Genomic DNA, 70485 nt, shown 5'->3' with positions numbered 1-70485 from the left:
CCTGAAGATATTTTGCGTGATGATGTTGCTAAGGCTGCCAAATCCAAATGTGAGAGTGATAAAAAAGCCCAATCTGATGGCAAGACACCTGAGACAATCAATTTGAAACCCAAATGCTTACTTGCTACTAAATATGATATTAATGAGTTGATTGCATCACCTTCAGTTGCCTATGCTTTGGTATGCAAAGATGCTTTGATTTCACTTCACGATATGCAGCATTCTTTGCCCCCTGCTGTTGCTAACATTTTGCAGGAGTACTCTGATGTGTTTCCCAAGGAAGTGCCACCGGGGCTGCCACCGGTGCGCGGCATTGAGCATCAAATCGACTTGATCCCAGGTGCTTCCCTACCGAACCGTGCGCCATACCGAACCAACCCTGAGGAAACCAAGGAGATTCAACGTCAAGTTCATGAGTTGCTTGATAAAGGGTATGTACGCGAGTCTCTTAGTCCATGTGCGGTTCCGGTAATTTTGGTACCTAAGAAAGATGGTTCATGGCGTATGTGTGTTGATTGTAGAGCTATTAATAACATTACCATTCGATATCGTCATCCTATTCCTAGGTTAGATGATATGCTTGATGAATTGAGTGGCTCTATTGTGTTCTCCAAAGTTGATTTGCGTAGTGGTTACCACCAGATTCGTATGAAGTTGGGTGATGAATGGAAAACAGCATTTAAAACGAAGTTTGGGTTGTATGAGTGGTTAGTGATGCCTTTTGGTTTAACTAATGCACCCAGCACTTTCATGAGGTTGATGAATGAGGTTTTGCGTCCTTTCATTGGAAAATTTGTGGTGGTCTACTTTGATGATATCTTGATTTACAGCAAGTCTATGGGTGAACATTTTAATCATTTACGTGCTGTTTTTAATGCTCTTCGTGATGCACGTTTATTTGGTAACCTTGAGAAGTGCACCTTTTGCACAGATCGAGTTTCTTTTCTTGGCTATGTTGTAACTCCGCAGGGGATTGAGGTTGATCAAGCCAAGGTTGAGGCAATTCAGAGTTGGCCGACTCCTAAAACGGTCTCACAAGTGCGGAGCTTTCTAGGACTCGCGGGGTTCTATCGCCGCTTTGTGCAGGATTTCAGCACCATTGCTGCACCATTGAATGCGCTTACAAAGAAGGGAGTGCCTTTCACTTGGGGCACATCACAAGAGAACGCCTTCCACATGTTGAAAGATAAGTTGACCCATGCACCTCTTCTCCAACTTCCCGATTTTAATAAGACTTTTGAACTTGAATGTGATGCTAGTGGGATTGGATTGGGTGGTGTTTTGCTACAAGAAGGAAAACCTGTTGCATATTTTAGTGAAAAGTTGAGTGGGCCTGTTCTGAATTATTCTACTTATGATAAGGAATTGTATGCTCTTGTGCGAACTTTAGAAACATGGCAGCATTATTTGTGGCCCAAGGAATTTGTCATACATTCTGATCATGAGTCTTTGAAGCATATTCGTAGTCAAGGGAAACTGAACCGTAGACATGCTAAATGGGTTGAATTTATTGAATCTTTTCCTTATGTTATCAAACACAAGAAAGGGAAGGAGAACATCATTGCTGATGCTTTGTCTAGGAGATACACTTTGTTGACACAACTTGACTACAAGATTTTTGGCCTGGAAACAATCAAAGACCAATATGCGCATGATGCTGATTTTAATGATGTGTTGCTGCATTGTAAGGATGGCAGAACATGGAACAAATTCGTCATCAATGATGGGTTTGTTTTCAGAGCTAACAAGCTATGCATTCCAGCTAGCTCCGTTCGCTTGTTGTTGTTGCAGGAAGCGCATGGAGGCGGTTTGATGGGCCATTTTGGTGCCAAGAAGACACATGACATCCTTGCTAGTCATTTCTTTTGGCCACAGATGCGAAGAGATGTTGGCAGGTTCGTTGCTCGTTGCGCTACATGTCAAAAGGCTAAGTCACGCTTACATCCACATGGTTTGTATATGCCTCTTCCTGTTTCTACTATTCCTTGGGAAGATATTTCAATGGATTTTGTGTTAGGATTGCCTAGGACCAAGAGGGGGCGTGATAGCATTTTTGTGGTTGTGGATAGATTTTCTAAAATGGCACATTTCATACCATGTCATAAAACTGATGATGCTTCTCATATCGCTGATTTGTTCTTTCGAGAAATTGTTCGCTTGCATGGTGTGCCAAACACAATTGTTTCTGATCGTGACACAAAATTTCTTAGCCATTTTTGGAGAACTTTGTGGGCTAAATTGGGGACTAAACTTTTGTTCTCTACTACTTGTCATCCCCAAACGGATGGACAAACTGAAGTGGTGAATAGAACCTTGTCTACTATGCTTAGGGCTGTTTTGAAGAGAAATATCAAGATGTGGGAAGAATGCTTGCCTCATATTGAATTTGCTTATAATCGTTCCTTGCATTCTACTACAAAAATGTGCCCATTTCAGATTGTGTATGGTTTGTTGCCTCGTGCTCCAATTGATTTGATGCCTTTACCATCTTCTGAAAAACTGAATTTTGATGCTAAGCAACGTGCTGAGTTGATGTTAAAACTGCATGAGACAACTAAAGAAAACATAGAGCGCATGAATGCTAAGTATAAGTTTGCTGGTGACAAAGGTAGAAGGGAATTGAATTTTGAACCTGGAGATTTGGTTTGGTTGCATTTGCGAAAAGAACGATTTCCTGATTTGAGAAAGTCTAAATTGATGCCTAGAGCTGATGGACCATTTAAAGTGTTAGCAAAGATTAATGAGAATGCATATAAGCTTGATTTGCCTGCAGATTTCGGGGTTAGTCCCACATTTAACGTTGCAGATTTGAAGCCGTATTTGGGAGAAGAAGATGAGCTTGAGTCGAGGACGACTCAAATGCAAGAAGGGGAGGATGATGAGGACATCAACACCGTCGATACATCCACGTCCCCCCATGTACAGCATGATGGTCCTATTACCCGCGCTCGTGCACGTCAACTAAATTATCAGGTGAGTTCTTTCTTGAGTTCATATTCCTCGTCTTTATACCCCGGAGACGCGTGCACTCGTGTTTTACTCAGGAACGATGGAGAGGATCCAAAGGGAAGAGGATTCGCGCGGGGTGGATTCGGACTGCAGGGCAGCGCCAACTTCTGACGGCCGCCACGACTTCATGTGAACTCCGATTTGGGCGTGCAAGTACTTCATGGAAAGCTTATCAAGTCTACTTTCAAATGGATCCAGCCACATGTCCATATCTCTTCTGGAGCGGTCGCAATTGTCATTTTACTCCCGACTGTTTTCTGTCCATGGTGCTGCGCCACCTCTTTTGGCCCAATGGGCTGTGTATCCAAGTTGGGCCCATTAGGGGCGCGTCCTAGGGTTGGAGCACGACCCTATGGTCGTTCTTCCCCTCTTCTTATACCTCTAGTCGCCGCCAAGAACAGGCGGGTTTTGATGATAGAGATAGCTACTTGCTACCGGCTCGCAGCGCGCGTGTTGGCTAAACCGCCCGTCTGCCTGTAATCGGAACCCCACCATATTGTGTTTGATAGCGAAACTTTCATCTTTATCTAGCAATTTCAGTGCTTGTCCTACTTGTTCTTGCTTGTTCTTCGATTGCTTGCAGGACGAGTGCCCTCGTGGCCGGGTTGACACGCACCACAAGTTCGCGGCGACCATAGGAGACGGTGTATCGGTTGCTAAGGCGCAGCGTCTTTGGACGGTTGTAGTCGGGCCGTGAACGTCGTCTTCATCCAATCGAGTTATCCCTTACCTCTCATCGAAAGATCGGGCCACAAACCCTAGCGGGTTCGCATCAATATCTGAGCCATGTGAACAAGATTAATTAGAAGGATTAATTAGAAGGAGTATTACAGATTAAATAATGCGTTTATATTAAACTATTTTTGGGCTTATATGTTAATTTCTTGAATGCAAATTGATATGTCGTTTTGCTCTTCGAAAGAAAATAGAACAACAAAAACATCCGGTGGGATTTTTCTATTTATCACTATTGTACTATAAAATATCACCAAAACATTAGCACGGGCAAATTACTAGTGAATGTACTCCTGTTACATGAGAAATGATTAACCAAATTTTGAATGGTAAATAAGATCATGTTCGTGGAAATGATCAGCCAAATTTTGCGCATCTAACACTAGAACGGATACCATCATCTCAATCGGGCGGCAACCCCCATCTCAATCGGGCATGGCGTCCGTCACAGGCTAGAAGTCACTGATGTGAAAAGTTATCTCAATCGGGCAAACGGCCGTCACAGATGAACCTATCTCAATCGGGCCATAATTAAAGCCCGTCACCGATAGCTTTGACCCAGACGATCAGTCAAACTATAGCCCGTCACGGGTGACCTATCTCAATCAGGCCTAAACTACAGCCCGTCACAGATGACCCTTATCTGTGACAGGCATTAACTATAGCCCGTCACAGATGAGTCATCTCAATCGGGCCTAAGTTAATGCCCGTCACAGATGAGTATAATCCCAAAAAAAAATAAATTTTATTTTTAGGCATGCCGTCCAACCTCTGTCACGCCAGTCTTTTTTGTCCTTACTCGTGTGCACCTGGGATGAGCTTCCCGATTGGTCACCTATCCCAAAATTGCTACAGGCCAAGCACGCTTAACATCAAAGTTCTTTGGAGATCGGCTTCCGAAAAAGTAGTTGTAACTTATTGGTGTGAGTATTCTATTAATTCTATTAAGCCCTTGGCCAGGATGTCACACCCCAACATCTCTCATTCATATACATTCATTCACATACACAACCATCAAAAATCCTAAATAACAAAATTGTATAACTCACCGAGATCTACAACTATTGTATCGGTCCTTTCTATAAATAAGTTCATTTGAACAATTTAAATTTTGAATTTTCAAAATTTGACAACTTCGAACAAAAATTAGGGTTAATAAATGATTTCAAATGGAAAAGTCACCAAAACCAAAGTTGTAGAGCTCATTGAGATGCAAAATTTTTATTTTGGTCTCTTCTCCATCTGACTCTATTTAAACAATTTGAAATTTGAAATTCAAAATTTGAGAAATTCAAACAGAATTTTTTGTTAGTGAACGACTTCAACTGAAAAAGTCATCAACAATAAAGTTGTATAACTCATCAAAATCTATAACTTTTATTTTTGGTCATTTTTCTATATAACATTTTTTGAACCGTTTGAATTTGAATTTGAAAATATGACAACTTCAAACAACATTTTCAAATACTAAATGATTTCAACTGAAAAAGTTATCAACAACAAAGTTGAATAACTCATCAAGACCTAAAACTTTTATTTTGGTCATTTCTTCATTGATAAAGTGATAGTAACATTGTTCACAAAATTGACATATCTCTTATCTGGTTTTATAAACTATAAAACATATATGTAAAATTTGTGAACAATGTTACTAACATTTTATCAGATGAATAAATGACCAGAATAAAAGTTTTAGATCTTGATGAGTTACTCAACTTTGTTGTTGATAACGTTTTCAGTTGAAATCATGTAGTATTTGAAAATGTTGTTTGAAGTTGTCATATTTTTAAATTCAAATTCAAACGGTTCAAAAAATGTTATATAGAAAAATGACCTAAATAAAAGTTATAGGTCTTGATGAGTTTTTCAACTTTGTTGTTGATAACTTTTTTAGTTGAAATCATTTAGTATTTGAAAATGTTGTTTGAAGTTGTCATATTTTCAAATTCAAATTCAAACTGTTCAAAAATTGTTATATAGAAAAATGACCAAAATAAAAGTTATAGATCTTGATGAGTTATACAACTTTATTATTGATGACTTTTCCATTTGATATCATTTACTACGCGTAAAATTATTTTGACTCATAAATTGAATTATTATACTGCAAGTTAATTATTTTGCTATAGTTCAACTTACAAATATAAACATTTCATATAAAAAATGGAAAAATACTCATCGGTGACGGGCTTTAGTTAATGCCCGATAGAGATTAAGTCATGTCAACCGGGGATTAGTATATAGCCTGTCACTGATGAGTCATCTGTGACGGGCCTCAAGTTGGTGCACGTCACGGATGATGGTCATCTATGATGGGCCCCAACTTAAGGCCCATTTGAGATATGGAATGTTATCTCAATCGGGCCTAAAGTTGGTGCCCGTCACGGATGATGGTCATCTGTGACGGGCCCCAACTTCAGGCCCGTTTGAGATATGGAATGTTATCTCAATCGGGCCTAAACTACGGCCCGTCACTGATAGGTGTCATCCGTGACGGGCTTAAGTTTTATGCACATATAATATGTCTGTGCGACCATATCTCAATCGGGCACTTTTTTGGTCCGATTGAGATGACTTCCTTGTGACGGCCCGCTATTTCCAGGCATGTTAGAGGCCGTCACAGATAGAAGGATCTGTACTAGTGTAAAGAACAATTTAAGCATATATGTCTAGCTCTGTACTCCAAAGAGTATCCCATTTATGTCATGTGACCATGTCATGATACTGCAAAGAGTATCATTTATTCATTTTGAACTGTACTCATTACACATTGTGTTCTCTCAGCTACTAAAACACCTGTACTGAATATATGAACAATGAAGAATGCTATTCAATTCTTTCTTTTCTGCACAACTCGGAATAACTCAGAATGCTATAGAGTTACACTGTTGCAGTTCTGATTCTTAGGACCATAACTCTTAGGAGTAATTCAAGCACAGAAACTATAAAACCTGTTTTTTTTATGTACCTCAACTTGGTTCTGGAAGGACTGTAGCATAACTGATGATCTCATCCAAACGGAGGGCATTTCCTGTAACCTGCAGAAAAGCGCAGTTGTATCTTCTTCTTTCTTTTTTTTTTTTTGAGGAGAACGACGGCAGGAGATCTGCCGGAATTTTAAATTGAGAAGGGTGAAAAACAGAGTTTTACAGGGGTACAAATCTGAAAAGGAGAGATTACAACTTATTTCAAGATACAAGGATTACGGGGGTTTAAAAACCAGAATACGAAGGTCAATATCATGCTTAATCTGAAGAGCTATAGATAGCTCAGGGCTAGAGGAGTTTTGGAAAATTCTTTTATTTCGCTCAAGCCAAATGTTCCACCAAGTAGTTAGAAGAGCACCCTTGATCGATCTCACTTGCTCTTTAGAACCCGCATGACTAATTTCGGCCCACCAGGTTGAAATATCTGAAGGAATAGAAGCGCTGGCAGGGCCGAAATTCTGAAAACGACAAACCAGGCTCCAAACTTGTCGGACGTAAGGGCATTCATTGAAAAGGGGGTTTGTGTCTTCGAACGCACAGGTGCAAAGGCAGCAAATCCAGTTGCATGGGCAATGCCTATGCAGCAGGTTTTGGGCAGTTAATGTTTTTTTATGGAACTAGCCAACCAAAAAATCTCATTTTAGGTTCTGTCGGGGCCGTCCAAAGGGAGCTGAAGTCAATTGAGGCAAACGAACCTTGAAATTGAAAGAGATACGCACTCTTTGAAGAGTACGATCCAGAGCTTGTCAATTTCCAAGAGATGTCATCCGGTTCTTGAGAAAGAGATACAGATTGGAGTAGGCCACTTGAGTTGGACCAATTCATGAAGCTCTTCAACGGAGGTGAATTGGCGAAACGAGGAAAGCCATTTGTTATCATTTAGTTCGAATTGTACTGATCTCTACTTTCGCTTTGCCAATCTGAAACAGTTTGGGGCAAAGTCTTTTAGGCATTGATTTTGCAGCCAATTGTCGTTCCAAAAACTCGTCTTTGCTCCGTTAACTACCGAGATGGTGGTGGCTGCTTGGAAAAGCTTCACATCCAAGCCGTCACAGGGAAGTTCCATGCCCACCTAGGGCTTTTCCTCCTCCCTCCATTTAAACCACAGCCACTGCAGGCGTAGGGCTCGTGAAAATCTATCCAAATCTGGTAGACCAGCCCCTCCTAGGTTTTTCGGTCTACAAACAGTCTGCCAGTTAATCAGACTATCACCTGGGTTTGAATGATCAGGGTCCTCACCCTTCCAAAGGAAAGATCTTCGAAAACGATCAATTCTTTTAATTACCCATTTTGGAGCTTGGATGGCTGTAAGGTGATGAGTTGGCATGGCACTGAGAACAGAAGAGACCAAAGTTTGGCACCCTGCCGAGGTGAAGAATCTCCCTTTCCAACCAGGATGTCTCGATCCAATCTTATCGGGTCAGAAAATTGACCTGAGATCACAGCAAAAATATGGTGTAGAATTTTGTGTAGAGCATTTAGTTTGTCGGGTCAGAAAATTGACCTGAGATCACAGCAAAAATATGGTGCCATATCCAGTTATCCACAGCAAAAACGACACTAAAATAGCCATAACTGATAGGGAAAATTGTAACTATGCCATTATAATTTTGTAAAATTTGAGATATGCCATAGCTGATAAGCTAGCTGCCGGGCAGGTCGGGTGGCCACCCAGGCTCCGCCATTGATGTCTCCACTGTTGATAGCTGTTGACATCCCAAAAAATTGGTCAACTATCTGAAAGTACTATTAGTCGTCTAGGCTTCGCGACACCACTGGCTCCATCGCTGCCTATCCCAAAGTTTAGCCCAAGATTGCAGATACGTCATCCATGGCTTTGTTCCACATTCCTAGAGTATGTATTCCCATGCACTTTTTATTCCAAGGAGGAGGCACAGTTGCACTCAGGGTTCACAATCATGACGAATCTCTAACAAATTTTACGAATTTTGAACATCTTGAGCTGGCTCAACATGTGCATCTTGAGTGGTTTTGTTTGAAATTTGTTGAATTTCATTCAAAATATATTGAAATTCATTGAAAATTAATGATGAAACAACATCTCGAAAGTAACTAACCAATCAGATTAATGGAGATTGAAATAAATCCGTAAACTTATAATTTTTCTTTCAAGTACAAGAAAATATGTGTATCAATGCTTATGACTCCATCTCCCTATGAAGGGCCACTTCCCTACTACCCTTCGTTTAGTCTATGATTTATAGGTTAAAATATGGCAATTATTTGTCATCCTAAAAATGATAGAGGAATGAATGGCAAATCCTGATGTGAGCTTCTAACATAAATTGCAGGAAAAACATATGAATTTGAAGGATTTCGATTCTATAGGAAAATTCCTAAGAAAACCTTTGAAACAAAGAATTGAATCATGGAAATTCATATGGAACAGATAATCCTATAAAAATTTTGGAGGAAAATAATTATAGTTTGTGCCTCATGTTCTCTTCTTCCTTTGACTGATCTTAATTCATGTGTTTCTTCTATGTGTCAACCAAACAGTAGTTTTGGAACTTTCTGCATTTTTAATTCTTATAGGAATTCAATATGCGTTTATGTATTCAATTCTTGTGGTTTTCCTATTCCTGTATTTAAAAGGGGTAACCATTTTTGTTTTATCCTTTCTTTTTTAATTAAGTAGATTATAGTCCTTTGTTGGATGGTTTTCAGACAGACAAGCATGTAAGAACAGTATCAACTAACAACCACCTGAGCTGAGTGGTTAGGATTCAATTGCACCAAGTCACCATTTGCATATATATGTATTTATTAGTGGATTACTTACTAGAGTGTACAAAGACATGATCTTCCAATATCGAAAATAAAACACAAAATATGACTCAATAAACAAAGAAACAATTACCCGAGTATCTATGCTCTTGTATTGCAGAAACTACTTCATACGCGAGACAGACCTAGAGGGAAATTGTCTATATTTGATAACATACTTTTTTTTTCTGATACCGTGTTAGAGCAGGTACAATGGCAGGCTATAAACCAGCTACAAACATATTTTAAGCAGATAAATGAGGAAAGAGAAGGGCAGCAGGCTACAGATTTGTAGCCAACTGTAGCACGGACTCCAAGACGCAATGTGTGTATGACAGGTGGGACCAGATATTAATAGTGTAGTATGTAGCTATTGTATGAATGAGCTATTAGATTGGTTATAGATGAATTGGAGCTATTAGTTGGCTATACTATTAAACTTGCTCTTACCGCAAGGCATAGTCCAGTAAAAATTCCAGTCTGTTTCAGTAGGAATTAAACTGGTTATTGTTATATATACTTGTGTTGAATTAGTTACTTTCAGATAACCTGCATAATTATTTGTGCACACTTTTCAGCTCCAAACAGGCACAACACACTGGGCACAAAGCTTTCGGGTCAAAGGATTCCTCCTGGCCTTTGCTCACCCACCTGAACATATGTGCCAATCTGCAGTTGCAGGAGAAAGACAATTCAGAAGGGAATCATTAGGAGCTTCAGAAATGAGGCAGTTGGAATCAAAGCATGCATCTGAAATGGTTTCTTTTCTAGATGGCTAGATCACAGCTAAATTTATCCCAGATGCTGCATCTGATCAAGCACAATAACTGAAGATTTGGTCGGTGAGCGCAAGACAGTTATGTGAGCTAGCTGCAATAACATATATATCATGCTAGCTGTGCAAAGAGTGATGGCTGACCAAAGAATAATCCATGTGCATAGCTCATGTGGAGCCCCTTGAAGGGAGGGTTTCAGGAGCTAGAATAGTGACCATTTCTTGCTTGGAGAAATGCAAAGGGATGGTTAGTTTATCGGCATTGCGCCATGTGATGGCTTATTCCATCAGTTGAGAGCAGCACTTGAGTTCATGTGGCCTGTCTCCCATGGTGATCTTGCAAGGTTTCACAAAGCACAAGTTGTGCCTTGTTCATATTTTTCTATCCCCCTCCTCTTTTGTCTTAGGACCACTCATTTCTTGGATCTGCTGCACTTCGGTCGCCGCGCCCATCCTGTCAAAATGATTAGATTCAGAGACAACACTTGTTTCAGGGGAAAAAAAAATACTGAACTACTGACTAGAGTGTGACTGTGTTGTTGTGTGAAGTGTACCAGGACCAGACTAGGTAATAACCAGCCATATGTCCCTGTGCTTCCTTGGCTTTCACAGAATTTTTGAAAACTAATTAGTTTTGGAATTTTGGAGCGTGTTAATAACAAGGAAAATGGGTTTTGTTCATAGTACGTTAGTTTGAAAATTAATCCTCCAATAGGGATTTTTGTTGCACATAACTACATAAGCAAGTAAACCATATTGAAAATTCGAAATCATGATGTTATTAGGAATGATATTATTTGGCCTGTTGGATTAATGAAATAAAACATCTTACAGTTAGCAGTCTATAGCGACCCTAGCTACTAGCTAGTTATTGAAAAGTAATACAACATACATATAATGTGCAAGATAAGTTTTCCAACTAAAAAGTCAGTTGTACTTTGCTAGCATTTCATTAGTTCATCAAGCTTTGAGTATGGTTAATACCCATACAATTGCATCCTAATGGGAAGCATGAGAATAGTGAGATCTCACTAATGCCTTGTGGTCCTCAGGACAAGATTTTGAGCTTGTACTTTGACATAATATTATCTCTTCAAACTAGAAAAAGTGCTAGTGGTGGTCCTTTGGTCTATCTATGCATCTTTGGAGGATGTTAACATTGTTATCACTAGTCAAGAAAGTACCAAGTGGTTTCCTGAGAGTTCCTATTCTAATTGAACATATGTATATAAATTGGAGAGATGACATGACACAAAGCAGCTCTATGGGTCACCGAAACGACCATTTTTTTTATTTAATTTGCCTAATATTTGATCCACTCGAGTCGTCGTTGACGGGGCAAATGATGATGTAGTGCTTACTATGTAATTTTGTGTTTGGTGAGGTAGCTTCAAATGCTAAAGATACAAAATTTATATATTGTAGAGCAGATCCACAACAAAAAAAGATGATCATTTGTTAAGTGATGAGTGCCATCGTTTTACGAAATATTGGTTTAAAAGGACATTGGTCAACCAAAATCGAAGGAATTAGTTTACCAAATTTCAACTTTTCTAATTAACTACTGTAGTTGCTAAGAGATATGAATCGATCATCACTCGAATAATGCATATTTCCCTCCACAGTGGGGCAAATTGTGTTCATTCCAACATTATTATGTTGTTTTGGGTTAGGAACTGCATATTGTTATGACGAAGATGGATCTTTAGGATTGAATTTCAATATGCTTGTCTGTTATTTAGTGTAGAACATAATGATCAAATTATTTAGTTGCATCTGTTAATTTGTACCTTGGCAGTTATGGGTTGATTGAAAATCTAAAGTGAACTAATTAGAATCAAATCACTGTCTTCTTTCCTGAAACTTTATTTCCCCAAGAGGCCTATTTGTATCCTAACTACATGGGGTGAAAAAAACATCACTGACCTTTGACCCTGTTTAGATGGGACTAAAACTTTTAAGTCCCTATCACATCGAATATTTGGACACTAATTATAAATATTAAACATAAACAATTAATAAAACCCACCTATAATCTTGGATAATTCACGAGACAAATCTATTGAGCCTAATTTATCCATGATTAGCCTATGTGATGCTACAGTAAACATTACCTAATTATGGATTAATTAGGCTTAAAAAATTTGTCTCACAAATTAACTTTCATTTATGTAATTAGTTTTGTAAGTAGTCTATATTTAATACTCTAAATTAGTGTCTAAATATAGAGACTAAAGTTAAGTCCCAGGATCCAAACACCACCTTTATTTGATAAAAGAATCAAAGTGGAGACAAGGCACTCCTCCAAACTTGTTTTTTCACACCGTTGACTAAGTCATTTTTTTTTTGTGTCATTGCTCACCAACTTAGCTCTTCTCAATGAGATTCATGTTCCTCGTTGTTAAACTTAATTATATTATTTTCCTTTTAGTGTCTATCTCAGATCCCTGCATTTCATTTTGGATAATGCAGAATTACAGAGTGTGAGTGTGAAAGAAGAGTAGTATGCGATGGCTTTTGGCTTTTAGTATATAAACCAGCTTGTGCCAGAAGTGACATGATCTTCCTTGTTTTCCTCCTCTTTTCCTGCCCTTTTCAAGGGTCTTCTGCCCCCTGCACAATTAAGCTGTTGTCACCTGCATTTTGCATATTTTTCCCTGTTACTTAAATTTAAGAACCAAATCTAGCAGATCCCCATTCAATTGATATATTCACTAAACAACAGGCTTATCCTCTCCCATCACTGTGTGAATTTTGCTAGCAAACAATAAAACAACAGTTTCTTTTTATAACATTTGTTCTTTGCAGACAAGCCCAATTATTTACTGACCCTATTAGGTGTTGATTGACTCCATCAGTTTTCTCTCTTTCCAATGCAAGGCATATATAGTCAGTCACACTGTCATGTTCTGCAACTGAGATGCAGCTAGCTCACAGCGCTGTAACATGGTCCTAATTAGTTTATATAGAAATTATTTGTTAATACAAGGACTGATGCATTATGATCAGAATAACTAGGTTCTTTCAAACAACAAGTTGCAGAATACACAAGTAGCAGAAAGTTTGCTGAAGTAAGCTGGCACTTTGTACAAGTTGCAGAAGTTCAGTCTTTGCAGTTTGCAGTCTATGGTCTATGAGAACAGAATACCTAGCCATAATTGGAGAGCTGGATTAATTTCCATTATCGAAAGGGGCTATAATTGAAGACTCTCTCCGTCCCAAAATAACTTTATTTTTCCTCAATTTTATTTGTCTCACGAAAACCTCATCTTTAGAGCAATCAATGCTTTGTAGTTTGTAATGGACAAGTGCATTGAAGTTTACTCAAGTTAAAAATATTTTAGTATTTTTGTTTTATATTGGTATACGCAAAATAGGTTAAAAATAAATTATTTTTGGGAGGAGGTAGTAACAAATAACAGAGACGCAATAAGACACATATGGTGTGTCAATTTGATGAGAGCAACATGACAAAATTAAATCAATCAACTATGTCATATCTTATACTAATGGCAGCAAGAGACCAAAACCTGGACAGCTAGCTGGTGCGGACCTGACCTTGTGATCTCTCCCAAGCTTATTTTACTTCTTTCTACTGACTGGCTAAATCATCTCACATCTGATTTAAAAGATTGGCTGATTAAAAAACCAATCAAGGTTGTCAAGTGATGCAACAGTGCAGGGGAGCCTGAATAATTCAATTACGCCTACTGACAGTTTTGTGTTCTTATTTTTTATAAAAAACAAGTCGAATTTGTAGGCACTTCTTGGCAGCAGGCATGATTGGATTCAGAAGCAGAAGCAGCTGCAGCAGCAAAAGAGAGACAGCTTGGGATCAAGAGATTTTCCCATGTGTGTGTCATTATACTCTTGACTGAAATTAAGGTGTCCCAACAAGTCAGCTTAACATTCCACTAAAAATGCTCCCTTGATAAGCACCCATAAAAGCATCAGCAACAAGAGACGTATTCGAGATATTAAAGTAACCTCCGGAGAACAGCTGGTCACTGGAAAATTGTACTGGCATGAGATTAATTTTTGTCTGCTAATATTTCTGTCAAAAGTTCAGACTGTTGTGTCAAAGCCAATCTTGTATGCACTTGATTGAGCATCAGATCACTAATTTAAAAAAAGCAGGAACAGAAAAAAAATACTGAATAAAAGAAGTCTACAATATTTGGCATCACATAAACAAATCTGAAATAGCATCAACAGTACATTCTAGGTGACATGGCTATCCAGCAGAAAAATAATATTGCCCATATTTTACAACAGTTTCGGCCTGCCTCAGATTGGTCAAGGAATCAAATGGACTCATATATATCCAGTATTTTATTTACACCTGAAAGGGCATCAAAAGAAATCTTCTTAATTTCTCCCCTTTTCTTTTTTACATGGTAGAACCTGCAGCCTGTCAGATTGCCGGCTGAAGAAGTTGAAGAAGAGCAAGTTCAGAACTTCAGATGCATATGCACTTTTAAATGCAAACCATTTCCCAAGTGACAAGTTGACCTAGCTTTTCGTCAAACTCAAAAAAGTTCATTTTCTTCTACCCTTTGCATGTATATATGCTAAATACTGGAGTTCAGAGTCTGAACATTTCTGCTGTAGTTTACAATGACTAAGCTAATAACCTTTGGACTGTCAAAATTCAGAAGAAAGTCAGGTGAGTCATCTGGTAAGAACTGAACTTTGGCTCTATTTGCCAAGAGATCAAAAAGAAACAGTCATCACAGAATGACAGAAACATAAAGAGACACTAAAATTAAGGAGAGGCATGCAGGCAACCAATATGAACTTTGACCCATAATAGCTGCATCTAATCACAAGGTCCAAGACATGGTCACATGTGTGTAGGCCCTTCTCTCAAATATAACATGCACACACTACCTTGTGCTCTCTTTCCCATAATTTTGTTGCACCACACACAAAAAAATTTCACACTCCTATAAGTCCACACCACATCTCCCCCCTCTCTCTCCCTAAAAAAAATTCTCTCTATATCTAAAAAGAAGTTTCTCCTTTTGTCTTCCTCTAAACAAATTCTCTCTTAAGCTTTCTCTCCATAAAAAGCATTTATCTCTTTCCTCTAAAAAAAATCTTTCTTTCTCTCCCTAAATTTTTTTCTCCATTTCTCTATCTAAAGGGTTCACGTCCTCTACCATAATCTACCATTAGACACTGACGTGTGAGACAATAGTAGAGTTGGACTCACATACCATACTAGTGACTATAATGGTAGTGATATTATGATAGAGGATCCTCACCTCTGTCTAAAAAGTTTCTCTCTTTGTCCGACTAAAAAAGTTTCCACATGCTTATGATGAGATGTATATAACACATAGAGACCAAGAAGGAGCTCACCTCTGCAAAAACAGTAGCTTGCACACATACAAGAACACACACACACACACACCAAAGCTGAATAAGCTGAGAGCTAGGCCAGAGTGCATGCATGCATGGATCATCTAACAATGACGTCCACGTCGTCTGAAAATGCGCCCGACCACGACCACGACCACGACGCCTCTTCGCCGGCGCCGGCGACGGCGACGGCGGCGGCGCTGCCACCGATGATCCCGGCGTGCGACCCGCACGACGGGCCGGCGTGCCTGGAGCTCATCGAGGTGCTGACCACGCGCGCCGCCGCCGTCCAGCGGCGCGTCCTCGCCGAGGTCCTCGCCATGAACGCCGGCACCGACTACCTCCGCCGGTTTCTCGGCGACGAGGTCGCCGCCGCCGCCGGCGGCGAGGACGAGCTCGCCGCGGCGTTCAAGGAGCGCGTGCCGGTGGTGGAGTACGAGGACGTGAAGCCGTACATCGAGCGCATCGCCAACGGCGCCCCGTCGTCGCTCATCTCCTCCAAGCCCATCACCGAGCTCCTCACGAGGTAAGCTCAAGCTCGATCGATCTCGATCTCGCCATGGCTAACCTCACAATTTGACACAATCACTCGGTCGATCATGGCGATGTGCGCCGCAGCTCCGGCACGTCGGGCGGGCAGCCGAAGCTGATGCCGGCGACGGAGGAGGAGCTCGACCGCAAGACCTTCCTCTACAACCTCCTCGTCCCCGTCATGAACAAGTGAGTCTCTCTCGCTGGCTTCGCCATCGATCGCCATGGATGCTGACATGGAGGTGCAGGTACGTGGAGGGGCTGGACGAGGGGAGGGGGATGTACCTGCTGTTCGTGAAGCCGGAGATCACGACGGCGTCGGGGATGGTGGCGAGGCCGGTGCTGACGAGCTACTACAAGAGCCGCCACTTCCGGCGGCGGCCGGACAGCCCGTACACGCGGTACACGAGCCCCGACGCGGCGATCCTCTGCCCGGACAGCCGCCAGAGCATGTACGCGCAGCTGCTCTGCGGCCTCGCCCGCCGCGGCGAGGTGCTCCGCGTCGGCGCCGTCTTCGCCTCCGCCTTCCTCCGCGCCGTCAAGTTCCTCGAGGGACACTGGCGCGCCCTCTGCGCCGACATCCGCGCCGGCCGCACCGACCCGGCCGTCGTCACCGACGCCGCCTGCCGCGGCGCCGTCGACGCCGTCCTCGCCGCCCGCGCCGACCCCGACCTCGCCGACGCCATCGCCGCCGAGTGTGGCGGCGCGTCGTGGCGGGGCATCGTGCGGCGGCTGTGGCCGCGGACCAAGTACATCGACGTGATCGTGACGGGGTCCATGGCGCAGTACATCCCGCTGCTGGAGTTCTACGGCGGCGGGCTGCCGCTGGTGTCGACGATGTACGCGTCGTCGGAGTCCTACTTCGGCATCAACCTCCGGCCGCTGGACCCGCCGGAGGAGGTGGTGTACACGCTGCTGCCCAACATGTGCTACTACGAGTTCATCAAGGTGGAGAAGGACGGCGACGGCGAGAAGGTCCGCGACGGCGAGGTGGTGGACCTCGTCGGCGTCGAGGTCGGCGCCTACTACGAGCTCGTCGTCACCACCTTCACAGGTGAGCGCGTGTGCAGCCCGTTCGATTTCTTTCCCACCTCCTGCATGGGTTTATCAACGCCGTCCGATCGCAAAATCAACGGCTGAGATTGGTTGAGCCCGTCTCACGTTAATACTACCTCCATGGTATGACGCCAACATTTAACCATTTAACTTATTTAAAAAAGTATATAAAATGTTATTTATTTTGTTGTGACTTGTTTCAACAAAGGAACCATAATATTAAGATATATTTTTACATATTTATTTATATTATTTTTTTAATAAACGAAGTCAAACGTTATGGAAAAGTCTAACAGTGTCATGCGTAAAAACAGAGGTAATATTATTTTTCCAAGTACTGTTCCTCGAATTTTCTTTTACCATTTTCGGGTGGGTAATTTTAAGTTTAAAGTGAATAAAACATAAAAATATTAACATGTAGCACAGTTACTTAATTATTGATCAACTAATTAACTGTCGCAAAGACGGCACGGAAACTGTAGCAACAATACACACAGCATGTAGGAACCATTATTCAGAAAATCATAGCTAAGATGAAGTGCCCCTATAGGAGAGGATTAGCGATCCAAATTGGGCAAATCTTATTTATATCTCCTCGAAATAGGAGGGGTGAAGTCCCTTTCCCAGAAAAGAAGAAATGAATTAGTGAAAACGTTTTTCTAATGTTCCATAATGAAGATAATAATCATGCACCTTGAGAAAAAAAATCATCATGTAAGTTCCACCTTTACTAAGATACGCGAATTGCAAAATGACATCGTACATGAGAATGACATGTAGGACCTGTTCTACAAGTCGATGCTAAAATGATGGTATTTTTCAGCTCCGTGTTTTTTACGGTGGCACGTACCAAAGCAATAAAATGAAACTTTTTTGCGATGTGATACCATTCCTGGCATGCATTGTGGTCTATTCGAAGATAAGTGCAGGTGTCCTTTAGACGAAAAGGTTATGAGTCACCTGTTCTATCTTTTAACTTGTTTAGATTTTTGTTTTGGTTTTTGTGGTCTCCCTGTTGTTCCTCTAATGGTGGATACAGTCACACACTAATGAATTCTGCTTCCCTAAGCCACAGTACACAAGCTCGATTTTTAGTTTACAACAGAAGTAACATCACACATCTTTTCCCTTGAGGCTAGCTACTTAATATCTAAAAGAAGGTTTAATTTAATTTCATCGAGAAATAAGAGTTACTAGCAAGTAGTATAAGCTATAAGCTAACTGCAAGTCGATTGGTTGGGGAGTCAGAATTATTTTCTTAGGTACCATTTTTCAAATTAATCTAATTAATCCAAGGCAATGCATGGGTGTTAACATAAAATAGATTTTTATTAGCTTACTGTACTTTCCATTTCTTTTATATTGAAGGAATAAGTAAAGAGCACACTTGTTTAGTTGCTTATGTTTCTTGTGATGAGATGTGGCAAGATTAAAATATTGGTAACTTGATTATTTGAGTAGATTTTTTTCAGAGTTTGACCAAATAATTAAGTTATAGCTTGGGATTCCCTACTAGGCCAACGGGGTATAGTGTGTAGAGTGCTTGACTCCCACTGCATTATCTCCTAGCTTGCCTATAGCCTTTCATGTCTGCACTTAATTATACTTACTTTAACCCGACATGGAGACGTTGGTATCAACTACTTGCTCCCTCTGTGTAATATGTATATAATTTATATATTGGGTGATGGAAATTATATATATCACTAGAATATTTGAAAAATATCTTGATAATTAACATACTATCTAATTACGAACCAGTAGTTATCACAAGAAAGGATGTAGTCACAATATATAGTTCATTGCATACTTAATTATTAAGAGGGGTAAAACAAAAATAGTTGCAGGAAAATTAAAAAAATATTTGACAACATAAACATTATATATGTATGATGCTATCTACTACTACACGAAAAATGGTATTAGCTAAAGAAAAGATAAAAAATGATACGTCTAGCTTTTCATTGAGAAAGTTCAGTTGTACAGATCACTAGAGAAGCTGCATGGTTGATATATGACATATACCTCATTTGATTAATGCAGTGCGTAGAGTGCTTGACTTCCACTGCATTATCTCCTAGCTTGATTAAATTTACTCAAGGATTCATTAATTCCACCCAAATCAAAATGATATATGTGCATCATCTGAAAACAATGATATATTATGCATGGAAGAATCAATGATAGATGACACAAAAAAAAGTTGATCGAGATGTGACATATTAAAACAATATCCGATTTCTTTGACCTTCCTCTCTCAACCCTGCACTACCAGCTGAATAAATTTATTATAAATTTGCATTTCCATAAAAAAAAAAAAAACTGGACTGTGCACATCATCTGATGGATCCGCCATACATAAACTATGCTCCTAAATAAAAGTTGTTTAATGCAATACTGAATCAAATAGATAGCAATTGCACGTGGAAAAGCCCTACACAAGTGTGTGACCTGGCACAAAGTCAAAGTGCCAATTATTGTAGCATATGCATGGCCAGTGATGTGTACCAAAATATTTCAGCAATTTAATTCAGTATTAAAATTTATAAAGTCCTCCGCAAAAAAAAGGCTAGGTAGATTAAATAGTTGCTAATTATCTTGAAGCATATTTATTTTATTTTGAGTAATAAGAATAAAATATAGTTATTACTTCAGTGGGAGAATTTTTTTTTTTGCCAGAACTTAATTAAGCAACACTGAAACTGACTTCTTGTCAAAGTACTACCTACATCTCTCAATGTTTGACGTTGGTTAATGCAAATTTGCAGTAACCAATGTTAAACAAAAAAGAACGGAGTTAGTATAATTTAGGTGCCTCTTTGTCTCAGTAAATTTCACGGATTGAAATGTTTATGTAGTTTCATTATCCCAAAAGATATTATGTCACTTAAAAGAAATTTAGATAGAAAGGTGTTCTTTTAGAGGGCCCAGGCTAAAAACACAGAGCCTCTGCACCAAAAAGGACAGGTATCCTCAGTGGGCTGAAAAGGCCGTGCTGGCATTTTCTTTGGCCCAACAACTTCTTACTCCCCTACTTACATTGTCGGAATACTTAGTATATTTTGTTTTCCAAGCATTTTACTAACAACTATCACACTCCTCACATAAAAAAATCACTTAAAAAATGCCACAACAATCACCTACCAAAAAAAATCACGTGTTCCAAAAAAAAAGGCATATAGGTACTTAGTTTGTAATGTGAGGCCCATTTTGAATTTTAATATTTAGCGGATCGTCATCATGGATTGTACTTACTAGGGATGAATTAAATATTTTGATAAACAAACTTAACCAATAGTTTAGAACAAGCAGTATAAACAATGCATTAGAAACTCTCTCTTTTTTCTGAGGAAACATACTTTTTAAAAGATGGAGCAAATAATGAAAAATGCTACATAACATACCCCGTTCGGACATGATGATACATCGAAGGTATCACCTGGGTATCAGCTGATACCTACCAGGTATCAGGTGATGCCTGTGAGGTATCATCCTGTTCAAATGGGGTATAAGCGATACCTGCCAGGTATCAGCCGATACTTCTAGAATATCATCCCTTTAAACGGGATACCGTACTATATCATTCCCCCAAATAATTCGTTTTAATAATCCAATAATAAATAATTGGGTTAATAATTAATTGTGTGCAGGGTTGTACCGGTACAGGGTGGGGGACATCCTGCAGGTGGCCGGGTTTCACAACGCGGCGCCGCAGTTCCGGTTCGTGCACCGGCGCAACGTCGTCCTCAGCGTCGACACCGACAAGACCTCCGAGGACGACCTCCTCCGCGCCGTCACCGCTGCGAAGCCCCTCCTCGACCCCCTCTCCTGCGTCCTCGCGGAGTACACCGCCTACGCCGACACCTCCTCCATCCCCGGCCACTACGTCCTCTTCTGGGAGCTCACCCCCTCTCCCTCGCCACCGCCGCCGCCATGCCATGACGACGCCGACGACGCAGCCGACATCGGCGAGGACAAGGACAAGGTGGCACACGTCATGGCGGCGTGCTGCGCCGCCGTGGAGGCCGGGCTGGACTCGGTGTACCGGCGGTGCAGGAGCCGGGACAGGTCGATCGGGCCGCTGGAGATCCGTGCCGTGGCGCCGGGGGCGTTCGACGCGCTCATGGACATGTGCGTGTCGCACGGCTCGTCGGTGAACCAGTACAAGACGCCGCGGTGCATCAAGCACCCCGACGCCATCGCCGTCCTCGAGCAGCGCGTCGTCGGCCGCTTCTTCAGCGACGCCGTCCCGCACTGGGAGCCCCTCAAGGTCGACGGCGCCGCCGCCGCCCCCGCCACCGGCGGCGACCAGTGAAATGGGAGAGATAGAAGGTTGGAGGAGTAAAATCACAAAATGCAAGTAGATAATTAAAATTGATCATTGTGTATGTGCCTGATCGATCGATGATGTTTAATTTAATTAGAGGGTAAGTGTGTCGTCACTCTCCGTGTTTAATCACTTAATTAATTAATTCTGTACGTGTTCAGATTTACATTTTGAGATTATTGATCATTAATTGTTAATTAGGGCCATGCATGCATAGCCTGTAATTGTGTAATGTCAAATGTTGCTCATTGACTCCATCGTTAAATTGTTGGTCAACCTGATACGAGCAGTGTTCTTTTATGAATCAATACTTTTTAGCATTGTCTACATTTATATACTTCCTCCGTTCCATAATATAAGAAGTTCTAGAGTTGGACACGGTTATTAAGAAAGTAGATATAAGTGAATGCTGAGGGTTGTGATTGGATGAGTAATGAAGGTAGGTAAGAAAAGTGAATGGTGGAAAGTTGTAATTGGTTGGGAAGAGGTGGAGAAGTTGTTATATTTTTGGACAAATCTAAGGGTGTTATATTTTGGGACGGAGGAAGTAGATGTTAATGAGGCAACGCTAGAAAATCTTATAATATGAAACGGATGAAGCACTTTTTAAATGTTGAAATAGAAAATTATTTTTAAATAATTTAATAAAAAAGTAAAATAAAAAAATCCACATTTTCATATGCCCAACGGATCTAACCAATGCGGATTAATGCCCAGTTCATGTTAAAAACCAATCGGTTCAACCAGCTCACTGGCTCACAAAGTTTGCACTGGTCTTGGTTTTTGCTTGTTGAGCCACAAGTTCGGTCCGACGTGTACGTCCGATTGAACAGGTGTTGGGCTTTAAAAATGCATTATCATAGTTGGCCAAGATGACAAACCATCGAAATATATTTTGTGAAGTGGCAAAATACCATATTAGTGAAACGTAAATATGTGTAGAGTACAAGTTGTTCTAGGTTGTCCCCTTTGTTGTCAAAAACATACCTCAGCAAATCTTTGCATTTACTAAAATTTAGCAAGGTAATGGTGCAAAGATTATCCTAAATGGCATCCACTACACGTACTCTATCCATCTTAACCTCACAAAACATTGTAACACCAAAATTTAATACGGTTAATTTAGGCGTCAAATTAAACCCCCATAGACAAATGACAATTCTTTCTTCCCTCCTACTTTATCCATCCTGAAATATAGCAATAATGTGAATGAATTAAGCACAAACACATCTCGGTGCTACAAAATTTATCCAGATTTATAATACGAAGTACTAAGATATGTTTAATCCAACAAGTATTTGTTATATTTTAAAACGAAGGGATTAGCAAACGGTAGGGGTGAAAGCGGCATGAAAATTTCCCGACCGTACCGATACTGTTTTCGTAAAACTAATACTCCCTCCGTTTTTTAATAGATGACGTCGTTGACTTTTTCTCACATGTTTGACCATTCGTCTTATTTAAAAAATTTACGTAATTATAATTTATTTTGTTATGAGTTGTTTTATCACTCACAATATTTTAAGTGTGATTTATATCTTATACATTTGAAAAAAAATTGAATAAGACGAATGGTCAAACATGTGAGAAAAAGTCAACGGCGTCATCTATTAAAAAATGGAGGTAGTACAATAATAATATTTTTACTGATGGTTACCCTTTTTAAAATTTAGTTTTTTTAATTTCTATCAGCGTGGTATTGAAATTGACACTAAATAGATGAATTCATAAATATGAAAATTTTCTGACCATTTCCGATCGTTTTCAAAAAAAAATAAAATAATGATACCGTTTCAATCCATTTCCTACCGTTTTCGTCCCTGGCAAACGGTAGAGGAGAAGAGCCCTTGCAATTGGCGGCAAGTGGCGCTCCCGTCCAGTGGAAAGGGATAGCGCGCGAAGGGACGCCATGGCCGCCACGCACGCACCTTCTCCAATCCACACTCGGCCCCTCGGAGCTCCCGGCTCCACGCCACCGCCACGCCACGCCACGCGCGCGAAAAAGCGAGGGAGAAAAGAAAAGGAGAGCGAGCGCTTGGGTTGCAGGCGCGCGCGCCAATCATCTCCCGCTCCCTCTTATCCTCCCCTCTCTTCCACCGCTTCTTCTTCCTCCAGTCCCCCCACATTGCTTTCCTACCTTCTCTTCTTCTCTCCTCGGATCTCGAGCTCGCCACGCGCCTGTTTCTTGTGCTGCGGTGAGCGGTGGTGATGGCCGCCCTGCAGCTGCAGGCGCTGCGCGCGCCCGCCGCCGCCGCGGCGCCGCTCCGGTCGTCGTCGTTCTGCACGCCGCTGTCGCTGCCGGCGCCGGCGCCGCCGCGGCGCGGCGCCAGGGCGTCGACGGCGTCGGCGAGGATCACGATGCGCTTCGGCGTCGCGTCCAAGCAGGCCTACATCTGCCGCGACTGCGGGTGAGCCTGCCAGCCGCCGCCGCGTCGAACGAACGGCTCGATCTCGTCGTGCGAAATTTCGTGACGCAATTGTGCTGCTCCTTTTGCAGGTACATCTACAGCGACAGGACCCCCTTCGACAAGCTTCCCGACAAGTACTTCTGCCCCGGTAAGAACAACTCGCAATTTTTTTTTGGTAAATTCAACATGTGCAAAAATCAGCAATTTTACAAGGTTTTTCATTCAAAAGACAAGACATGATTTCTCCCCCCAAAAATCAGCTTTGTACAGCTTAAACTGAAATTACCAGCTGACATTCTGTATCAGTCTATGTTCCATAATCGGAAGAGAGAGACCACCCAGAGTTTGCAGCTGGCAGCATATTACCCTGTTTTAATTAAGGGGAATCAAACAAGAAAATTATAGGCAATTTTAATAAGCAATTTAATTGGATCATTGTGTGGCATACTGGCATGTAGTAATTCGGATTTCGGGACAATCACATTATGAGGTTTGGTGTGCATTACTGAATTTGTTCTGTGCCTGCCTTGCTGATGCAGTTTGTGGAGCACCAAAGAGAAGGTTCAAGCCGTACGAGCCTAAGGTGGCCAAGAACGCCAACGCCACCGATGCCCGCAAGGCTAGGAAGGAGCAGCTGAAAAAGGACGAAGCCGTCGGGTAATCAGAAATTTTCATAGATACAGAAGAAAGATTACAAGTTGTTAAATTAAATTTAAGCTGCTTTCAATTTTCGATTACAAGTTGTTAAATTAAATTTGAGCTGCTTTCAATTTTCCATAGGTAGACAAATTAGAACGCGCGAATTCCACAGAAACTAGTCCCATTTCACCGACATTCGTCAAATATCCTGCATTCCAAACAAGCCCTTGTTTCATGGTGAATGATTTAATTAAGTTAACAAAACCTTTTTTGATTGATTTGCAGGCAAGCGTTGCCTATCGGTATCGCCGTCGGGATACTTGCATTGGCCGGCTTGTTCTTCTACTTGAACAGTGTCTACTAGATGGAGAAACATACGAGATGATCGATCCACTGCAGTGGGGGAAAAGCATCAAAGAGTTTTAAATTTTGCCTTTTTCAAACGTGCTGTTATATGCTGCTAGGACATCCATGGCAAGTTTCTGTATTTTGGAGAAGAAACAACACTTTTTTGGGGGTGAAGATATCCATCCCCTGTATTATTGACAACAAATCGACTTCTCATTGTGCCGTGTCATCGGCAAATTAAAGCCTGTTTGATCATCCTATGATGAAAAGCACAACCTTTTGTGATACCAAAAGATGCAAACTCAAACTTGAAAGGAGGCCAAACTGCCTATTTAGTATTATCAATCCACCATATTTTTTTAAAGATTGATGGCTACATTTGCCCAAAGTGGAATGTATTGGTATAAGAAAAATGAGAAACGATTGCCAAGATCATCCTTCTCTTTTGCCCTAAGATTTTATAATAAGTAGTCATGAATACAATTAGACAGATTTTGCACAGAACGAACTGCAAATTCTGCAATGCTTTCAGTTTCACTTAATATAAAAAAAACAGCATTACGCATATCAATCTACAATGAACTCCATCGAAGCAAAGATTTAATGAACTACCGAGGCAGTCGTTTTGCATCTGTTTTAATAGTTTGAGGATCAAGATATCTAATACGGTTGAAACATACGAATCAGATTGCACGTATATTTGACAGAGTCAGCGAACCTTTTTCCGGCTGAATATGGGCCGAAATACCATGGGCCATACCGGGCTTTTACTTCGGCCCGGCCCATGGTGAGCCTTTTCCGTGGACCAAATCAATTCCGGAAGCTTTTGCCCCGTGCACACCCTCACGTGTTTACTACTTTTGGTATCTTTCCTCCTTCTCTTCCCAACTCCTAATTAATCAATCACTAATAAAGTAATTAATTAATTAACCTCTCTAATCTCTCTCGCGGCGGCATCGTCTTCTTCCCGCGGCGCGACGCCATCCCTTGCCCCGATTCCACGGCTGCGGCTGCGAGAGCAGGGTCGGATAGGTGTAGGTATATACGTTGCTCCGGGCGGCGATCGATCGATGGAGCAAGCGGCGGCGGAGTCGGAGGCGGAGAGGATGAGGAGGGAGAAGAAGGACGGGGTGGTGAAGGAGGTGATACGGCTGGAGAGGGAGTCCGTCATCCCCATCCTCAAGCCCAAGCTCATCATGAAGCTCGCCTACCTCGTCGGTACAACCCCCATGCCCGCCGCTTCCTTTTTGATTTCTTTGGGTTTTGATCGATCGATCGATCGATCGGTTGGCCGCGCATTGCCACAAGAATCCGCGGTTCTTGGAAATGGGATGGACAAGAACATGTCTGTTCTTTTTTCTTCTTTTGTTTTCAGTTAATTTCTTCAGGTGAAATTATGCGCTATTATGATTCATATTGATTTGAATTATGACAAACTAACAGGTCTTAGATGGGTTGATTTGAATGGGTTCTTTTGAACTGTCTTGCTCTTTTGGAGTAGTTAATTCAACTGTGTTGTGTAGTCAATTAATTGCTGACGAGGAAACCATGCTGCGATTCAAAAGATTCATCTTATACTTGGGAGTTCCCGTGATTACAGTTACTGGTCCTATATTACATTTGCATTATCTGTCTAACATGAAGGAGTACTTTGCAATCTGTTTCAAACCTTTGCATGTGGATTTTGATCACTTTTTATGTTTCCCAGTGATCTCAAATGCGATGATGTTCTTTATCTGGATAAAAATATGTCCTTCTAGCTCAGTTGTTGGTGAATATTGCATATTTTACTCCATTTCAGTATATTGGCAATCCATTTCTGAAATTTCTTTTGGAGTAAACAACCTGACATTTTTGAAACTCTCGACTAGTTTTACTCTTCTCCATGTGTGAATCAGAATTTCTGTTATTTGGAAGTTGGAACTGTGCACTTGAAATTTTATGATTTATCTACATTGTCATAATCCACACATTTTTTTTGGGTTTAATCTTCAGAGCAAGATAAGGATCGCGGCGAGTTCTTGAAGCTATGTAGGAGGGTGGAGTACACTATCCGTGCTTGGTATCTTCTGCAATTTGAGGACCTAATGGTATCTAGGCCACTTCCTCTTTTTTTCCCCCTCCTTTATTATTTCATATTTCTCCCTTCAGTTGATCAAGTTTCAATTGTCTGAATTTTGTGCCGTGGTTCAGCAATTATATGCCCTATTTGATCCTGTTAATGGCGTGAAGAGTTTGGAGCAGCAAAGCCTGACACCAGATGAGATTGAAACGCTTGAACTCAATTTCTTAACTTATATGTTTCAGGTTAAGCCACTATGTATACACTTCGTTATAGCTAAAATATATGTGGTCTGTGAGATTTGACAATAACTCATACTCCCTTTGTTCTAAAAAAAAATACTCATGATACTAACTAGATAATGGAAAAGAGCAACTTCAAGTTGTTATCTGATGAAGAATATGATGTAGCCCAGTCTGGTCAGTATCTTCTGAACCTACCAATCAAAGTTGATGAATCCAAGGTCTGAACCTACTTCTGTAATAATTCAATCAAGGGCCATAAACATGCATGCAAACAGATGATCTATTTCACTTGCTTAACTGTTTTTTTAACCATCCTAGGTAGACAAGAAGTTGTTGACAAGGTACTTCAAAGCACATCCACATGATAATCTACCAGCATCCGCTGATAAGGTATCATTCTTTTACTTTCAAGAGCATAAGCAACAGTTTGGACGAAAAAAGAATGAATGCAACAAAAAAAAAAGTCTTCTTTGTTCTAAATGGCTTTCTTTCTTCCTATTGATACCTCGTGATGATGGCATACATTTGATGATAAATGCATTTTTTTCAGTTCTACATAATATATTGCATAACTAATTATCACATCAACCATTCTTGCAGTACATTATATTTCGGCGGGGCATTGGAATCGACCGGACAACTGATTACTTCTTCATGGAGAAAGTGGATGTAATAATATCACGGGTGTGGAGATCATTGCTAAGAGTTACAAAGTATGATAATGTGGTTCAATAACATCATTTCTTTTTCATACTTCAAGATATGGAAGATAATCATTTACTTTAAAACGATGGTGTTGGTTTTACAACAGGATTGACAGACTTTTCTCTAAGAAAAAGCAATTGAGGACCAAAAAGGACCCAAAGAAGACTGATGAAGTTAATGAACAAGTAGAAGAACAAGAATTTTCTGTTGAGCGCATTCGCCTAGAAAAGATGGAGCTGAGGTTGTTGATTAGTGTTTACATGTAAACTTTTGGCACTAAAAGTGAACTTATATCTGATGTGCATATTTTCCTTGTGGCATTGGCAGCATAAAGAATCTACTAAGTCAAATGACAATTCAAGAACCTACATTTGAAAGGATGATTGTGGTATATAGGTATCGCTCTGTTATACATGTATTCATCTAACCATCTTTAGTAATGTAAAATTTTTAAATCTTCTGGCTTGGCACACTGAATACTTTCTTGTTTCGTTTGTAAATTAAAAGGAAATCAAACACAGAAGCCAAGCCGGATCGAGGAATATTTGTAAAGCATTTCAAGAACATTCCAATGGCTGATATGGAATTAGTTCTGGTAATATAGAAGTGTGCTTCATATGTGATGTTTTTTTTTTATCATTTTTCTCTCTGGTTCCTTCTGTTCTTCTTGTGTGTACCTGATATTAGTATTTCTATGATGTAGCCAGAGAAGAAGAACCCTAGTTTGACTCCAATGGATTGGGTGAAATTTCTTATTTCTGCTGTGTTAGGTTTGGTATGTGCCTACTGCTCTAAATGTCCAACCATGATGGTAAGTTAATCTTTGAGCATCTAAATAGCCATTTTCTTTTCAGGTTACTCTAATAGGTTCTCTTGAGATGCCAAAGGCTGATGTATGGGTTGTCATAGCAATCTTGTCTGGTTTAATTGGATACTGTGCTAAGATCTACTTTACGTAAGTGGTTAAACTTATCATAGTACAATTGTTTTTTAAACATCTGATTCAATTCGGTATATATCAGTTGTATACCGACATGGTCTATTACACGATATTATGCTTACCGAGAATTTTTATCTCTTGTCAAACAGATTTCAGGCCAATATGGTGTCTTACCAAAATTTGATTACAAAATCGATGTATGATAAGCAGCTTGACAGTGGGAAAGGAACCCTTCTGCATTTGTGTGATGATGTGATCCAGCAAGAAGTATGGAACCATTGCGGATTTCTCTTTGATATGTATAACTTGTCTTTGTATATGCCACTGACATATAAAATGGGTTTGCAGGTTAAAGAGGTCATTGTTTCTTATTATATTTTGATGGAGCAAGGAAAGGCAACTGTACAAGTGAGTAATCATACCTCTCCCTGAAGGCCCGAACTGACGTTTATGCAATATATTTCAGCTGCCCGTAACTAATTTTCCTTCCCTAGTTGCTTCCCATTTGAATTAATGCTTTTCAAAAATTAAAAAAAAAATGTTTCCACACATATTCTTCATTCATTATTCGCTTTTGCAGTTTTTATTGTGCCCACACAACCATAATTTTTCTGTACACTAGTTACACGTCTTCCTCTGTTTTCTGACATTAGTTTCTGTGGCATCAAGTTCATCATATAAATGGAGAGTATGGAGGATGTAATCATATTCATTTTTATGCCCTTAAGACTTATTCGCATATATATGGACTCTCTGAAGTTTATTGCCCATTACAGGATCTCGATTTACGCTGCGAACAGCTCATCAAGGAAGAATTTGGTGTGGAGTGCAATTTTGACGTTGTTGATGCTGTCAAGAAGCTAGAAAAGCTTGGCATTGTATCTCGGGTAAGATTACGAACGAGATTCATTCAAGTAACTCCAAGTAAAAATATTTGATTCTCGTCCTAGCAGACGCACATGTAATTGCAGCGCAGAAAGTTACAAAAGTACCTCAAATTTCATTGAACAATCCTTATATTTCAAGATCTAGCTCTAACTTGTTTTTATCAAAAGTTACCAATCCATTTCGAGGTTTTTTTTTTAATTCTGACAGAAAATTTGTCTGCTCAGGATTCAATCGGGAGAATTGTATGTGTTCCATTGAAGCGTGCAAATGACATTATAGGGCAAACTACTGAAGAAATGGTGATGCGAGCTCAACAAGCTTCAACCGGTTCATAGATTCTGCATAATGTTGAAGTGATCTTCGTTTCTTTATATGAAGATGAAATTAATTGTGATATTCTCAAACGATAGTTTTTTTTTTCTCTGTGCAGTTCTGTGATGTACGATAATGTCAAAAATAATTCCATCTTATTATTTCGTTCTTTCATTTATTCTGTAAATAAGAGCGATATATTTCATTTTTCAGTGTCGCAAAGACGGTGTATACACCACAAAATGAACATTGCAATTTCAGTATAACAATTATTCGTGCCTTGGCAATGTTTTCTTTTTCTTTCAAATCTTGCAAAGATATATACACCAGTTCTATGATTCGTAGTGAAATGAGGGGCCCCGTGATGATCAGATGTCTCTCATCATTTAAGTTACAATTAGTATTGACCTTCTATTAATTGGGTAGGCCCTCCTCTTAAGGTGTTGGTTGCAATATATAGGTCTGTGCATTGCAATTTAGAGTATTATTTTCCATCATTATTTCATAAACGAGAAAATGCTAAACACAAGAGCTTTTGATTTACATGTTAAGTTGTTACCACCACACCGCTTTGTCTTCAACCAGAAAGTGTTTGAAACTTGTACAGAGCATTATTTGTCAATCCAAATCCATGGTGACACTCCAAATTTCCAAATCATTGGATACCATGATTTAATTTATTCTACACAAGCACCAAACTATAGGGGCAACAAAACAGGTTTATACTTGGGCATAAAACCGCTACCATTCTCTGAAGCATATCTCATCACTGATTTCCATACTTTGGTCCTTCAATGCCTCGCTTGTCATCCCACCCTCTCACCCATGGCTGACCAGGTGCTGATCTGGTCTCAGGAGAAGAGTGCTTGCTCAGGTTGTCCGTGACCTTCGATTTAACAGCGATAAATACCTGTTTGGACAAAACCCGTTGAGTACAGAAGCAACCAGAGATTCAGAAGGATAGAAGAAAGATAGAAGAGTTCTGTGATATGACATACAGGATTAGAGTTCACTGCCTCGGGTGGTTGTTCCTGACTAGTAAGCCACTTCCACAAATCTGGGTTTTCCTGAAAAGCCATAAATTAGAGCTTAGAGCCAATCTACAAGTTCAACACAAGAATAAATGGATACTTTGATGCACTGGCTGTCCAATGGATCATGGCACTTGCCTTCCAAGAAGTTATGAGCAGTATGAAGCATGTTATATAAAACGTTGTTAAGCATGAGAGATGATGCATAGACATTCTAAACATTCTAAAATGTGATTGGTATTCTTGTTTGTTTAAGAAGACATTTCTGGTCAACCCAAAAAAAAACAATTTGAAGGCTCTGAGGCAGATAAATGGTTCAAAGGAAAACCAGACTCATAGGTTACCAAATTTGTCTGGTCAAATGACTTACAGTTATACCACTTTATGCTATGAATTTTTCAGTCACAAAAGCCACTGCCTGGATTTATACTCTCTTTATCCATGAATGTACAGTCTGGATGTTTATCTTGGATCTAGGATCCACAATTGCTGAATTGCCCAATCAAATTCCCATGTATTCATTGCAACTACTCAGAGGATACTCAGAGGATGGCTAGAATGCAAACTTCTGATGGGCTGAAACTATTTCCTGACTTTGTTGAACAAGAAAACTAACCCACGTGGATAGTCAGAACTCTTCAGCATCAACAATCAGAACCAATAATTTCTAGTTCCCAAAAAACCTCATGGCCCTTCTGAATCTACCGAGCAGTACTCATCAAGATGCTTTACATTCTCTTAAAGGTGTTCAACCATAGCTCTTTACAAAAGCACACAACTACGAATCAGCCTTAGAGAATGGAGGCTAAACCCCCAAACAAATACTTATAAATTAGTTACGGGCAAAATATAACTGAGACCAAATACAATGGGTTCATTGGGAACAGTTTCAACTAGCTGATTTATCTACTGTTACAGCAAGGCAACAGGTTTACTCGGATGAATAGTTGTACATGACGAAATAAGAGGGGAGACAGGCAAAGAGCCAAAGATATCTTACGAGGTCGAGGACTTGGAGCAGGGCGCGGATGTTGGCCTCGTCCATGGAGTGGATGTGCTGCTCGACCCAGGTCCCGAGCACCAGGTCCAGCTCCAAGAACCCCCGCTGCTTGCTCCTGTACACCAGCCTGCGCCAGCACCCACCCCCAACACAACGTCAACAACCGCCGCCGGCGACGAGGTATCGCGGGGAAAGGAAAAGGATAGAGAGAAGCGGGATGGGCGGCGCACCTGTTGATGAGGCGGCGGCGGCTCTCGTCGGAGGAGAGGTCGATGGTGGTGGTGGAGGCGCTGTTCTGCTGGGTGGTGGTGGTGAAGCCGGAGAGGAAGCGGTGGGCGGGGGAGGAAGTGGCGGCGGGGAGGAGGAGCGCGCCGGCGCGGGGAGGGGAGGGGAGCGCGCGGCGGAGGTGGAGGTGGAGGTGGAGCGCGCGGCGGAGGAGCGCGGCCGCCATGGGACGCGAGGTGGGAGGAGAGGGGATCGCGGAGGTGGTGGGAGACGTGTGGCTGACTGGTGGGCCCCATCGCCTCCTCGTTAAATTCGGGCTTGGCTGGTGGGACCCACCAAGAGCGGTGCGGCTCGGTGGCAACCGTGGCAGCGTCTGGGCCATGTGCAGCGCGTCCGGTCATTCGTCGGTCGCTTTGTGACCAAGGAAGCGGGTTTTCATATTACGTTTTCAACGGAACAAAAATACCACAGGAGAAACACCCTTCTTATTTCAAAAAAGAAAAACTTTTAATTGTGATGACTGACAACAGGTCCAATTTTCGAGATAAGTAAATGCATTGAAGCGGAAAATTGCATAGACAATGTTCTGATGAAACATCAAACATGGTAGTTTAGAATATCCCGTGTCTATCACTGCGACCTGAAGAAACTCGTGCACTTCCGAATACGAAGCAAATCTTCATGTAGTACCAAAGAACAGCCTCACAAGTCAGAAAGCAGATCCTAAAACTATCTCATGAAATCAAAAGATTTTTTGGGAAAAAACTGACTGATTACTGACAAACAGAAGATCAGTCACTCCAACTCTCCAAGACTTCAGCATATACCCTATCATATATAATGTACATTGAAAAGGTATTAATATAGGAAGCAAACAGAACCAGACAGCTCCGTGGAGAACATGGCCATTCAGAATTAGTCACTTGGACAACAAAAGAATCTATGCAGACTCAGCATATGTCAGTTCTGGTGAGGCTTATATAAGAAAGTATCTGACACAAAATGCTGTATGGTCACAGGTTCTGAGGACCCAAGGTGATGTGCTGTACGAGCTGAGTTCAGTAACATTTATACTACAACACCTTAGGTTACCAGTATAAAGATCATCTAAGGACAAAACTGGTGACTACTGACCATTGTTTCTCTACTTCAAGGCGCAATTTTGTTCACAGTTCACCAGACAAATGTGACTTCAAGCAAGAGCCTTTGAAAGCAATCGCCGTCGTATGGTTGAAAGCCTGCAAGCAAGCACCGAAATATTAGCATCAGAAGCTGGAGACTCTTATTCACAACCATTGACGCAGGGCATACAAGATTTACCTCAAAAGAAGTTGCATGTCCTAGTTTAAATGTATTTCATCCCAGCAAGTCTTATCCGCCTTGATATAACATACTGTGATAGAGAATAAATAGCACCTAACAGTCCTAGTACCCGCACAGTAAGTATGTCTGTCATTATAATTGACGGCAAGTTGAGGGGCAGCGTCAGAAGTAGCTTCGCATCTGTCTGCCTGACATAATCCCACATGAAGCGATTGAAGAGTATGTGATTAGGTAATGTCATCATGAGAAGGGCAACATTTTTCACAGCAAAGAACCAGCCTGGGCCCCCAATATCAAGTGCCCACCCGCCACTGCCAGGCCAAGTCTCCTCCCATAAACGATACAATGCTGTCAATACTAAATAAACAGAAATGGAGATTGTTACAGGGAAGTAACGTTGCCTGTCACCAAATCCTGCAATGATATCTGAATCCTGGTTCAAGAGCAGAAGGATAGGTGCCAGGAAGAAAATAGCACGATTTGAGCCACCGGTAAGAGTAACGTTGAGAATAAGGCAGATGATGAAGCACAGCACAGTTGAAAAGTTGCCAATTGCAGGCATCCAAGCTGCCTCTGCTGCCAATCTCTTGATAGTGAAAGTTGGCGCAGCATGAGCTCTTCGCTGCTGAAGTAGCCTTGCCTTTGGTGGAAAGGCAGAACTCCGACCAGGTGGACCATGTGTTACACCTTTGTCTGCAGCTTTCTCACGCAATAGCAAAGCCAGTTCAAACTTAATTTCTAATGCAATAATCATGAAAATGGCAGCATATAGACCCAAAAGTGACATTCTGGCCCCTTCTATAGCCAACATGTTGGTGAAGTTCTCTGCTTCCTCATCATCCACAAAATTTTTAGCTCTTAGATGCCCTTCAAGAAGATATGTGATTGGAAATAGAACTACCAAGAAAGAGAACACCCATGGCAAAACTCTTGTGCTGGATTCAGATGGCAGATGAGTGAATACTATAAAGACAGCAGCCAAGACAATTGTTGCAACAAGAAGAGGATACAGAACAACTGCCTGGAAGAAGTACTGAACAGATATGTAGATGCCAAGGGTAATTCCAACCCCCAATGCATACAAAGCCCTCAACTCAACAACATACTTCACAGGGATAATGGATGTAACTGCTGCTAATGTCAGTACCACTGTTGCAATCAGCAGCCATGATGGCCATGTGGGCTTGGATGCTATAAAACCATATATTGAAGTGTCATCATCAGATAGATGTGCAGCTTTGATAAACTCTGACCGGTATACCCATGAAAGTTTAATAGGTGGTTGCATGATAACAAAAAGAAGCCCTGTAGCCACAACAAGCACTAGGAATCTCTTGGCTGACTGCAAACAAATCGTAACATAGAATCAATTGTAGCAGCTCCAAAATACCTTGTAACGTTCACATTACCAAAAGTTTGACACTTCAACATGAGAAAGGAAAAGAACAAGTAACAAATATAGGGGCAGCAAAATGTTGAATTTAAATATTTCAAAATGAAGGTGCTTCCTGCTAAACAGATACTGTAAACACTGAATAATATGATTTCTAATATGAATAATACCGACTACACATATGAGAAAAGCAAAACTAACACATGAGGATCCAAGCATCATCATAACTTCGGGTATAAACCTGTACTCCCTCCGTCCCAAAAAAACCCAACCTAGTACGAGATAGAACATAATGAATCTGGACAGGAGCGTGTCTACATCGTTGTACTAGATTATGCCCCATCCCATACTAGGTTGGTTTTTTTTTCTTTCTTTTTTTTTTTTTGGGGGGGGGGGGGATCAGAGGGAGTAAGTTCATCTATACTCCTTTCAAAGTTCATCCATACATCTATCCTCTCCAGCTTTTATAATTGCGCCCTGATACTCTTTTTTCTATTACAGAATAGTTATAAATAAATGGGTTGCCACATATATATGATCAAGGTGAGCACAGCCTATAGCAAACAAGCGAGTAACATGCCTGAAGCAAAAAAAGAATACATTTATTTTAGGCAATACTATGGCATATTTTCTTTTATCCATAGAGAAGCATAGGCATTTAGCTAGTGATCAGTATTCAGTAAGTAAAAGTGCTTCAAACAGTGCAGTCCGTGCAAGCAAAGCCTTAGACCAATCTAAAATAACTTTTAACATTATGGGCATGATAATAAAACTTACGAGTAGGATCACTTCAAAAACTCTTTAAAAAGATAACCTAAAATGAAATCCAACATATGGAACTTAATAAAACTTTACCAAAATCAAGGTAACGTCCAACCAAAAAAGGTTAGCTTGAATCCTACCAGTGTGTAGCATGTATTGGACATATCATCATCTAATGTTTGCATCTAATGTTCTTTAGCAAGTAGTGTCCCCAAAGCAATGTCAACCAACATGATACCCTCAAGAAGGTAAATAAGCTGGAGCTGACAATTGATGTCATCATTTAAAATTCCACAGAACCTCAACCTCAAAGTGTTTTAAGTCAGTGGTCCATCTATAACCACTGGGAAGCAAACCCTCACTAGGGAATTTGTTGAGAAGGCAAACTTGAAGAATTTTAGTGCAAAAGTACAGAGCAGATCACGAACAGATAATAACAAATATGATTATGAGAAGATCGATATTTTTACAACAGAGGGGTAAGCATCAAATACCTGAGCATGAGGGAAGTGGAGAGCGACTATTGGTATGCAAGCAAGACCTGTCAACAGAATATAGGAACCCAAAAGTAGGCCATCTGAAGGAGGCCTTCCATTCCACCACTGTAAAGCTTCGAAGATTGTTTCCCGGCAGAGCCATGCAGAAAAGGCTACTACAGATGCATGGAAATAAGCTTGCCAGACTTTCATCCTTGAAGCCCCTTTGGACTTGTCTCTGGAAGGTACAGGGAAGAATGTTATATAAAGAAGTCAAAACACTCAATTAGAACATGATGCTGTGGTATACCTGTAAAGAAGCAAGGGGGGAGTGACAGCGAGTAGCAAAACCGCTGAAACCCATAGCACCGATCTTGATGTGATAAATAACATTGATAATTTTGAAGAATAAAGACAAGTCAAGATCCAAGCAGCTTTTGGCCCAACTCTCTGATCAACAGATAATCTCCTTACCAGAGCCAATCCGAGAAAGGTTGTAAACAAAACCATATAGCTAGGATACATGACATCATCTTCAAATCCAAAGTAGTACATCGTAGCATAGTTGAACAATCGGTTCTCGATGTAGCATATCAATAATGCATGACCAGTAAGACCAAGTTCTACAAGAAACCGCAGTTTCGTTGGGAGAAGCGCCAAACCAGGAACAGTCATTGCCATGATTACGGCTGCAACAACATACTTGGTGAATGACTTCAATGGCATGCCAGCAATCCATATATTCAGATCCCAATAATTATGGACTACAAACCAAAGGACCATCATGCTTGCTATTGCTACAAAGGTGAAGTATGATGATAAGCTTTTCTTAGTAAAGAACCTTGCCGCATAATAGCCAGAAATCATTGGAAGTGGAAGGAACTGCAAGAAGATTAATTCACAGAAATAAGTATAGAGTGATCAAAAATAAAAATGCTACGTAATAACTTTTTATGCTGATGCTGCATATTCGAGGGTATGGTAGGACAACCACAATAGAAGAAAATCTATGGGCAGACTACTGCCTCAAGACCACAGTCGGTCAAAGGAAAGTGAGACAGCTATTCTACAACAATCAGAATTCTCATGATGCCCATGCACTCTAGAACATGTTTCATTATGAATATTTAAGCACCTGAAGTCTAGCAAGAACATCATTTTTATGATGTTAAATAAGACTACGCTCATGTGTGTGTATGCAAGTTTCCTTTTCAAGCATGGGCAACTATGAACATGCAAAGCTTGCTAGAATTACCCTGAAATAGAAATACTGACTAAATCTTAACAAATAGCTAAGGACTCAAGAGAATCATCACAAATTCACAATCATGGTATACTTAGGAGCAAAGTTACCCAAGGTTTGTAGGCAGTAGTGGTGAGGAGTGTCACAATAGGAATATATGGATTCGGGTACAGCATTTCTGTATAAAAACTAAAATCACACCAGCTTGAGTAGACAAATTCAGGGAGAACAATATCAACTCAGAAAGGAGTATATAGTTGGAGAGCATGCACAGCCAGCTATTGCCATGTACTAGAGAATCAATATGAGATCACAACACCACAATTAATGTTAATTGAGACATTGGTAACACTGTTTCCACAGTTAACAATGATTGAGATACAGCTACAATAACTTCCCATAGTAGCTTTTAAAAGATTGTTGTTATGCAATGAGTTCTCAAATTCTAATCAATTTAACAGATAGAACACCAGAACCAACGACTTCTGAGAACTTAGATCATCCATACCAAAGACCAAGCAAATACATGAATAGAATAAAGTCAACTGTAAATTATCCAAGTGTCACCTTGAAACACATTGGTCAGTGACTAAGATTAACATACAGCTACAAGCATAAGAAAAAACAAAATTCGATGATAAATTTGCAAGTACTACAAGAGGATACCATAAGACTTCAACGTACCATAACAGGGAATCCGATGACTATAGCACCTGCTCCACTGACAAGCACTGCCAACCCGGTAAAGGCTACCGAGCTAACAGCATCTCCAACCTTGCCCGCAGCATGTGCTGCCATACCCAAAGCACCGCCAAGCATCGTGACCGTTACAAGCAGGTAGTTCAGAGGTGGTGGAGCATGAATATACCTTCCAAACGAGTGAAATACAACTCGAACCTCAAGGCAAAGCACCACTACAACCAGCGCAACCAAGCCATTCGCCATCCTTATCTGATCCATTGTGCGCACATCTCTGGTAATCCACCACAAGGCACCTCGTGTAGAGGCATAGAGTTGGAACAAGAACGGTATAAAGAACAGCAGCAGCAGATCACACACATTGGCCCATGACGCGAAGAGCGTAGCATGGTGCGATGCAGCATGGAACAACACTGGCACGAACAACAGGTACAAAGCATGCACGCAGCTCTCCAAGGGGCCAAGAATGCCATCGGTATCCTGCCACGGAGCATCCTGCTTTCGGTTCTTGAAGCTGGACGGCCGTGGTATGGAGAACAACCAGTAGAACACCATGGAGAATGTGGCAAGGTAGTAGGAGGCGTTGGCCATGCCGACCGCGGACACAACAGCCCACGTGAAGATCGCAGGCGCCGCGATGGGCACGCACGCGAAGAGGAGCCGCTCGAGCGCGGCGACGATGGTCGGGTTCTCCAGCTGGATCCAGCGGAACTGGAGCGACGCCCAGACGCCGATGAGGAAGGACGTCTCGGCGCAGAGGAGGAGCGCGAGCACGGTGAGCGGCACCGAGGCGGACGCGGCCGACGAGAGCGAGGCCGAGAAGAAGAACGCCACGTCGGCGGCGATGAGCGCGGCCCAGACGGTGAAGAAGGCCCCCTGCCGCTGTCGGAGCGCGTCGAGGAGGTACGCGGCGGCGAGGCCGACGGCGAGGACGGCGAACACCGGGAGCCCGCCGAGGTCGAGCAGGAACGCCGCGGCGGGGGCCAGCGCGGCCGCCACCCGCGCGTTGTGCGCGAACGCCGGCTGCGACGCGGAGGACAACGCCCCCGCGGCGCGCGGGCCCCCGGCTGCTCCACCGCCGCCACCGGACCTGGAGGAAGAAGCGGAAGGGAAGGGGAGGAGCGGCTGCGGCGAGGAGGTGGAGTTGCGGCGGTCGTGGTGCGGTGCGGGGGACCGGGAGGGGGAGCTGGTGGAGAAGGTCGGGGAGGAGAGCGACGGGGAGATGAGGAGGCGGCCGTGGCGAGGGCCGGATCCGGAGGGATCCATGGCGTCGTTGGGGGTGTGCGCGGGATCTAGGGTTTTGCGAGGTGGGCTAGGGTTTGGGAGGAGGCATCGGCCGGAGAGGAGGAAGACGACGGCGACGCGGAGGAGGCGGAGCGGAGCGCGACGGGGAGATCTGGAGCGGAATCGAGTGGGGCGACGCGAAGCGACGAAGTGGAAAATGGGAAACCAGCAGCACACGCTCACTGACATGTGGGCCAGTGGTCAATGGTCATCGGGGCCCACCTGTCGGTCTCAGAGAGAAATGGGGCTTGGCCTTAAGTAGATAAGCGTTGGTTGGTAATCTTGTTTATTTCTAACTCATTTTACATTGCTACCTATTTAAGGGATTATACCAATTTTTCTAGTAACAAAAAGATATAAATGAGATTATGTTTGTTATATTTTTTTGACATATTTAACAGAAATAAAGAAAAAAAAAGGTAGGCTGAGAGATTGAATGGATAACTAAGGTGATGTCCTCGAGATCTTAATATTTCATATATTTGTCTACAAATAAAAAAATCAAATATCTTATATTTTTGGATGGATAAAAAGATAAAACTATTTTATATTTATGGACGAAAGGAGTAGTTAAGATGTGAAGAATATGTGCATAAATTTAGATTGGTCTGTTTTACAAGGTAACTTGGAGTTAGCTTTTAATCAACGACGGATCGGACCTATATTATTCTTACACAAATGTCGTGTGTAAGAATAAACTCCGAGATAGGCTTTCACAAGGTTAAATGTAAAGATAAAACTTTTATGGGCTAAATCATTCGACTTAACTATGGCAATCGGTGGAGCAATTAGGATGGAATAATTATGTGGCCATGTCCGTAATTAATCTAAAAGTTTAAATCATGAACAAGTCATACTTTGTTTGTAGAGTTAGAGACTGTGAAAAGTACTTCACGAGTATCTCCTTGGTGGAAAAGAATATCTACTAGTTCATCGACTCTACAACTACTCTTAAAATGTAGGGTGAGAATCTAAAGTATTTGAGAAGTTGGTGTGGAGCTTCTTAAAGTAGCCATGGCTGTTAGAAGTTCCCTTAACTTAAGTAGGCCCTAAATCCAAGAGGAGCAATGGACTATAAGAAATGAACCATAGGCGCTACGGACGTTAACCATGGCCTAGTGAATTAACATATTGGAAAGTGCAACATATGTTCAGATCACTTACAATAAAGATGGGGATAAATCAGTGAATGGTGAAATAAGCCAACGGCGTTGATATGTCAAAATAGAAGTAGGGGATTCGATGGAGCAATCAGGGTGGGCCAACTCGATGTCAAAAACAAGGAAAATTCCCGTGGTGCTTAACAATAGGATAAGTTCGTGAGAGTGAGACCATGGCAACGACATTGAAAGCTGAAGAAGAAATGTTGGTTCTTTTTATCGTGATATAATTCAAAAACTCAAGTCACAAACGCGCAAAAAAAAAACATAAGGTGAGATATACCATGCTTGTTTTCCTCCAAAATTCCAGCCCATTTCATAATATTTTTAACGGTATTTTTTTAGAAAATGGGATAAACCCGGTTTCTACATCCAATCGGATGTATACAGCCAAATTTTTAACGGCATTGATAGGGATTAACCCTTTTTGTTTCAAAATGCTGCATATAATTACTTCTCACAAGATACGAATCCTTTAAAACTTATAGTATATGCCTTTTCTTTTGTTCCAAATTGGGCTTTTAGCAGTAATTCCGCACATACTCTATCTGGCTGTCTCGCAGCAGCAGTGGCACAAGTCACAAGTGGAAATATGGGCGCGAGCAGTCGAGCAGCGCGGCGCAGCCACCGCAGGGGTTGATGTGGTGACGGCGTCGTCGGCGCAGGATGCAGGGAGCCACCGCGCGCGACCAGCACACCTCCTGGCCGTGGCCGCTGCCGGAGGCATGACATGGGGTTCCGCGCGCCGGGCTGGCTGATGAAGACTGGTACTACAATGCGGCGGGGGTCGGCGCCGTCGCCGGCTCGCACGGGGGTCGATGGCTGGCGCTGGTTCCATCTATTCATGGGGGCTCCGCCTCCGCGTCCGGGATCATTCAACACGGCGAGCGGCCGGAACAGCCGGATCATTCGACGTCTCCGGGTGGCGTTTCTTGGCGCTGGGGAACGCGTCGCGTCGAACACCTGGCTGATCCCCGTCAGGACTTGGGAACGCGGCGGTGTTCGTCGGCTTCGATTGGCACCGCGTCGGCATCCGGGTGGCCTCACCGGCTTCAACTTGTTCGACGCAGTGGGCGTGCCCGGAGCGCCGCCGCTTCTTCTGTGCCCGTGACCACTACACGTTCTCTGCAAATGTGGACGCGGCAAGGCCGTGATGCTGGGCCTCTGACGATCGTCTCCCCCAATGAGGGCGAGCTCCATCCGTCGCAACGCCAGCGGAGGGGATCCCGGCCAAGAACATGGCGGAGCGCCCGTCGCCGGAAGAAGCTCAACGACCGGCTCAAGTTCTTGATTGTGATTAGGTTGGTTAGGATTACGCAATTTTGTTTCATCCGTTAGTTAGTCTGTCATGGTGTCTAAAAGGCTTTAGTGCGAACTTGGTGTGTATTTGTTTGCCATGGAGACTGGAGAGTGAAAGTAAGAATATAGAAAAAAAAAATCTATGTATATCATTGCTCCCATTGTTCATGTATGTCACATGCTTCAAGCAAAATAGGTTTGGAACTGTTTTTCGTAGTGAGCAACGGGCATTCCAGTTGGAATTGATGTCAAATATGTTCAATACACATAGTCTCTGTAAATACCAAAAAAAAAAGAAATATCATCTGATTGCTTGCTTTAAGCTGGGCTATAAATAGTCCAAACCATAAAGTAAAAATCGTATTCCCCTCCTCCAGCTCAGCCTCCTCCTCTATTCCTCTCTCCTCCCACGGTCCCACCTGTGACCCCTCTCCTCTCTCTCTCACGCCACGCGCACGCCCACGCATACGCCATGGCGGCGGATGCGACCACGACAGCCTCCGCCCTTCGTGCGCGCGCCGCGGAGTTCCGCAACCGCGCGGAGAAGCTTCGCGAGCTGCTCGTCGTGGATGATGAGCCGGAGGAAGGCATCACGCGCGACGTGGCCCGCAATCTGCTGCGCATCTTAGTGGAGCAGAACGCCATGTACGAGTTTTTCCGTCGCCGCGCCAGGGATGTTGCCGGGGAGGAGGAGGAGGAGGAGCAGGAGGGGTTCGTGGGCGGCGGCAAGGGCGCCTCGGACTCCACCGACTGGATAGTCGACGACGCCGCGATGGAGCAGGAGGAGGAGGAGTTCGTGGGCGGCGGCGAGGGGGCCTCCTCCGATGCGACGGATAGGATCGTCGAGGACGCCGGGATGGACCTGGAGGAGGGGGAGATCGTCGACGACGCCGGGATGGACCTGGAGGAAGGGGAGATCGTCGACGACGCCAGGATGGACCTGGAGGAGGGGGAGATCGTCGAGGACGCCGCGATGGCCCAGGAGCAGGGGGAGGAGGAGGAGGTTGAGGGGAAGCAGGACGAGGTCATGGTCGATGGCAAGCGGATCCCCTCCGAGTTGTGGGACTTGGTGTCGCTGGACGACGACGAGATAGCCTCCGCACAGGAGGTAGCTCGTGCCAGGATCCGTCATGCCAAGGAGATGGAGAAGGTTTGGCTTCACCTCAGCCACATCGACCACGATGATTTCCGCGCTCTCGATTCGGCCTGCCTCGATTACCTCTCGATCAAGCGCTTCTCCGAGCCGATTCTCCAGGCCAGCGAGTTGCTTGACACGATCCGCTCGCGTGACTGGGCCTCTGCGCTGGAGAGGCGCGCGGCTGAGCTCGACACGGAGGCAGCGTCCCTGGAGACATAGCGTGCTATCTCGATCGACGGAGAAGCGGCTCGTGGTGACATAGCGTACTATCTCGATCGACGGAGAAGCGGCTCGTGGTTTTTGCGTGGATACACTCTCGTTCTTGTATTCGTCATTTGTCAATATGCTCGATCATCACCTGCTGTATGAATTTTGATCTTTAGAACACACTGATTTTGCAGTGATTACGTCGAAAGGTATTGCAAGTCTCCTAATATTAATTTGCTTTGGATTGTCATGTTGGATATTATAGGAGGAGAGGTATACTGCGTAACATAAAACTATTGTATTGAGCCTCAGGGGGCGGTATATATAGGTGTACATGGGGAGGATAAGGAAGGATTACATATATGAAATGAGTCCACCCAAATCAATCATATTCTAATATGACTCTAACTACCATATACTTTAACATCCCCCGCAGTCCAAGCGTGAACAGTGCGGACACTTGGACTGGAGAAAAAACCAGCAAGAGTACCCAACACGATGATAGCCCTTTGTGCCGTAGTCGATGTAGCCGAGATAAAGTTGTCATAGTCGTAGTAGCCAGTTATCGCCAATATCGATATAGCACAAGTCACCCAATAGTGTGCGGTTGCGGTTCGTGGCATGGATTGTGGCGCCAAGCGCGAGAGTGCGCAGGTGCAGGCAAGAAGCCACTACAAGAGATCTTATGATAGATAGCGCTTCATTTACGTCACAAACATTGAAATTTTCGTCACGTTTCATAATCTGTGACACTCGCGGGACGAAAATTCCCGTCACCTATCATGCGTCTCTAAAGGCGTTCTATGACGAAACCTTATTTTTTCGTCATTAATCTAATGACGATCCTTCTGTCGTCATAACTTTATGATGCTCATATTCGTCATTATCTAGTCTAAAAAAGTCATAAAATATCTAGTGGCCCATTAAAATCCATGTATTGAGCACCTTGTTTATGAGCTTAGCCTAATGGCAAGCCTGACTAAATTTTAGCCTGACCCATCTATGATATAGCATATTTTCAACCCAATTATATTATATCCATTTACTTAAATAATAAATGGGCCAAGTCCAGTACAAAAGCCCATATAGACCCAAACATTATACCACATCATTTTTCAGCCCACCATATTATATTCATTTATATTAGTATCAAATAACAAGTGGGCTAGGCCCATATAGGCCCAACAATCAAACACAATAAAAACCCATATAGCATAAATGTTACAGCCCAATTAGCATCAACACAACCTGACAAACATCCAATAAAACACAAAATTTACGTTAACAGCCAAATCCAGCCACATTCCAAATACAATCACAGCAACCAAAATTTCACCAGATGCCACGTGACCAAGATCTTCTAAGTGAGCTTAGCAGCACTGCATATGCACAAGATAAAACATCAGTAACTGCCATATCATCCTAGTTTCTTCTACTGTTCAAGCAGTATAATAGATGAATAAAAAATATCCAAGCAGTTACTGATGTCACGGACATGCTGCAATGTCAGGATATATGCTGCAATGTCAGGAGCAACACAAAGTATATATATGCTGCAATGTCAGGACATATATATATATACCTCACCCCCAGTAAATTATTTACTACTTGACATCAGCATATATATACTTTGTGTTGCTCCCACGTAACGTAAGCAACCACATCACCTATCCCATTTTTTCGGATCTGAGAGAGAGGCGGTTGTATCGACGGACGACGGCGCGGCTGCGGGCGATGGCATGACTAATTGTAAAAAACCATTTATATGCGCATTGATGTACACTTGTACAGTAAAATATTTACTGCCTATATATGTGACCATTAAGTAACGTTTTTACTCCCTTAATAATTGGATGATTCCATACATATCGGTAACACTTTTACTCCATTCATGATTGGATGATTCTAATACACGAGCATTCAAGTGATTGTAATAAAAAAATTACTAAAGTTGTACACCCACTATGAGGCTCGATTAAGTGTAGTAAAACAATTACTTTTGGTTTTACTCCTGTACATGAGGCTCTAATACATGGAGTAAAAAATTAACTTGAGGAAAATCATAATACTTAATGTTGGCTGAAACTTTCCGTACAGTATAGGTGCATGGCAGATCATTTCAAGTAACTAATTTACTCCATACTTAAAAGGAGCGGATGGGTACATTATCAGATTTCTACGTATAGTAATCAATTTACTTATAGTGTATTATGCCTTTTTAAGCTTTAGTAATAACCTTACTATAAGTTATTTTGAAAAGGTGCGGGGTGGGCAGTGCGGATGGGTACACCATCAAATTTCTACGTATAGTAACTAATTTACTTATAGTATAATGTGCTATTTTCTAAGCTTTAGTAATAACTTTACTACACGTTATTTTGGAAAGGTGCGGGGGATGGGTGGGTTGGGGGGTACTGTGAGGCGGGGTGGGGGGGGGGGGAGGGGGTGCTGTGAGGGGAGTAGTTTAGTTATTACGCACCCCATACGCGGTTTAGCGCGTCTATATATACTTTCTTCTGAAAGATGAATTGGATGGTTTCTGAATTCTGATGAGATTAACAAACAAGCCTTCAATTTGAATACAAGTCAAGAATTATGTTACTGTGAGGTGAGGTGAGGAATGCAAAAAATGCAAATTGCTTCTGGTGGAGAGTTAGACAGTGATAGATGTGAAGGACTTTCTCCTTTTCGGCAACACCAAGCAACATATATTGCAGATCTTCAGAGCAGTACACTGCTGCTGTGGCTGTGTGTAAATGCCTTTTATATAAAGTTATACTAGCACCCATATATGCATGCACAAAAGATGCACACACACACAAACGCAGACAAATCCAAGTGATGACTGATGCTGATGCTGATGCCTGATTCCTTGTGGTGGTTTGCAATGTATATGCATGTACTGATGTAGTACTTCCTCCCATTTCCATTTTTTTTTAACTAATCACCACCAGCTCAGGTCAATGAGTGAGAGTCACCAAAAACAAGTACTCCTACCCAGCTTACTCAAAACAACACCTACCATAAACAAACAAACAAGAGAACTTCACATTTACCAAGCATGATCTAAGAAAAGGATGCTGATTGATTGATGGACTGATTATTCTTCAATTCCTTCCCTAAATTGTTCATGAGTGTATGCATTATGCTTAAGTGAACCCCATGCCCATGACGCCACCATTTGCCGGTGTTGTAGCATCTCTTGGCCGTGCTAGTTCACCAAACATGCCATGGCTTGACAACAACTTCTGGCCCTACTCCTGATCATGATTCTTTTTAGGTGATGGCATTTGCATTGGCCACCGACGTAGTAGTTCAGATGCATGAATAATGGGGCATTATGCTTCACATGTTTAGATGGAAGTAGACGAAATCTTGAACTCAACAGTTGCACTGTGAATTTAGATGTTTTCGCTACAAGAAAAGCTAATGTTGAGGCGGCGTTTTTAGAGCTATTTTTTTTATTTCTCTAAAAAAACAGGAGTTTCATATCCTAAAGGGGGTGTTTCTTAATTAGAAACATTTGAGTAGTACTCCACCTAGCTACAAGCACAATGTTCAGTCTCAACCTGTACAGATAGCATGGTGAATTAACTACTTCTGACGACAGATCAATTACCTTATCTCTGCAGAAATTGCAGACCCAAACGTAAAACTCATATGGTATTTATGAAATCTAATTCATCAATCTTGTTTGTTAAATGCTCTATGCAACTTCAAAACCTGTAAATTGTTGCTGATTAATTGTTTGCATCAGTATATATATAATATATCATCAAATTGTGATCTTATTTGCACACTGCTCTTGTAATCTATTATTATAGCAGTACACAGACCAATATGTCATCCTAAGAAATTTGATTTGAACAGGTGCACAACAGCACAAGGATGGATGAACAGATGAAAGTTGAAGCAAACTAAGCAATTCGCATAGGAAAAACAGCCTCATTTCAATTAGGAGCACATCCATTTCCCTGAACCATACCGCTCAACAAAATGATGCGCACCCACAATACTACCAAAAAAACCGTACGGTTCACGTGTCCCATCAGCCAAAATCCCTGAAGCGACGGAGCAAGAAGCGAAGAGGAATCGACCCCCACCGCAACACACGCACACACATACACACCACTTGGCACCATAAACCTCTACACAGCACACCAATACATCTCTAGTTGCATCTGGAGCCCATCTACCGCAGCAAGAACAGCAAGAATCACGAGGGGAGGAAGATTTGGGAAGCGAACAGGGTGGACATACCTTGATGTAGATGTTCTCGGCAGCCTTCTCCTCCTCGCCGAGCACCTTGCCACCGGAGGAGAGGAGCCGCCGCGGTGCGAGCCTCGCCGCCAGCCTCGCCTGAACCCCCTCGCATTGACTCCCTCGCGCAGGCGTTGTTTGTCTCCCTCGCGCGTGCCGCCAGGAGACGGCACCTTGTGCGCCCGCGGGGTGGCTGGGGGCAGCGCCCATCGCTCGCGGTCGACTGCACCGAGCCCAGCCCGTCGCCGTCCAGATCTGCCGCCGCCGGCCGTCGCCGTGCCCGCCGCCCGCCGCCGTCGGGGAAGGGAGGCCGCCGCCGCCGCCGGTGCCGAGCCCGCCGCTGCCGCGCCGCGCAGCTCCCGTCCTCGCCGTCGGTGAGAGAGAGAGAGGAGAGGAGAAAGAGTGAGAGGCTGACAGGAGAGGAGAGGAGAGGGAGAAAATTGCATATGTACTACTCATAAGAACTGGCTTCGCTATAATGCCACTCTCAAAATGAGATTCACCCAAACGCCACTCATAATATGTGGGCATTCGCTGGAATGCCACTTTCAGGCTTTCTTCCATTTCGAAAATATTTTTCATCAATTTCAATTTTTCTCGGGCTATTATGCCCCTGAGACTCTTTCTTCTCCTCGGTTCAATCTAGCGAGCGTGAGAAGGCGAGAAGAGAAGCGGCAGCGACACCGGCGCCGCCCACCACCGCTACCTCTGCCCCAGCCGCCGCGCCGATGTCCTCCCCAGCTGTGCCGCTTCTCGCCTCCTCCTGGTCCGCGCAGTTGTGCCGCCTCCTTGGTGACATACACCATGAGTCCATGACACACAACCTCACTTCATGAGTTCATATATATAACTTGCAAGCGGTTTAATTTTCATTTAATTTCGCATCAAGCAGAGCTGCCGACTTGTTTAATTTTGTATGAGCAAGTTCGTTCGCTTTCGTTAACCCAAACGAACTTTAAAAAGAAGTTGCAAAATGTTTTTCGAAGATACAAGAAGATACTACTAGAATAGAAGTCGCTTTGTGATTGAAAATTATACACAGTTGTTGATTTCAAAATGTAAAATCGGCACATCACTGACACAAAAAGTGAACAAAAATATTTACCGGGCACCAGAGGAAATTACACAGGAGACAAAAAAACCACTATAAATTTAGAGAAGAGAAGAAAAAAAACGAAAGCTAAGCTCAGGGGTCATCAGTGATGCACGAGATGTGCGCTGCCACGGCGAGGCAGGCTCCCGGTGCTCATGCACCGCCGGTGTTGGTGGTGGTGCTGCTTCTGCGCCCTCATCACCCTTGTCGTCTCCGGCAACGCGCTGCCCAGGCTGCCCAACCAATCGGCGACGGCGGCACTACCCTCCGACTTGCTGCGGACGTGGTGCCCGCGGCCGGTGGCGCCGCCAGTGCTCGTCCTCCTCTTGGCATCGGGGATGGAGGCGGCCGGGATGAGGAAGTAGATCTCGCCGGCTCCAGCTTTGACTCCGGCGACACGATGTGTATCCGGCCCACCGCCCCCTGCTGCGACGAGCACTGTCGGCTCAACACGTGGTTGGGGTGCGCCGCCAGCACCTCGCCGGCGGACACGGCACGGCCGTACGCGTCGATGCGGCCGGCTCGGTGCCTAGGGCTTCGCTGAGGATAGACGGCGCGGCTGGGGAGGAGACTTGCCGGGGAGAGGCGGCGGCGCAGCTGTTGGGGGGCGGGACCGGTGAGGCGCGCCGCGGCGGCTGGAATAGAGAGGCAGCGGCGGCAATGCAGTTTGGTGGGCGGCACCGGTGTCGCTGCCGCTTTTCTTCTCGACTTCTCGCGCTCGCTCTCTAGATTGAAACGAAGAGAAGAAAGAGTCCGACCGAATCAGTTGACTCAGGGGCATAATAGTCCAAGAAAAAATGAAATGGATGAAAAGTATTTCCGAAATGGAAAAAAGCCCGAAATTGGCATTCCAGCGAATACCCACGTGTTAAGAGTGGCGTTTGGGCGAATCCTATCTTGAGGGTGGCATTATAGCGAAGCCAGTTTTTATGAGTGGTACATATGCAATTTTCTCGAGGAGAGGAAATGAAAAAAATATCAGGAGAGGAGGCGAGAGAGAAGATGAAAAAATTTGAAGTGAGGAGGGAAAAAATTAATTTCAAAGTATTAAAACTTAGAATCAAATTTTATCATACTAAATGAACTTAAGTGAAAAAGTTGTCAAAACCAAAGTTGTAGAACTTATTGAGATCTACCAATTTTCTTGTGGTTATTTCTCCATCCGAGTTTGATTGAACTATATAAAATTTGAATTTTAGAATATAAGAAATTTAAATAATTTTTTGGGGTAGTAAATGATTTCATATGGGAAAGTTGTCAACAACAAATTTGTATAACTTATCAATATCTACATATTTTGTTTTGGTCATTTTTCTATATGACTTTGTTTGAACAGTTTGAATTTGAATTTAAAATTATAACAACTTCAAACAACATTTACGAGTACTAGATGATTTCAACTGAAGAAATCATCAATAACAAAGTGCTATAACTCATTAAGAATTATAACTTTTTATTTGGGGTCATTTCTTCATCCGCCAAAGTGATTTGTAAATTGTTCGCAAAATATACATACCTCTTATATCTATTACTATTATAAAAATTGAAGATGTTATTCGCGGTCCGTCATCCGTGTTTGAGTCGGTTATAAAAATTGAAGATGTTTCCATGGTTCGTCATCCGTATTCGAGTCGGTTTTAATTTTATGTTTTGGTTTTAATCTATATCTCCTCTCTACTATTATAAAAATTGAAAATGTTTTTTGCTAGTATTTTGGTACGACATCCGTGTATGAGTCGGTTTTTAAGTTCGTTTACTTTTAAAAATACATATTCGTATTTGAGTCAGTTTTTAACATCGTTCACTTTTGGTAATACAGAAGGAATCATATAAGAAATATATATATTTAAAAAAACTCGCATGCTAACTTGAGACGATCAGATTCCTACTGTAGCTCATAATTTTCTAAAAATATATATATCCAAGCGAAATCCCACGGTGAATTTCATCTTAACTAAACCATATAACAATAATAAGATTAAAATAGACTTCACCGGTTGCAACGCACAGGCATTTTTTCTAATAGTTTATAAACTATAAGAGAGATATGTAAATTTTGTGAACAATGTTAGTATCACTTTGTCGGATGAAGAAATGACCAAAATAAAAGTTATAGATATTGATGAGTTATTCAACTTTGTTGTTTATGATTTTTTTCAGTTGAAATCATTTAGTATTTGAAAATGTTGTTTGAAGTTGCCATAATTTGAAATTCAAATTTAAATTATTGAAACAAGTCATATAGCAAAATGACAAAAAAAAGTTGTAGATATTGATGAGTTACAAAACTTTGTTGTTGATGTCTTTTTTCATTTGAAATCATTTAGTATTTGAAAATGTTGTTTGAAGTTGTCATAATTTGAAATTCAAATTCAAATTATTGAAACAAAGTCATATAGCAAAATGACCAAAACAAAAGTTGTAAATCTTGATAAGTTATACAACTTTGTTATTGAAAATTTTTTCATTTGAAATCATTTACTACCCGAAAAAATATTGGAATTGAGAGAAGGGAGGCAAAATAGACTTCTCGGCGAGGGAGGAGCAAAAGTACTAGGCCGGCATCCCGAGGAGGGAGGAGGGGAAGAGGAAGCCACCAAGGAGGGAGAGAGAGGTTGTGGACTGAGAGAGGGAGAGAGTAACACTTGGGCCGAAAAAGGCCCAAGGACAGAGAGAGTGATTTTAATTTGTTTTTTTATTTATTTTAATAGGTTAAATAAACTTTGTGGTATTAAAATTAGTTATCGAGCTTCAAAAATTCACGGAAAATTACAGAGAATAATTTAGACTACTTAGTATATTACAAAAATATTTCCGGCCATGATTTTTAAAGGAAAATTTTCGTTTCCTTATTAATTCACTTGATTAAATTGCTTCAACTTTTAATATATTTTTTTCTAGAAATGCATTATTTAAATCTATAACGTTTGCTTTTTTGCCCCTTATGACAAATTAATATTCATCACAATGTCCCATTGAAATACTTTATGATGATTTCTAGTTGGTATTAACGACAAACACTTTTTTTTCGTCACTAAGCCACTACATCTCATACTAATCGTCATAAAATGAAATATGCTAATGATGAATAGCTCTGACGTCACGAGGAATTCATCATAAAATGTCATATTTCTTGTAGTGAGCCAACAAACACGACGACCAAAAGAAAAAAATATAAAGAAAAAGAAATTAAAAAAAACACTATGGTGACCACGGCGCGAAGACGTCGGTGATGACGGGCAGACGACGATGTTGGACAATGTCGTTGTAGCCTGGGACAGCAAAACAACAACATCCTTGATCTCAGTGAAACGATGGCATGGGCGACGCAAACCGATCTCTGATCGTAAAAGGAAAATAACAGCACGAGCAGCAATCAGTAGCAGTCCAGCAAAGTCCAATGCCAATGGTCCATAGACCAAGTCCACGTCCTCCTGGTCAAAACGCTTTATCCCTTCTCTGCTCTTGACAAGGGGGGAATTTAACTATTTGCCATTTTTAGGTTCGGCAATTATCCAAATGCCCCTCTTAGGTTCGCGCTTAATAATTTACCACTAGAGAGAGCGCATGAGCTCCAGGAGACGACAAGGGCTGGCGTGGTGACCAATGGCTGTGCAGAGGGCAGGAGGACGGTGTGACGTTATCCGGCCGGCAGGAGGCGTTGAGATGGTGGCCGGCGGCGGGCGAAGTCGATGGGCGGTGACCGGCCGGTGGGGGGCGCCGAGGCCGGCTCCCTGGCGGATGGCAGGAAGCGGGGCCCCGTCGGCCTGGATGGCGGCGGGTGTAGGTCGGCGTCGGGGGCGGCGGAAGACGGAGGAGGGACCTCGTCCCCCAGCGCCGTGCTGGCGGATGGTGCCGGCTGCGTCGCTGTTGGTATTTCTTAACGACATTACTAGAAATATAATTCCCAGCAATGGCGCAGAAATACTTCTAGTATATTATAGTAAATACTTCTAGTATATTATAGTTACAGAGTTCATCCGCAAGCGCACGGATATACCATTGTAGCATTTCACCCGAGAGTATTCCAAGGGTATCGTATTTTTTTTTATCCCGTGGAAAGATCATATAGAGAGAACTTAACTAATAGTTTATATATTACTTGTGATAATCATATTCTAAGCAGGGGTTAAGATAATCCAAGGGTAGAGTGAGACACAAGCTTTAACTGCTCATTCTCATAATAAATCATCTAAGCTAAGTGGAAAGAAAAGAGGAAGAAAATATATTCCTATACTTGTAATATACATAGTATACATACATTCTAGTTAACTGACATACTAGCTAATACCCTCTATCCGATGCCCTCCTGGTACTTCGAGAAGCCACCCTTAACTGCCGAGTTCCTTACGACAGCCCGTCATGACCATACAACCGGGGCTAAATACGGAGGAATACCCTCCCAGAGAATTAACTTAGGATTATATACCGGGGCGAAGGAATACCCGTACTGAGCTGTCAGCATCAGCGGCCCACCTCTCATCCGCAATATATAGCCCTAAATAATGATATCCCGTAATCTAGACACCACGCCTAGACTACCAGATACTACTCTAATATCATTGTCATGACATAGAGTAATTGCATAAGCAAACATTATACCCGCACCAAAACATTTCCTAGATAAGCTAGCCATATATTCAGTATAACATGAACATAATGTAAAGTAGGCATTCATATATTCGGAAAGTATTTCAATACCATAAATGTATTTAGAAGAGTATTCTAATAAAAATACAAAGCTTACAAAAGAGAAGAGAAAAGCTACTAGAGCCATACCCGAACTCTCCCGAAGGCTTTCGGACTCCTGATTTCTACTCTATTCCTATTCCACCAGATAGATACTACTAAACTAAGCTTGAGAGAAATGAGAGAGCTATTGCTTGAGGTGTGTGAGTGAAGTGAGAATGAGAACTCCTTTTATACCCTCCTAATGACGGTTGTGACGGTTGGAATGGTCGGAAATTCCCTCCAACCGTCATTGGGGGCTAATCCACACCGTCCAGGCGAAGCCCTGGATCGGATGGCGCTGAGGAGGGTTTGGCCGAACCCCCTGGTTCAGCCGAACCTAGGGCCGGCCCAATCCAGCCCAATTTCGGCTGGTGGCCTACTCTGTTGTTCTTCTTTGCAGACTTGTGAATTCTGACCTAGTTTGTCACGTCAATTCTGAGTTCTTGGCCCATTCATACATAAGTCTGGTTCTCGACATCGTCCGATTGATTTATCGTTTGAGCTAATGTCGATTCTCCTCCACTTTATTGTCATTCTCTGCAAAAGGTTAGTATACCTAATACTAGTGGAATATTATTATTCTAACAAATATATGCATTGCAAGCATCACTAGTTCTCCTCTATTTTGGTAATATTGACGATTGAAACTGATGGATAACGACCGTCAACAGTCGTGCCGGAGCAAGTTCCGCACGTCAACGACGGCTTGGATTTGGTGGACGCTGGCGGACGACATGCGCAGCACAGATCTGCGACGGGTACAGTCCCGAGGCCGAACGCGGAAGGGGTGACGGGCAGATCGACGACGACCGGAGACGCTACTACTGCTGCTTGATGACGACGCAAATGCCCGAGAGATCGATCTCTCAGGATGACGACTTGACGAGAGAAGAAAAAAAAACGGTGGCCACCCCCGGGAGACCAGAACTGGGGGCGATGGCAGCGGAAGCGTGAGCGGCAGCTCTAGGTCGTCCGCTCTGATATTATGTTGGATAGTATAGGAGGAGAGGTATACTGCGTAACGTGGTACGATTGTATTAAGGCTCAAGGGCGAGTATATATAGGAGTACATGAGAAGGAGATAAGGAAGGATTACAAATATGGAAGGAGTCCACCCAAATCAATCCTATCCTAATATGACTCTAACTATCATATACTCTAACATGTCAAATTGTGTGATATATATTGTGATGTCTTCATGCATGAGTTGGTTTTGCTGCTTGGAATATATTGTACTCCTGTTTTTTTTAAACAGTAAATTGGTGATCTGGGTTGGGTTGTTTAAATATAGGGGTGAAAAGTTTTGGCATGTCACATCAGATATACGGATACACATTTAAAGTATTAAACGTAGACGAATAATAAAACAAATTACATATTCCGCCTGTAAATTGCGAGACGAATTTATTAAGCCTAATTAATCCGTCATTCCCTAAAAAGAAATAATTAATCCATCATTACGGCATTAAAAAAAATTAATCCATCATTACCAAATGTTTACTGTAGCACCACATTATCAAATCATGGAGCAATTAGGCTTAAAAGATTCATCTCGCAATTTACACGCAATCTGTGTAATTAGTTATTTTTTCTTTTATATTTAATACTCTATGCATGTGTCCAAACATTCGATGTGACATGGTAAAAAATGTTGCCAGGGGATCAAAACATGCCCTAATTTAGGCCGTGTTTAGTTGTTGAGGTGTAAAAATTTTTAAGTATACTAATACACATTGAAGTATTAAACATAGACTAATAGCAAAATAAATTACAGATTCCACCTATAAACTGCGAGACAAATCTATTAAGCCTAATTAATCTGTCATTAACAAATGTTTAGTGTAGCACCACATTGTCAAATCATAGCGTAATTAGGCTCAAAAGATTTATCTCGCAATTTACATGTAAACTATGCAATTGGTTTTTTTTCCCGAAAATATTTAATGCTTTATGTATGTGCCCAAACATTTGATGTGACGGAATGTTTGGAAATTTGAAGGAAACCTTAAACATAGCCTTAATGAGTAGTATAAGACTCTGTTTAGATGTAATTAAAACTTTTAAGTCCCTATCACATCGGATGTTTAGACACTAATTATAAATATTAAACGTAGACTATTAATAAAACCCATCCATAATCTTGGACTAATTCGCGAGACGAATCTATTGAGCCTAATTAATCTATGATTAGTCTATGTGATGCGACAGTAAACATTCTCTAATTATAGATTAATAGGCTTAAAAAAATTTGTCTCGCAAATTAGGTTTCATTTATGTAATTACAAAAGCTTTCATTCATGTAATTAGTTTTGTAAGTAGACTCTAAATTAATATCTAAATGCGTTAAGTCCTTTTATGCAAACACCACCTAAGCCATTCCACTAAAAAAAGATAATCGAATCCGCTACAGTTTTCTCCACCTCGATCGTGTACTACTGTACTTTATAAAAGGTAGAGGCGGCGAGTCGAAACCGAAAATTCAAATCGCCCCAATTGCCTCCCTCTCAGCCCGAGCCCTCCCCTTCCCCTCGCCTTCTCTCCGAGCCCGAGCAGCGAGCAAGGAGAGCGGCCATGGCGGCACCTGGCCCCAACGACTTCCTCGTCACCTCCATGGTGGACGTCCTGGCGCTGGAGGACGTCTTCGGCCACCACCCGCTGCCCTTGGCCCGCGTCGTCGTCCAGGAGCTCGACCGCCCCGTCGACGCCTCGGATGTCTTCATTGCCCTTGGGTACGCGAGGGACAGGATGGGCTGGGTGATCGTCGGCATGGACAAGCTCGGCAAGGCGTCGGACATGTCCAAGGACCTCAACAAGCGGAAGCTCCAGTTCAAGCGGATCCTCGACCGCGTCACTGCCGCCGCCGCCATGCTCCCCTCCGACCTCGTCAGCCACGCGCGCGGGCTGGAGCTGCTCGAGGCGCGCTTCGGCGAACCTCTCCCAGCCGCGGGGCGCGCCGTCACCGCCGAGGAGTTCCGCGATCTGGTCTCCTTGGCGAATCGCGTGTCCTGGGACGCGCGCAACGCCCACCTCCGCGCCACTGCTGTACGTTGGTACCTGGAGGCGCTCATCCATGATGTCGAGGCCACTCTCCACGACAAGGTGGTCTTGTCAGACTTGAAGTAAGCTCTGATCCCGATTTCTGTTCACTACCGATTGCTGTTCCAGTTCGTTCAATTTTAGTTGGGAGTCGAATCTGTGCAGCTACCGATTGTTGTTCCAGTTCGTTGAATTTTAGTGGGTCTATTAGTTGGGAGTCGAATTTTACTACCGACGACATGTCCTCCCAATCTGGGTTAGTTTCTGAAGCAAAAAGTGGTCTCCTGGACCTGGGGAACATTACACTGCATTTCGGAATTACTAGTCACTTTGACAACAAACCAATGCAGATTCGCATGGTCAGTTCCTGGTGAGGCTTATAATAAAGAACATATCGACACGATGTTGTCTGGTCACAAGTCCAAGGTGATGTGCTGTATGAGTTGAGTTCGGTAACATTTTAGGAATATAATATGCTACACAACACGTCAACACCTTAGATTACCACTAGTCCAGTAGAAAGATCATCTAGTACAAAAGTGATGACAATTGGCGATTGTTGCACAATTCTGTTCCCAACTCACGGTAAAAGATGACTTCATGCTGCCAGAACCTAAGAAAGCAATCACTGTTGTATGACTGAAAGCCTGCAAGAAAGCACCGAATTTTTTTGGTTCAGTTGTTCAGGAAGCTAGAGATTCTATTCACAACAATTGTGACAAAATATACATACCTCTGAACTTGCATCTCCTAGTTTAAATATATTTTATCCCAGAAACTCCTACCCACCACGATATAGTGATGCTAGAGAATAAAGAGCACCTAATTAAAAATCCTATTACCTGCATAGTATGTTTGTGGCATTATAACTGGCGGCATTGTTGAAAGCCAGCATCAGAAGTAACTTCACAATTCGCATCTGTCTGCCTGACATATATAAAATCTCAAATGAAGCAATCGAAATGTACATTAGCATTAGGTAACGGCAGCATGAGAAGGGCAATGTTTGTCATAGCAAAGAGCCAGCCAGCCTTGGACCCCCAATATCAAGTGCCCACCCTCCATTGCTAGTCTTAGGTCTCCATATCCTATATACAATGCTGTTAACAGGAATGCTGACAGCATCAAACCCTGCAAAGAAGTCCGCAATCCTGGTTCAGAAGCAGAAGGAAAGGTACCAGGGAAAAAAACAGCATGGTCTGAGCCACTAGCAAGAGTTATACTGAGAATAAGGCAGACGATACATAATACAATAGAAAAGTTACGAATCGCAGGCATTCAAGCTACCTCTGCTCATGGCCTCTTGTTTTTGGTGGAGCCAAGCTGTGACCAGGTGCACCATGCATAACACCTAGTCCACACTTCATAGTTGAAACTTACAGCAGCATAGAGACCAAACACTGACATTTTGACCTCTTCTATAGCCAACATATTGGTGAACTTCTTTGCTTCATGATCACCCGCAAAACTCTTTGCTCTTAGATGTCCTTTAAGAAGATGTGACTGGAAACGATGCTATCAAGAAGAGAACACACATGGAAAACCATTGTGCTGGACCCAGATGGCAGATGTGTGAATACTAAAAGAGAAAGACAGCAGCAGAGACGATTGTTGCAACAAGAAGAGGATATGGAACAACTGCCTGGATGAAGTACTGAAACAGATATGGAGATGCCAAGTGTAAACTCCAACCCCCAATGCATAAGAAGCCAGCAACTCGACAACATACTTCACAGGGGTAACTTATGTAACTGGTGTTAACATAAGCACCACCGTTGCAATGAGCAGCCATAATGGTCATGTGGGTTGGATGCTATAAAACCATACATTGAAGTGTAGCCAACAGATAGATCTGCTGTTGTGATACTCTGACCCATAGAACTGCTGTTGTGAAATTCTGACCGCTATACCGATGAAAGTTTAATAGGTGGCTGCACAATAACAAAAAAGAAGCCCTCTGGCCACAACAAGCAGTCAAGCACCAGGAATCTTTCTGCTGATCGCAGACAAATAATAAAAAGAATCAATGCTAGCAAACCTACTGGCTGTCTTTGCATCCCCACCTCTCTTACCACTGAACAGTCATTAAGGGCCTGATCTAGGCTTTTTCGCTCTCGAAGATGAAGCTTATCTCCCCGTCGACCTTGATCCCTGTTATTTTTGGTAGAACTATCCAGAGTTTGCCTCAATTTGTTACCGCTAGCGCAGCCCACACTGAAACACTGCCAGCTCCAAAATAACATGCAAGGTTGACATGCAATAAATTCAATACCTAAACATAAGCAACAGAACAAATAGTCTGACTGAAGAAAAAAGAACAGATATCCAAGTCGTTGGATTTAAATATTTAATTATGAAGGTGTTTTATGCTAAACAGCTACACCTTCCATCCCAAAACTTATGTTGGGATTTGGGGGGGGGGGGGGGGGGGGGTGTGAATAGTAAAACACTTGTGAATAACTAAAATGATACTTTCATTGATGAAAAATAACTAAGATGATACTTTCGTTGATGAAAATATTAATTAAAATGACAATTTCAGACATGTACTAAGGGAAGCAAAATTAACCATGAGGATCCAACCATTATATTTGAAAACTTCAGAAATAAATCTATAAGTTCATTGTCAGTAACTAATGGCACTTGAAGCAGGGCAGCCCGTGTAAACAGAATAGAATGGCAGTCTAAAATAAATTTTAGTATCATGTAGTACATGATAATATAAATTACAAGTAGATTCACTTCTAAAACCTTTTTAAAAGGATAACCTAACACCAAATCCAACAGATGGATATGATTTACAATACTATGTCATACTATGAAACCCTGATGTAAACCCTATTTTCAGATCTACAAAGCTCTATTTTCAGTTCAGATTTCAGAAAACATGTCATACTATGAAACCCTGATGTAACTGAAACATCATTGTATTTTGCATAAAGTCAGGTCAAAACGAATTACATAGTTGGAGACCATTCACAGGAGATCACAACACCAGAATTAATGCTGATTGAAATATTGGTATCACCATTTCAACAGTTAACGGTGATTGAGGTATTGCTAACAATACTTTCCTATAGAAACTTTTGAAAGACTATTGTTACCCAATGATTTCCCAATTCTATTCAAACTTATGGAGGGAAGATCATAACCAATTCAAGATAAGAAGTTAGATCATTCATACCAAATACCAAGTGAATGCATGAACAGAATGAAATCAATTATAAAATGGCCAAGTATCACCTCACAACAAATGGGATAATGAATAAGGTCGACAGATAGCTAAAAGCATGTGAAAAATAAAAATTCGAGAATAATCCCCCTCCACCAATTTATTACTAGTACTGACATTGATTTTCAAGGTAGAGTTCACTAAAAAGTCTGAACAACTGTACAGAAGCAACTAGCAGGGCAGCAAACAAATTTACAGAGTGCTATAATAGCATAGACCATCAGGATTATTCCAAGGCAAAGCCTTTGGTTCACTATACTTCATATATGCTGCTAGTTCAATATAAAGCAAAAAACGAGCTTTGTCAGTACTGCTAAATTGATGATAAATTTGGGAAGAAGAAAAAGAAGAAGAAGAAAAAAAGAAAGATATTGCTATCACGCAAACGGCAACACGCCATAACGGGGTATCCGATGGCTACAACACCTGTAACCTTGGCCGCTGCTAGAGCGAGGAGTCACGGCAACATCGATGAGAAAGACCGCGCCGTGGCTATGGATCTAGATTCTAGGATGTGTTTGGATAATAGGAAATGGGGGGTGGTATTGGGATTGAGAAATGAATGAAGGGTTAAGATTAAATGGAAAAGAAGAAATGAATGGTTAAGATTTAAAGATATCTTTTGGTGGGTTGAAAATCATTCCCCTATCTCATTAGCCAAACACTGCCCTAGGGTTTGGGAGGTATTGTCGCCGGCCGGACGGATGGATGGAGGTGGGGCCCGCAGACCGGAGCAGTATAGTACTTCAGTCTGAATTTTTTACATTTTGGTCCTTTTTGAAAACTTATTTTACAAATAGACCCATGGGAAAACTTAAACCAAAAATGGTCCTTTTTGGGGCGCCAGAGCGGCTGGCGCCGTACACCAACATGGCGGCGCCAGCCACACTGGCGCCGAGCCCGTGCCACCGTGGCACTAGGGCTGTCCGGAGGTGCTGACTGGGCAGAACGGGGGCGCCAGCCAAACTGGCGCGGCACCTCATACCACGGCGCCAGCATGGCTGGCGCGCCCCTCCTCTGCGGCCCCCCAACTTTCTCCCCCCCCAAATTTTTTTTGCCAAGTCTGTTATGCCTCCGGGCAAAGGCTGGCGCCCAGCCCCAGACCGCGGCGCCAGGGTGGCTGGCGCCGCCCTCCTCCTCGCCCGACACCCTTCTGCCTCCGGGCCCGGGCTGGCGCCGCCCTCTTGGACTACGGCGCCAGGGTGTCTGGCGCCGCCCTCGTCCCCCACCGAAACCCTTCTGCCTCCGGGCTACGGCTGGCGCCGCCCTCCCCGACCGCGGCGCCAGGATGATTGGCGCCTCTGCCTCCCTGCAAATTGAAGATATATATTGCACAAATGTACCAATTCACAGTTCGCAATTCAAATCACAATTCACAGTATCATACAGACTAAAACAAGTTCCAATTGCACAAATCACAATGCCAAAAGTCCATCACATATTCGACACATCAAACAATGCCAAAAGTCCATCACATATTCGACACATCAAACAATGCCAAAAGTCCATCACATATTCCACACATGAAACAATGTCAAAACTCCATCACATAGTCCTCACATAGTCCATCACATTTTATATCACATAGTGCACCACACATGTCATACTACCAACAAATAGATTAACTTCATACAAATCACTTCTTCCGTTGGCGCCGAATAGCTTGCGAGCCCGGAGTGTACCTACATTTGAAAATCCAGTGTTTAAAACATTTTAAAAACAAAATGAGGGAAATCAAATAACATTTGAGAATGGTAAGCTCATTTTACCTCTTTTTCGCTGCCCGAGTGGATCGCAAGTTGTATTGCGTGGGTTGCGTCCCCTGAGGCGCGTCGGGAAGCTGCGACATGTCTATCTCCTCAGCGTCTGGTGCGACGTAGTCCTCATCCTCCTCGTCGTCGTCGTCATCGTCGTTGCTAGGTGGAGCCGGCGCCTTCCCCTTTCCCCTCCCTTGCGGAATGCGTGACGATGACGAGCCACCAACTTCTTCACGCTCTTCTATCCTGATGGAGTGTCGAGCGGTACTTGGACGCGCGGATTGAGGTAGTGGTGGTGGTAGTCTCCGCGGTTGGTACACGTCGTCCAATCCAACCGACCTGCAACCTAATCTTGCTGCAAGTTTCCGGCACCTTTGATGAACTTTCTGCATTTTAAAAAAAAGAAGTTTGTTAGGCATAACTCAAGTAATGCAAAGTGCTAAATAAATTTTACCTCTAAAACATTGCGGAGTGTGTTCTCTGTGTCCTCACCACCCCTCGGAGCTTGGAGGGCATGCCCCATTTCATTCACACTCCTGAGGAGCTCTCTCGACTGAAAGCGTGAGAATGTATATGTTAGGGTCTAGGGTGTAAATGGAAATAACTTTAACAAATGCAAGAAAACTTACGACTCTGTCTCTAAGTGGGGCGTGCTCCATTTGATATCCAACTCTAGTCCGGACATCATAGGGATTCCGCCCCTCATCGGAATCGCGGTCATCCTCTATGTCGGCTTCCGTCCAAGTAGGGCGGAGGAACAGTCTATATGTCCTATGTAGCCAACGAAGGTACTCTGAGAAAAAATGATTTTGGTGTATATTCTCGATGTACCTGTCGTTCCTTCCGGCTGTCCTCCATTCATCAATGTATCTGTTATGCTCAAGCCCCCAGTCTTTCACTTTCTTTGTTCTCACCCTGTCATACCTAGACAAGTGGAAGGTGATGAAACAAGAGTGAGCATCGACAAAGGTTAAATGGTACAAAATTGAACATTGACAATGAAAGCAAAACAAAGATAAGAAATATTTACTTGTGTAATTCAACTCCAGTTGAGATGTCCTCAACCGGCCAGTCTTGCTTCTTCCCGAATTGTCGCATGACACGGTGCGGAAGGTGGTACTCAACTGCCCAGAAACAAATCAATGGGCACTGGTACATGAAGTAGTCAGAGTCTCGATTGCACATCGAGTTCAGGGTCAGGCTTGAAGCCTCATTTGTGTGGTATGGTAACCACTCAATCTGCAAAAGTTGAAGAGATGTCGTTGGTTAGTATCTCAATTAAAGAAGTAAATGTCTAACTAGAAGTGATATTGGAAGTACTTACATGTTGAGGCTGTAAGCAGTCCATCTCATTGACATAATGCTTGTATGCCACATCCCGGTGAGCATGTGCAGTGGCTGTCCTCTCAAAAAGGTAGGCCACTGTCTTCTCCATGTCTGGCTCATTGTAGGGCCAAGTAGTGGAGCTTTGCCTCCACTTAGGCCTTCCAACCGGTAGTCTTAACCACATCCACAGCTGAATCAATAGCACACAACCACTCATGTTGGACGATGGTGCCTGGCGACAACAGGCCTCACAGAGCTGTCTATATGTCCACGCCAACACTGCTGAGCCCCAACTGAAACGGCCCAGATCACCAAGGTTGGCGACCAAAGGAATCCATATCGCCGAAGCAATGTCACCCCCAGCATCAGGAAATAGAACCCCTCCCAACAAGTGCAAGATGTATGCACGGGCGTAGCACTCAACACGCCATGGCTCAGCGTCGTCGTCAAGCTGTGAGAAGTTCTGACTCAGCCAAGACAGGGGTATTCCATTTTGCTTCTTCTTGCCCCCTTGCCCCTGCTCAATGTTCAGTGGAATGCCAAACAGCTGCTCCACTTGTGCACGCCATCCAGGATTCTCTGTCCTGCCCGTCACGGCATGCCCCCGTAATGGGAGGGCCAAGATCATAGCCACATCCTGTAGAGTGATGGTCATCTCACCACTGGGGAGGTGGAAGCTGTGTGTCTCAGGCCTCCATCTGTCCACAAGTGCTGTCAACGCAGGAGCGTTGAACACTGGCATTCCTCTGCTCACGACCAAGGCCACCCCGAGCAACCCGGCCGCCCTTAGGTACGGGATGTACCTATCGTCGAACACTGGGGGGGCATGAGCTCTAACTCGGAGTGGTTGAAGTACCTGCAATAGCAATTGTAAATCAATTAGTTAATATAATGTCAAACACACGCTACCGATACTTGTGTACAAGTGAATTAATGTCGATTCATACCCTCCCCGCCTCGATCGCAGCCCCGCGATGACGGGCCTCGTAGTACGCCTCCAAGGCTGGGTAAGTCGGTGGTTGTCCCTCCTCGGCCATCCTACATGACAAAGTAATAAATTCACCGTTAGTTACCAATATGACATACATTAAAAGAAAATGAATGCGATAATCCAAAATAAATAAATAGACATTACATAGACAAGAATAAAACATGCATTGACTTAAGTAGGAAAACAAAATATTTACCTCCGTAACACTTATATTTTTTTTGGACTTCTTCTTTTTTGGACGCTTAGGACACTTAGGTTTCTTGTGACCCTCCTGGTGACACAACGAGCATCTATTTTGCACCGGCGCACCATCAAGTTGAACACATGAAGGTGGTTTCCTTCCAGAACCACCAAGACCCGAGTCCATTTCGTTCTTAAATCGCTTCGATCTCCTCTTCCCTCTTGTTTTAATCTTCAAATTTGGGTCAGCAACAAATTCTTCACCATCATACGGTGGCCACTGTGTGGGGTCGAGGTATGGCTCAAAGCGACTTGCCCATGTGTTCACAACGGCTCTTGAAGAGAAATGATACGGCATTCGGTTGGGAGATTCCTCATCAATTGCATGAATCAGATAAACGTGGATAAGATGTGAGCAAGGCATATGGTACAGCAATGGCCTTTGGCAAGAACATGAGTTCCCCTCACCTTCAACTTTGAAGGCTCTTGCGCCGAATCTAACACCGCCTCGCGTTATACCACCCCTCTCTGTGACCTCGTATGTCTTTTTCTGCTTATCGAAACACCTTGAAGTGTGTTTGTTCGCCTTACTTTTTTGCACCTTCATCTTACTATCAACCTTGGTGGACCAACGCTCCCCTAACTGGACTCGCTTCACTGCTTCATCATGTCTGTTCACAAAGTAATCATTGCACTTCATAAACGTAAATGATACTATGGCCGTCACTGGAAGCTTACGAACACCAACTAGCACGCTATTGAACTGTTCGGCCATGTTGGTTGTCATGTAACCCCACCGGTGGCCATTTCTATCGTATGCACGAGACCACTTATCTTTATCCAACAACTCATCTTCAAGCCATTTACGAGGACCTTCGGGAATACGCTGCCTTAGTGCCTCAACATCCCTCTCAAATATCCACTTCTCGTCAATCTGACATATCCTTAGGAGCTCTTTTGTTTGATGCTTGTCCGCACCGGCCTTGTGGAAATTAGCACTGAAGTGCCTCATGCACCATCGATGGTGAACCGGTGGCAATCCTGGAACAGGAGTCCTCATGGCATTCATTATACCAGCATGTCGATCTGAGATAATACAAACCTCCCTATGCGGCCCAACCACAACCCGTCGGACAAGATCGATAAACCAGCACCAGTCTCGTGAATTCTCTTTCTCCACCAAGGCAAAAGCTAAAGGTACAAGTTGGTCCTCCGCATCAGCTGATAATGCAGTCATCAAGGCACCACCGTATTTCCCAGTTAGGAAGGTTGCATCTATAGCTAGTACTGGCCTGCAATGCTTAAAAGCCTCTATGGAAGGACCAAAGCACCAGAATGCACGCATAAAAATTTTCTTGGTCACTCCATCAACGTTGACAACCCGATCAGGATGAGTATCGATGTGGTAGACCATACTGGGATTTGTCTGCTTAATGGCTTGCAGCAAAGTGGGCAAACGGACGTACGCTTCACCCCATTCACCGTAAATGAGCTTCATAGCCTCCTCTCGTGCCCTCCAAGCCTTGCCATACTTCACCCTATACTGGAAAACCTCAAATATATACAAAGCTAACGCAGAAGCAGAGAGTGTAGGTTGCAGTTTTATGGCATTGCATAACCTATTTGCTATGAACTTAGATGTCAGCTGCCGGTGGCTCCCTGAACCTTCGGCAGTAGCACAACTATGGTCCTTACCAACCCGTGATATCCTCCACGTGCCACTAGACCTCTTAGTTGCATGGACCTTCCATTTGCACCGTGGGTTTTCACATTTAACAGTGTACCTCCTGTTTGCGGCAGAATTGACAACACGGTATGGACGATGGTGCACGATGGCGTACTCCTGAAGCCATAGCTTCAATGCGACCATGGATGGGAACTCCAAACCCTTTCTGAGACCATCCACCTGGAATGGTTCTGGCAACTGATCTAGGTTGATGCCGCCATCTAGTATTGCACCATGGGCATGTGTTAGGTCCCTAAACTCAGGAATGTCCGGCTTCCTCCCAAACACCTTCTCAAACGCACGACATTCCTCTAATGCTAACTTGTCATTGTTAGTTAGTGGAGGGAATGGACGGTCATCATCAGAGTCTTCAGCAAATTCAACATCATATTGCTCAACACTTGCCTCCTCGTCAACCTCCTCTCTATTGACTTCTACTGAGACAGAATCGTGACCACCACTCAATTCGACATAAAAGTAATCATCTGGATTCACATATTGGCTTGCTACTTCCGTCGTGTATTCACGGTTGCCTCCGTACAACGACCAATGCACACTCTCCGACAAATGTTCACTTAGATCAAGCCCCTCTTGTACTAACTCCCTTTTCATCTCCCTCGCTGCATCCACATCATCACTACCGCAATGTCTCTTTGATGGGCCTACCTCCCCTAAATCATTTCCAAGCAAAGGTCTCTTCTTATTTTCTTCCCCCTCCAAGTCTTCTCGTACCAACTCAGTCTTACTTGCACCCCCTCCACGACGAGAAGAATATGTCACAAAATTCTTCTCAATGTAATGATAAGAAGGAGATTTGTTTAGATCCAAATTTTCTACGGTACGTACCAACTTTGATGCAAACACCTCTAGAGATCTAAACTGAGACTCTTTTACCAAATCAAAATAAACTTCCCATTCCAACTGACCTATTACATTTAATATATACTTATGCCCTTGACCAACATCGTATCTCCCATAAAAACAAATCTCCACATTATCCTCGGTCCATCCAAGAACTTCTTTCACTCGTGACCTTAGTTCATCTAGAGTTGGGTGGGTGGGAAATAAAATGGTCTTCAATGACATATCCTCAAACTCAACATGTGCACCAACATAAGGTTCCACCATTCTACCACCGTAGTAAACACGAACAATTCTATCCATCTACACCAAAAAATCAAATGTAAATTTGCAACATAAATTAAATCTTCATTCCTAAACGTAGTCCAAACCGACGTATTATAACCAATGCATAACTTAATTTATCCCAAAGCTACTACTCCAAAAAAAAATATTTAATCTACCGACAACTATCAACAAGTTTACTAGTGCATTACACATCTAAATATTACAAATACTCCGTCATACAACCCAACCTAGTTCTAATTAACTATAATCAATTTCTATAATGCAACTAAAATTTTCTCCCCTTCATATAATTAATGGTTAAAAGTTTAACCTATAGGCTCTAGCATCAAGTCCATCAAATTAAAATTACTTTCATGCCTCAACCATAATTTTTCATCCATCCATCCAACCAAACAATCCAAATATTAACATTACCACATATATGGTTAAAAAAATCATGACACCAATGAGTACATTGCAAACATGTAGCATTACAACAAGTAAATCCTAAGAACAAATGCTAAAAATCACAAATTTGGGCAAAAAAGGGATTCTAGGGTTACCCTTCGATCTACAAATTCAACCAATAAAAACGAAAAAAAAGAGGGGGGAATGGAGGAGTCTACCTTTCTCTTCGATTTCCACAAAAAATCCCGCGAAAAACAAGTTCAAATGGAGTGGATTTGAGGTGGGGAGGTGAGGGGGAGAGAGTGGGGAAGAACTGCTGCTGCTCAGCTCGGGCTGATGCTTGGGCGAAAATGGGAGTGGGGAGAAGAAAGGTGGTGGGGCCCACGGGGTTTAGGGGGGCGGCCCACAGAGAAGGGGCGCGCCAGCCATGCTGGCGCCGTGGTATGAGGGGCGGCGCCAGTGTGGCTGGCGCCCCACTTCTGCCCAGTCAGCTCCTCCACGCCAGCCCTAGGGCCACGGTGGCACGGGCACGGCGCCAGTATGGCTGGCGCTGCCATGTTGGGGTACGGCGCCAGTAACTCTGGCGCCCCAAAAAGGACCATTTTAGGTTTAAGTTTTTCCAGGGGTCTATTTGTAAAATAAGTTTTCAAAAAGGACCAAAATATAAAAAATTCAGGTACTCCAGTGCTCAAGGCCCACGGCCCACCTGTTAGTACTAGTAGAAGAGGCCACGCGTGTACTAGTGGGCCCAGACTCCATGGCCCACCTGCAGTGACCGTGGTCAATCCTGGGAGGTGGGGATGGGATCCGGAAAGGATTCATCAGATCAGAGCCTTCCTTCTCGTCATCTTCTCTCGCAAAGATTCATCCGGAGGAGGAGATACTCCTCGCCTGGGGAGTGGGGATGATAGATCTATCCACGCCACAGCGGCGGCGGTGGCGGCCGCGGGTAGGTATGCCTCTGCCTCTCTCTCTCTGTGTGGTTTCTGATCCCTTCGACCTACACTTCCAGTTATTTGATTTAGCGGACAATTAGGGCAAAGTGCTACAACATTCAAGATCACAAACTTAGATTAATTGTTTCTTGGCCGAAATCCCAACTATTTTTGTGACCTCTTAGGTTTTCGTTCTTTATATCTTCACAAAAGCGATATTCAGAAAATTGGCCAAAATTTTCGGGATGGCACCTTTCTTTTCTTTTTTTTTTTTTAACAAAATAGTATCACCAGCTTATGTTGAATAGACTGATGAGGGACATGAGGCATAATATACGGAATATGATGCATGAGGCTATAACAATATGATGGTATATAGTTTAGATTTTAAAATTTATATTCAAATTGGCTGGTTTGTTCCGGTACCAGTCACCGAGTTCAGATTGGTTACCTGTTGGTCACCACCAGTATTTGGATCGCTGATTATGACATAACTGAATTGCAGGCGGGTCGAGCACTTCACAAGCTGAAAGAAAGGTTGCAACCAAGAGAAAGGAGTTTCCTCTCCAACGAGATGATCCTTCCCCATGTGACAAAACAACGAAACTAGATATTCCTTCCCTTCCAGAGGTACAAAGTATTAACAACAGAAGTGTCCAACAGGGAAATTAATGAAATACCTATATGATAGTTTCATGTTTGCCTGCACATTTCGAATTTTAGACAGATTAGACACTTTCTTTGTACAATAAAATATTTGATGATGCCACTGGTAATCTGACAAAAGTAATATGCAAATAGTCTTGTTAAGTCTTGTGTTGCATAAGATTTGTGGTTTTTACTAGTTACGTTTTTGTGCTCTGTTTATATGCCATCTTTGACTCCACACCTTTATGATTGGCGTAATGTTTATTTGTTTCAATGGAAGCCATCAATGATATAACAAAATGTGGAATCAGTTTAGCTGTAATGAATAATCCACTAATTCGACAAAATACAATATGCCAATAGTCCTGCTGAGTCTTGGATTTGCAGTTTCAAGCTACATCTGCTCTATTTATATTCCATGTTTGACTCCACACTTGTATGCACTGTTTGTTTGTTCCAAAAAAAGTGACCATTACTGGTAACATTGTTTTACAACAAGAGCTACTATCATTCTAATATCAAAGATATATATTTCCCATGCCTGCACAGGATCTCCTGCTGATGATACTTTCCCATGTGCCAATGCGAGACGCTGCCCGTGCTGCATGCGTATCTCATGCATTTCTACATTCCTGGAGATGCTATCCAAACCTCATCTTCAATGCAGAAAACCTAGCGCTAAACCGAAAAGGTGTTAATGACAATGAGACACCTGTGGATTTCATCGCCATAGTGGACAACATTATGCGAAACCACTCGGGCGTTGGTGTGAAGATATTCAAGCTTGAACTTGGTCCTGGCTATGCAGTGCATCCCTCGCATCTTGATCGCTGGCTTAAGGCTGCCAGCACACTCAAAATCAAGGAATTCGCCTTTGAGCTTCCCCTACGCAACAAGACAGAATACACCTTCCCATATTCACATTTGCTTTCTGATAACCGTAGAGGAAATTCAGTTCAATCTTTCTACCTATCTTCCTGCACGTTCCATCCAACACTTCAGTTTGAGTGCTTGAGAAGCTTGAAGAGTGTGCATTTGAGTTGGGTGGACATTACTGGGGAGGAATTGGCATGCTTCATCTCCAATTCTTTCAATTTGGAGAGTTTGGAAATCTCTTCCTGTTGCAAGATTGGTTTCCTCAAGACAACAAGTGTGCTGCAAAAGCTCAACTGTCTGCGTGTGCAGCATAGCCATAGGTTAGATATGATAGAGATAAATGCTCCAATGCTCTCTAGTTTTCATTATCGAGGGCCACTGACAGTAATATCACTCGGAGATGCAGTACAATTAAGGGATGTAAATCTATTGCTCTACCCTTGGCACCGCATATTCCATTATGCCCGTACCAAGCTTCCAACCATTGCCCGTAATGTTGAAAATCTGTTTCTAATGACTCGTGATGAGGTTTGTTTGAGCTTCTATGTGCCAACTAGTTAATAGTACCTTTTATGTTCAAATTATTGGAGAATGATGTAGGCATATCATTGTCATTCCTTCATATGATACTAATTTTTTTTCTGTATGTATTTTCTGTAGGATGTCAACACACCCATGGTGCCTAATAAATTTCTCTACCTCAGGTACTTGGAGATGGTGTTTATTGGACCGAGAAAGGAATCACCCCCCTGCTATGATTTTTTTTCTCTTGTTTCTTTTCTTGACGCTTCCCCAGCCTT

The 70485-nt window shown here is 42.7% G+C and overlaps 6 protein-coding genes and 1 long non-coding RNA gene across 8 annotated transcripts in view; 4 read left to right on the top strand and 3 right to left on the bottom strand.

The window, feature by feature from the left end:
* Positions 1-15670: 15670 nt before the first annotated feature.
* On the top strand, positions 15671-21852 carry LOC127755140 (probable indole-3-acetic acid-amido synthetase GH3.13). The gene is made up of 4 exons (XM_052280783.1): positions 15671-16183; positions 16276-16377; positions 16437-17242; positions 20895-21852. The coding sequence occupies exons 1-4, from the start codon at positions 15753-15755 to the stop codon at positions 21557-21559; spliced, it is 2004 nt and encodes a 667-aa protein (XP_052136743.1). The 5' UTR covers positions 15671-15752; the 3' UTR covers positions 21560-21852.
* A 1721-nt stretch (positions 21853-23573) lies between these two features.
* LOC127754157 (uncharacterized) lies at positions 23574-25221 on the top strand. Its single transcript, XM_052279633.1, has 4 exons — positions 23574-23979; positions 24069-24127; positions 24519-24636; positions 24904-25221. The coding sequence occupies exons 1-4, from the start codon at positions 23780-23782 to the stop codon at positions 24980-24982; spliced, it is 456 nt and encodes a 151-aa protein (XP_052135593.1). The 5' UTR covers positions 23574-23779; the 3' UTR covers positions 24983-25221.
* A 673-nt stretch (positions 25222-25894) lies between these two features.
* On the top strand, positions 25895-30609 carry LOC127754087 (uncharacterized). The gene is made up of 15 exons (XM_052279549.1): positions 25895-26184; positions 26962-27056; positions 27160-27273; positions 27387-27491; positions 27592-27663; positions 27874-27986; positions 28085-28219; positions 28306-28374; positions 28486-28573; positions 28682-28753; positions 28833-28933; positions 29068-29185; positions 29267-29326; positions 29695-29805; positions 30031-30609. Exons 1-15 carry the CDS (start codon positions 26037-26039, stop codon positions 30139-30141), a joined length of 1512 nt encoding a protein of 503 aa, XP_052135509.1. The 5' UTR covers positions 25895-26036; the 3' UTR covers positions 30142-30609.
* A 26-nt stretch (positions 30610-30635) lies between these two features.
* Positions 30636-32659, bottom strand: LOC127754088 (succinate dehydrogenase assembly factor 2, mitochondrial). The gene is made up of 4 exons (XM_052279550.1): positions 32380-32659; positions 32150-32276; positions 31117-31185; positions 30636-31028 (listed from the first exon to the last, which is right to left on the bottom strand). Exons 1-4 carry the CDS (start codon positions 32598-32600, stop codon positions 30885-30887), a joined length of 561 nt encoding a protein of 186 aa, XP_052135510.1. The 5' UTR covers positions 32601-32659; the 3' UTR covers positions 30636-30884.
* Positions 32660-33330: 671 nt separating this feature from the next.
* Positions 33331-39695, bottom strand: LOC127754086 (uncharacterized). Its single transcript, XM_052279548.1, has 5 exons — positions 38256-39695; positions 36639-37210; positions 36347-36566; positions 33695-35039; positions 33331-33612 (listed from the first exon to the last, which is right to left on the bottom strand). The coding sequence occupies exons 1-4, from the start codon at positions 39534-39536 to the stop codon at positions 33720-33722; spliced, it is 3393 nt and encodes a 1130-aa protein (XP_052135508.1). The 5' UTR covers positions 39537-39695; the 3' UTR covers positions 33331-33612; positions 33695-33719.
* Positions 39696-44546: 4851 nt separating this feature from the next.
* On the bottom strand, positions 44547-48053 carry LOC127753721 (uncharacterized). The gene is made up of 2 exons (XR_008012687.1): positions 47619-48053; positions 44547-44737 (listed from the first exon to the last, which is right to left on the bottom strand). It is a non-coding gene; the product is annotated as an uncharacterized LOC127753721 (long non-coding RNA).
* A 19990-nt stretch (positions 48054-68043) lies between these two features.
* Positions 68044-70485, top strand: part of LOC127755624 (FBD-associated F-box protein At1g66320-like) — a 3171-nt gene continuing 729 nt past the window's right edge. The window contains exons 1-4 of one of the 2 annotated variants that reach the window (XM_052281315.1): positions 68044-68175; positions 68667-68791; positions 69359-70213; positions 70346-70485. The exon at positions 70346-70485 is cut by the window's right edge and continues 19 nt beyond it. In XM_052281315.1, the coding sequence (XP_052137275.1) occupies positions 69371-70213; positions 70346-70485 (983 nt within the window). In that variant the 5' untranslated portion in view covers positions 68044-68175; positions 68667-68791; positions 69359-69370. Of the gene's footprint in view, positions 68180-68666; positions 68792-69358; positions 70214-70345 lie in introns of both variants that reach the window. The other variant, XM_052281314.1, reaches the window with a different exon arrangement.

This window comes from Oryza glaberrima, chromosome 11 (genome assembly GCF_000147395.1).
Source record: "Oryza glaberrima chromosome 11, OglaRS2, whole genome shotgun sequence".
Classification (NCBI taxonomy): Eukaryota; Viridiplantae; Streptophyta; class Magnoliopsida; order Poales; family Poaceae; genus Oryza; species Oryza glaberrima.
This window is presented reverse-complemented; position numbering and strand designations above follow the sequence as displayed.

What these genes read in the sequence shown, in the direction of transcription:
- LOC127754157 (XM_052279633.1), top strand. Translation starts at nt 23,780, where the DNA reads ATGGCCGCCCTGCAGCTGCAGGCGCTGCGCGCGCCCGCCGCCGCCGCG. An exon ending in TACATCTGCCGCGACTGCGG is followed by an intron (nt 23,980 to 24,068) that starts GTGAGCCTGCCA and finishes CTCCTTTTGCAG; the next exon opens with GTACATCTACAGCGACAGGA. An exon ending in CGACAAGTACTTCTGCCCCG is followed by an intron (nt 24,128 to 24,518) that starts GTAAGAACAACT and finishes TTGCTGATGCAG; the next exon opens with TTTGTGGAGCACCAAAGAGA.
- LOC127754086 (XM_052279548.1), bottom strand. Translation starts at nt 39,536, where the DNA reads ATGGATCCCTCCGGATCCGGCCCTCGCCACGGCCGCCTCCTCATCTCC. An exon ending in CCCCCCTTGCTTCTTTACAG is followed by an intron (nt 36,567 to 36,638) that starts GTATACCACAGC and finishes TGTACCTTCCAG; the next exon opens with AGACAAGTCCAAAGGGGCTT. An exon ending in TCCACTTCCCTCATGCTCAG is followed by an intron (nt 35,040 to 36,346) that starts GTATTTGATGCT and finishes ATTTGTTTGCAG; the next exon opens with TCAGCCAAGAGATTCCTAGT.
- LOC127755140 (XM_052280783.1), top strand. Translation starts at nt 15,753, where the DNA reads ATGGATCATCTAACAATGACGTCCACGTCGTCTGAAAATGCGCCCGAC. An exon ending in ATCACCGAGCTCCTCACGAG is followed by an intron (nt 16,184 to 16,275) that starts GTAAGCTCAAGC and finishes TGTGCGCCGCAG; the next exon opens with CTCCGGCACGTCGGGCGGGC. An exon ending in CTCGTCCCCGTCATGAACAA is followed by an intron (nt 16,378 to 16,436) that starts GTGAGTCTCTCT and finishes ATGGAGGTGCAG; the next exon opens with GTACGTGGAGGGGCTGGACG.
- LOC127754088 (XM_052279550.1), bottom strand. Translation starts at nt 32,600, where the DNA reads ATGGCGGCCGCGCTCCTCCGCCGCGCGCTCCACCTCCACCTCCACCTC. An exon ending in TGCTCCAAGTCCTCGACCTC is followed by an intron (nt 31,186 to 32,149) that starts GTAAGATATCTT and finishes ATGGCTTTTCAG; the next exon opens with GAAAACCCAGATTTGTGGAA. An exon ending in AGGCAGTGAACTCTAATCCT is followed by an intron (nt 31,029 to 31,116) that starts GTATGTCATATC and finishes TTGTCCAAACAG; the next exon opens with GTATTTATCGCTGTTAAATC.
- LOC127754087 (XM_052279549.1), top strand. Translation starts at nt 26,037, where the DNA reads ATGGAGCAAGCGGCGGCGGAGTCGGAGGCGGAGAGGATGAGGAGGGAG. An exon ending in TCAAAGTTGATGAATCCAAG is followed by an intron (nt 27,492 to 27,591) that starts GTCTGAACCTAC and finishes TAACCATCCTAG; the next exon opens with GTAGACAAGAAGTTGTTGAC. An exon ending in AGCTTGGCATTGTATCTCGG is followed by an intron (nt 29,806 to 30,030) that starts GTAAGATTACGA and finishes TTGTCTGCTCAG; the next exon opens with GATTCAATCGGGAGAATTGT.